Source organism: Lotus japonicus, chromosome 4 (assembly GCF_012489685.1).
Source record: "Lotus japonicus ecotype B-129 chromosome 4, LjGifu_v1.2".
In the NCBI taxonomy this organism is placed as follows: Eukaryota; Viridiplantae; Streptophyta; class Magnoliopsida; order Fabales; family Fabaceae; genus Lotus; species Lotus japonicus.
Window position 1 is genome coordinate 17306984 of NC_080044.1, and position 61714 is coordinate 17368697.

At 35.9% G+C, this 61714-nt stretch overlaps 7 protein-coding genes and 1 long non-coding RNA gene across 18 annotated transcripts; 7 read left to right on the forward strand and 1 right to left on the reverse strand.

Annotated features, from left to right (window-relative positions):
* The first annotated feature begins 5391 nt into the window (after positions 1-5391).
* LOC130710368 (auxilin-like protein 1) lies at positions 5392-11827 on the forward strand. Its single transcript, XM_057559597.1, has 8 exons — positions 5392-5905; positions 6308-9854; positions 9929-10004; positions 10109-10203; positions 10289-10354; positions 10446-10535; positions 10819-10995; positions 11563-11827. The coding sequence occupies exons 1-8, from the start codon at positions 5538-5540 to the stop codon at positions 11596-11598; spliced, it is 4455 nt and encodes a 1484-aa protein (XP_057415580.1). The 5' UTR covers positions 5392-5537; the 3' UTR covers positions 11599-11827.
* Positions 11828-14363: 2536 nt separating this feature from the next.
* LOC130709858 (uncharacterized) lies at positions 14364-14961 on the forward strand. The gene has a single exon (XM_057558984.1). It carries the CDS (start codon positions 14485-14487, stop codon positions 14830-14832), a length of 348 nt encoding a protein of 115 aa, XP_057414967.1. The 5' UTR covers positions 14364-14484; the 3' UTR covers positions 14833-14961.
* Positions 14962-18540: 3579 nt separating this feature from the next.
* Positions 18541-19231, forward strand: LOC130712369 (uncharacterized). The gene has a single exon (XM_057562206.1). The coding sequence runs from the start codon at positions 18660-18662 to the stop codon at positions 19005-19007; it is 348 nt and encodes a 115-aa protein (XP_057418189.1). The 5' UTR covers positions 18541-18659; the 3' UTR covers positions 19008-19231.
* Positions 19232-23542: 4311 nt separating this feature from the next.
* On the forward strand, positions 23543-24157 carry LOC130712325 (uncharacterized). Its single transcript, XM_057562162.1, has one exon. The coding sequence runs from the start codon at positions 23655-23657 to the stop codon at positions 24000-24002; it is 348 nt and encodes a 115-aa protein (XP_057418145.1). The 5' UTR covers positions 23543-23654; the 3' UTR covers positions 24003-24157.
* Positions 24158-25551: 1394 nt separating this feature from the next.
* On the forward strand, positions 25552-26694 carry LOC130716010 (uncharacterized). Its single transcript, XR_009011836.1, has 3 exons — positions 25552-26103; positions 26203-26300; positions 26408-26694. It is a non-coding gene; the product is annotated as an uncharacterized LOC130716010 (long non-coding RNA).
* A 6338-nt stretch (positions 26695-33032) lies between these two features.
* Positions 33033-38453, forward strand: LOC130711265 (uncharacterized). Of its 2 annotated transcripts, none has more exons than XM_057560809.1 (4): positions 33033-33306; positions 33981-34700; positions 34997-35431; positions 37577-38453. In XM_057560809.1, exons 2-4 carry the CDS (start codon positions 33983-33985, stop codon positions 37753-37755), a joined length of 1332 nt encoding a protein of 443 aa, XP_057416792.1. In that variant the 5' UTR covers positions 33033-33306; positions 33981-33982; the 3' UTR covers positions 37756-38453. The 2 variants fall into 2 exon arrangements, with proteins under 2 accessions (XP_057416792.1, XP_057416793.1); XM_057560810.1 differs by lacking the exon at positions 33033-33306 and adding an exon at positions 33331-33445.
* Positions 38454-39499: 1046 nt separating this feature from the next.
* Positions 39500-48256, forward strand: LOC130711563 (GTPase ERA-like, chloroplastic). Of its 9 annotated transcripts, none has more exons than XR_009010722.1 (12): positions 39500-39967; positions 40168-40313; positions 40727-40867; positions 40936-41049; positions 41157-41282; positions 42145-42243; positions 42421-42522; positions 43409-43489; positions 43660-43790; positions 44487-45007; positions 47025-47565; positions 47696-48256. XR_009010722.1 is itself a non-coding variant. In XM_057561244.1 (10 exons), exons 1-9 carry the CDS (start codon positions 39502-39504, stop codon positions 43744-43746), a joined length of 1362 nt encoding a protein of 453 aa, XP_057417227.1. In that variant the 5' UTR covers positions 39500-39501; the 3' UTR covers positions 43747-43790; positions 44831-45057. The 9 variants fall into 9 exon arrangements, 2 of the variants coding, with proteins under 2 accessions (XP_057417227.1, XP_057417226.1); XR_009010723.1 differs by having other exon boundaries at positions 44542-45007; XR_009010724.1 differs by having other exon boundaries at positions 44751-45007.
* LOC130711564 (lipid phosphate phosphatase epsilon 1, chloroplastic) lies at positions 45192-47421 on the reverse strand. 2 transcript variants are annotated; one of them, XM_057561245.1, is made up of 4 exons: positions 47092-47421; positions 46219-46441; positions 45934-45992; positions 45192-45552 (listed from the first exon to the last, which is right to left on the reverse strand). In XM_057561245.1, the coding sequence occupies exons 1-4, from the start codon at positions 47419-47421 to the stop codon at positions 45328-45330; spliced, it is 837 nt and encodes a 278-aa protein (XP_057417228.1). In that variant the 3' UTR covers positions 45192-45327. The 2 variants fall into 2 exon arrangements, with proteins under 2 accessions (XP_057417228.1, XP_057417229.1); XM_057561246.1 differs by lacking the exon at positions 45934-45992.
* Positions 48257-61714: the final 13458 nt, after the last annotated feature.

Below are 61714 nucleotides of genomic sequence, written 5' to 3' on the forward strand. Positions count from 1 at the left end.
TGGAGTAGAGGTAGGGGTGACTGTGTAGGCAGACTTGCTATGGTTGGAGAAAATTCGGACTCTTGGGGAAAAGAGGATTTTGGGGATATTGCTGGGAAAGTGGCAGATTTAAGGGTGAAATTGCAATCTCTTCAAAGAGAGGTTCAAACAGAACCAATTCAGAGTAAGACAATGGCAGCGGAGGGCGAGCTGGGTGCTCTTTTGGAACAAGAGGAGATTATTTAGTGTCAGCGGTCCAGGGCCAATTGGCTGCGCCATGGAGATAGAAATACAAATTTTTTCCACAAAGCTTCACAACGCAAGAGGAGAAACACCATTGAGGAGCTTGAGACTTCTGATGGGAGGAAGGTGGATGATGATAAAGAAATTTACCGGGTTCTTGTTGACTATTTTATGGATTTGTTCTCATCTACAATAAATTCTAATGTCAAAATTAATTACATAAATAATTTTACATCAATAATTCAATGTCATAGATTTGATTCTGAGAAAAAGTGAGCTAATTCAAGCATGTTTTAAGAGTAGCTTCTACTTTTAACACTTATGCTAAAACATGGAGTTTCCAAACATGCTTATCTTGATTTTTAAGAGTAGCTTCGATTTTTAACACTTTTACTAAAACATGGAGTTTCCGTGCTAATGAAGAAATAAAAATCAAGGCATGCTATATTGGACACTATTGAGTATTGATGATTCTTCAACTCAAAGTAGATACACCTAATCTTTATCTCACTCTTACTCTTACGTTGTATCACTAAGTACCTTTGTCTCTATCATGCATTCGAGAAAAAGAAAATGGCACAGCTCTGACTCTATTCTGTTTTGTAGCAAAGACATACGGTCCCTCAGATTCCCACCAGCATATCTCAAGGAATACTTGTTTGTTGAAATATTTTTTTCATGTGCATCACCAAGTCCCTCAACTAATTGTGAGACATTAATCTCTTAAGAATAGAAATTGTTGGAGTACAATTTCCCTCTTTTAATAAAATATTTTTATACATGCTACTAAATAGGATAAAGATCCCTTACATTAATTTTTTTTTTTTTCATGTATAAGATGTGTACCATTTAATATTATGTTAATAATCAAATAAACAATGTAAAAAGCTTGTTCATCCTTTAAGAATTAAAGTCCAACTCCAGATGATATAGGTAACATATGATTAATAATGGAATCTTTTTGGTAACATACTTAATTATTAGCTAACTGATTTTCATTGATTCGATTTTGTGAACTTTACAATATCAATAATGCACAACTTTAGCATAAGTTTTTAACATTAATTCTCACCAGACAGTCGACTCAAATTTGAAATTTTCATTGCTAAAATGCTGGTTTTGGTTGGATTTCAAAATTTCAATTCTAATCAATAATTGCACATATTTTGTATGATAAATTTGAGATGTGATTTTTAATTTTTATGAAACCAAATCATAGTTGCTCTTCTTCTAATGAATCTAGGTGTCTTTCTCGGGTTTCTTGTGATATGTTTATTTATTTATTTATAAATCATGTCTTATATTTGATTACCTTACTCATATGTATTATGCGAAGACTGAACTCAATAACTCTTCTTACCATCTTTGCTTGCAAATTAAACTACCTCTTGTGAGTTTAGTGTTATGATATGTGTTACCGTGATGATACATAAATCCTTGTGCCGCCAATAATACAATAAGCATAATGTTACATAATTTCTTTTAATTAAATTTGTTAAAAGTTTAAAATATTTGTAAGATATCAACAAGTTCCAGCACACTTGATAGATAATTGAGCTTATTTAACATTTGGTTGAAAGTTCGATCCTTAAATAATGTGTATCTAAAATGATTTGGTGGGTGAGGTCGATCCTCTTAATATAATCACTGACTTTTGAGAAGATTTAATTGTTAAAATATCTTGGTAATACTAAAAATATGTTCAAGATATAAAATCTATTTGTTCTCATGATTTATCTTTGGCTTAAATACTCTTTTGGTCCTTGAAATTGTAAAGGGAATCAAATTTGATCCCTGTAAAATTTTCGCATCAAATTGGGTTCCTGAAATTGTTTTTTTAATCTAATTAAGTCCTTTTGCTCAATTTTGACTAGTCAACGGTCCAGTGGAAAGCCTAGTCAGCTAAGGATGGCCACATGCACTTTTTTCACATCAATTTTAGTCCCTTAAAAAATATTTTAATCAATTTTAGTCCTTGTTCTTCCACCTTCCTCTTCCACCTTCTTCCTCTTCCTCCATAACTCAAATCCTTAAACCTAGAAATTCAAAACCCTAAAAAAAACTATATGTTTATCACATTCACCTTGTTCTTCCTTTTGAATTTATGTGATTTGAGTTATGGAGGAAGAGGAAGAAGGTGAAAGTGGAAGAACATGAAGGTGGAAGAACAGAAACTAAAATTGATTAAAATACTTTTTAAGGGACTAAAATTGATGTGAAAAAATCCACGTGGTCGTCCTTAGCTGACTAGGCTTGCCACTGGGCTGTTGACCGGTCAAAATTGAGCAAAAGGAGTTAATTAGATTAAAAAAACAATTTTAGGGACCCAATTTGATGCGAAAATTTTACAAGGACCAGATTTGATTCTCTTTACAATTTCAAGGACCAAAAGGTTATTTAAGCCTTTATCTTTATTATTAATAAAATCTATTTGTTCTCAAGATATAGAATTATTCTAAGTAATGTTTAAATTAAAAACATTCATCTATTTTATTTTTTCTTACAAAAATGCGAATTTTAGAAAGAATTGCATAATAAATATTTATTCAAACAAATCCAGACGTGCAAATATTGTTATTAGCATACTGAAACCGACACTCTCCTATAATAATTGCAATTTATTGGTTTAGATTTTAAAATTAATCTTATTCTACAGATAACTTCAAATGAAAGTTACTGAAATAATATTTAAATGAATACTCTATTAATCTTTTAAAAAGTAGAAGAGAATGTCGTTTCATTTTCATTTTGAATTCTTTTACTTATAAATTATTTGTGAAAATAATTAAAATTCCATAAAAAAACAACCATGTCCAAACATTAAAAGTTTAAAACCATAACCAGAAGACCCACTTTTTTGTATATGTTCCTTACAATTTTATTACAAACTGATATTTTCAATATTAATATTGAGAATTGTTTTCACAAATTAAAATTGAGAATTTATTGCGACATGAGATTAATTTCTATACACCGACATCAACCTTTCAATTCCTATTTTAAATATTATAAAATTGAAAATTAATTATGAGCTAACAATTAAAGAGCTTTAAAAAAAAAATTAAATAGATGTGATTAAATAATTGTGTAAAACTTATTTACACGATTAGTGCATATAAATTAATCTCTTCCAACATTACCATACTATTATTTTTCTTCCTTTCAATTATATTAATTAATTCCACATATATATGCGTTAAGGTAGCAAGCATGTCTCGATCTCGTTGACGTTCATCTTTAACGACCCTTCTTCTTTCCCGCGTAGTCACCGGCTACACCTTGGTTTTTTAATTATTAATTTATTATAATATTATTCCTTTCCATTAATTAATCATTTTCTTTATACTTTGTCGCACACGACTTCCCAAATAAAAGAAAAAAGGCTTAAATGCATTTTGTGCCCCTGATGTTTCAGGGGCGTGCAAATGATACCCCTCTTCTAATTTTGTCGACGTTTGTACCCTCCATGAAATAAAAGAGTGTAGTCCTTACCCTTCCGTCAGTTTACTAACGGAGGGGCTGACGTGGCTTTTTTTTCTTTCTTTTTTCTGGCATGCCACGTGGATAATAGTAAAACAAATGGAAAAAAGGGGTGGGGGAGGATTTGAACTCGGGACCTAGAAGTAGCAAAACACCCATTTAACCAGTTGAGCTACATGCACAAATAATATATATTGTACGAAAATTAAATTTATATCATCTCCTTCATCATCATCAATTTTATATCCTCTTCTCCTTCCTCCTCCTTCTCCATCACAACACACACAGACTCTCCAATGCAGCATAAAGGGGCTAAAACATGAGAATTGTGTGTGTGAGTGAGCAGTATTGATTTTAAAAAATCCTAAAACTAACGCAAAATTTGAAATCAACCCAAATTAGGGTTCCATCCACTCACCTTTCTTCTTCTTCTTCTTCTCTTTACCTTTCTTCCCCAATTTCCTCCATCCAATCTTCTTCTTCTCTTTACATTCCTCACCTGGAATGTCACTCCAGGGCACCCTCCCACACCAGACCACCCTCCACTAAGTCAAACAAAATTCTCAAGCACCCAACTCACGCACACACTCATCTTCAATTTTTTGGGAAAATTTCCACAGTGAAACACGCTGAAAATTTAGAGTCAATTCCTCTCTCTCACCAACCATGACATTCTTCCTCCTCCTCTTCTTCCATGGTGGCAGTACCATGACCTGAACGGTTCCAGAAACGGATCGGATCGGGTTTTTCACCCCACGCCGCGTCGTCGTCACTTGCTCTCTGGATTCAGCGCTGCCACTTCGTCGTCGCACATCCTCGCTGTTTCCGCCACCACCGTCATCTCCTTTTCTGGTCCCAGCACCACCACTGCTCACTCTCGGATTTCGGTACAACTGCTCCTGTTTTAGCCCCTTTATGCTGCTGATTCATGGTTATGACCCACTTACAATATGACCCTTTTCTTTTTAATTTTTTTGTTTTGAATTTTGCTTTCATAGGTAATTGCCTAATTGGATTTGATTTTGAATTTTTCTAAATGCCATTCCCATCAGTTTTTGCTTCTCGTTCATCATCAGTAAGTGTTGCAAGCATTAGAAAACTTAACAGTACACTGATGACTGATGAAACTACATTTTTCTGGCAATTGGGTGTTTTTAGGTATTTGATTATCAATTTGATTTTGAGATTGTGGAGTCTGTGTGTGTTGTGATGGAGAAGGAGGAGGAAGGAGAAGAGGATATAAAATTGATGATGATGAAGGAGATGATATAAATTTAATTTTCGTACAATATATATTAATTATGCATGTAGCTCAACTGGTTAAATGAGTGTTTTGCTACTTCTAGGTCCCGAGTTCAAATCCTCCCCCACCCCTTTTTTCCATTTGTTTTACTATTATCCACGTGGCATGCCAGAAAAAAGAATAAAAAAAGCCACGTCAGCCCCTCCGTCCGTTAGTAAACTAACGTTGAACTGACGGAAGGGTAAGGACTACACTCTTTTATTTCATGGAGGGTACAAACGTCGACAAAATTAGAAGAGGGGTATCATTTGCACGCCCCTGAAACATCAGGGGGCACAAAATGCATTTAAGCAAAGAAAAAATTAAATCCCTGTCTAAAAATACCACAAGCCCTTTTTTGTCATTTCATATTCACCACCACCTTTTTTCCGTTTTCAATTTCTTCACTCATTTTTTCTTCTTCTTTCGTCTTCCTCCTCTGACGCTGAACAGTGTCTGCACTCACACAGAGCCATAACGAGCTAGAGAGAGAAAGAGCGAGTTCAGTTATAGAGAGAGAAAGCGGAACCCTAGAGTTCATTCAACATTTTCCATGGAAAGCGTGACGACCCGTTTTTCTCACCAACCAAACAAGTCCTCCGCCACGTTTTCCAAGAAAATCACCACCAACCTCTACGACGACGTTTACGGCGCTCCGCCGAGGTTCGCTTCCTCCTCCGCCTCCATCTCCCCGCGCTTCGAGGACTACGGCGAGATTTTCTCCAGCTTCCACGCCGCTCGCGCCTCCTCCATTCCGGTGCTGGATCTTCCGCCGGTCGACGGCGCCGGTTCCTTCTTCGACTCCGGAATCGCCGGTTTTGACTATGCGGAGGTTTTCCGAGGCTTCTCCGGCCTCGATTTTTGGACCTCGCATGAGGACTTGTTTCGCCGCGACGGTTTCTCCGACGAAGAAGAAGCCTGGTATGAATTCGATCGTGCTCTGAATGTTACCGTTTGATTCTAACTTCTAAGCATAACTTCATGAAATGCATGATCCATTCGTGTAGCGTAGTTGTAGATAATTGTAGTCTTTGAATTTTGTTTCCTTGTGGAGGCTGAGATTTTTTTTTTGTTCTTTGCTGCCAACTCTTTGGATTTTGATTTATTTGCTGTATGGACTCACAGTATCTGCCAAATGCATTTTGTCTGCTCTGTGCTATTTCTATGCATATTCTTCATACTTTTTCTGGAGTTTTGCTTTCAATTTATCTCTGAACTTCAAATTTTATGTAGACTGTCACTGTTTTCTATCTCCTTTATTAGTTTACTGAGATTGGAATATGATCTTGCATTAATATAATCATATTCTTCTGTCATTGGTAGGACTCAAGTGGAAACTGATTCATTCTCCGAAGACTTGGAGCATGTTGTAAATAATCAAGGCATATCAGACATAGATTTTTTCCAGTCTGTTAATGGAGGTAGAGAGTTCAACGTTTCGTATCACAAGGTCAGTGGTACACGCAGTGAAGATACGTCAAAGGGGAAAACTCACACAGCTCAGCTGCATGCTGTTCCGGGTTTCTCTCATGTGGTTGAAGAAACCACGCGGTTTCTCAGGACTGATCCATCCTTGCAGGTTGTTGATGATACTGAACTTGATGTGGAACGTAATGCAGGCAAGGCAAAGGGAAACCGTTTGAGAAAATCGATGTCACGTCGTCCTGGCAATCTTACCTCTGGCGAAGGCGAACAGGTTCTTGGTAGTGATCTTGATATGCACGATGGATGCCGCAGAAATGGTTCTCATTCCAGCGAGACGTTTGTAGCTGTGTCTGATATCAGCCTTAGAACTATACCATCAGAATTGCCACCCCCTTCTCGACCGCCGCCTGTGTTAGATGCAAGCAGAGGACATTCAAGTGGATTTCATTCAAAAAGTGAGCGGGTTGATGATGGAGAGACTCTCGGTTATAGTTCGCCCCCTTTCTATGATGTAGAGGTTGATATTAATTCATCTTCTGCTGCTATGAAAAATGCTATGCATAGACCAGCTGCAAAACTTAAGAATGCTGAAGAATTTAGGGGGAGAAAGAAAGGGGCTTCTGAGACCAATACAAAATCAAGTTATCATGTGAAAAATGATGAAGCAAAGATAAGTGAGATAACTAGATTTGATAGTTTGAATGATGATAGAAAGCAGGAATCTTGTGATTTTAGATCTGGCAAAATGAAAATTTCTGCCACAGATGAAAGCCAGAAAGCTACGAAGGTTGCTCCTGAAACTTCAGAACCATTAGAAAGGGAAAGACTTGTGAACATGTTTGAGGAAAAGCATATAAAAGAATCCAGGTCATCTCTAGAATCGGATCGAAGTACAGCAGTTGGGACATGGAAAGAAGAAACTGAGTTTTTTGAATTGGTGGGAACAGAAGAGCATGGAAAGGTAATCCGACCGATAAATCATACTATGAGTTTGATGCAAGATACAAAAACATATGAGCATGGAAGGAAAGTAGGGGAAGCTCCTAATATTCAAGAGGAATACAAAAATGTAAAAGCAATTGCAGAAGGTTATCAAGTGGAGGATAAGAAAAAATCTAAAGCAGCAAAAATGGCTCTTGAACAGGGCAAATCCATTAGGAAATCTAAATCATCTAATGAAAAATACAGGCAGAGAGAAAATGTGAAGAATGACAAAATGACCGAATTCTTTGAGCTACAAAAGAATGAGAAGAAGACAAGAACTGTTCACCAGCATGGAAAAACTGGAAATATAGTAACTAAAGCTGACCAATCAGATAGTCTAAGAGAGATCGCTGAGACACAACACAAGGAGCATCAAAAAGTGGAAAGCGCTAAATCAAAAGAGGTTGATAGGCAAACACCAATTGAAGTTCAGTGTAGCATGGATCATAAGGACAATGAGAAGAAACTAAAAGAGGATGAAGATAAACAGCTGAGTGTGAAAAGGCAGAAGCAGAAGCAGTCTCAGAAAATGAAAGAAAATGGAAAAATTGTGAGAGAAGCTTTTGCTCTTGGAACAGCAGAGGGTGAGGAAATAGTGAAAGATTCAGAGAATCTGGACAGAATTGATGAAAGAGTAAATGAGCCTTTGAAGATAGACAGGCCAGAGGAAAAGACAACTTGCAAAAGAGAAAATGAAATCATCTTTAAGCAAGCTAAACAGATTAAGAGCAAAAAGGGACTGAAAGAAGCATATGAAAGCAAAACAATTGAGAAAAGCCTAGAAGGTTCTTTTAAAAAAGAAGAAAGTGATCAAGGCCTAAAGTATGATCTTGGGAAGATAGAGAATGAAATGGGACTTGAAGAAGACTTTGAACTGGAACTGAGTAAGAAAAGCACTACGGAAGTTTTCTATCAGGAGGGAAATGAGCAATATGAAAGAGATCAGGCTAAAGAGAAATGTAGGGAGGTTTTTAATGAGTATGGGAAAGGAAATATACTTAAAGAAGCAGGTCATGGCGAAAAGATTCAGAAGGTTCAGAAACAAGCACCCGAACTAGAAAGAAATGTTGGAAATGAGGCTCAGAGGAAAACGGAAATTGAAAGTCCATCAAATCCAGCATTTGATAGGGAAGGAAGTGTAGATATATCAAATGAGGATAGTCACACTGAGAAATCTGAGAAGATGCTCAAAGATACTGGGAGTGAAAAAGATAAGGGATTGGACAAAGATTTAGAGCAAATACAAGCGGATGGAGAGGGTGTAGACATGGAGTTTTCCAAAGAAATCAATGAGACATTGGAAACAGAGTATGATGAAAGTCTTCTGGCAGCTCACTCATCCTCCATTCATGAAGAAAAAATGGGAAAACTGGAGGCATCTGAAGAACCTATTGCTGACCCAGAAAATGGTAAGGCAAGAACTGACTGCAAAGTTGATGAAAAGAAGTTAGAAGAGATAGGGGTGGAAAACCTATTAGCTAATGTGAGAAAACAAGCTTCTGAAATATCCCTTAGAGAAGTAGAGCATTCAGGGACGCAATCAGGGAGGGTGGATCACAAAATGACAAATGCTGATGGACTTGGTTTTTGTAGTGAAAAGACATGCACCGAGAAGACTAATATAGTCTCTCCAATGGAATTTGGTCCAGATAGCCAAGAGAGGAAACTTGCTCATGAATGGGGTGAGAGAGGAAATATTAAACAGCATGCAAATGCTGGACTAAACCATGAACAAAAAAGGGAGCAAGAATCATCTATCCAAGCAAACCCGTGTGGTGATGACAGAAGGAATACGGTAGCTGATGCACCTGGTATAGTGCCAAAAGTGGCAAGTGTCCAGAACTCTTGTCAAAGGTCTTATGTAGCCCATTCCACAAAAAGCAAAGATAAGAGTCTTGATGAAACTCCTGCCGCAGTAGAGAAAGATGCTGAAAGGACGAGAAGAGAAGTAGAGTTGGAAAAAGATCGTCTCAGAAAGATAGAAGAGGAGATAGAAAGAGAAAGGGAAAGACATAAAGACAGAATGGCAGTTAACAGAGCAATGCTGGAGGCTGAGAGGGAAAGGGAAAGAGAGAAAGATAGGATGGCTGTTGATAGAGCAACTCTTGAAGCTCGTGATAGAGCCTATACTGAAGCTCGTGAAAGGGCAGAAAGGGCTGCATTTGAGAGAGCAACTGCCGAAGCTCGACAAAGAGCACTGGGTGAGGCCAGGGAAAGACTTGAAAAGGCATGCGCTGAGGCCAGGGACAAATCATTTGCTGATAAAGCAGCTGCAGAGGCTAAATTGAAAGCAGAACGAGCTGCTGTAGAAAGAGCAACTGCGGAGGCTAGGGAGCGTGCAATGGAAAAAGTAAAGGTTGAGAGGGCTGTTTTTGAGTCCAGAGAACGGTTAGAAAGATCTGTATCTGAAAAGTTTGGTGTTTCTTTCAGAAATGATGGAAGACAGGGTTCTTCATCCTCAGTAAGTGTCCACTTAAATAAGCTAGTGATAAATTACGTAATTGCCTGCTGATTTTCTAATGAATTAAATTGCAGGGTATGCTGGATCCACATGTTCAGAACTTCAACTCTTCTACTGGTTCTAGATATCCATATTCCTCAGTTTATGGTGGTATGTGATTTCTTGCAGCCCAGCAGTTCTTTATAAACTGTCAATCAACATTTTACTGCATCTATTTGATTTAGTCCTAACCAGATATTGTTATTTGCTTTAAGCTTCCTCTTTTTCTGAGAGATCGGGAGGGGAAGGTGAAACAGCTCAGAGATGTAGAGCAAGGTTGGAGAGGTATCAGCGAACAGCTGAGCGTGCAGTAAGTTCTTCAATCTTGATACATTAATCATGTAAGTTATACTTATTACGAGATAATCATGACCATATTTTTGTGGAAATTTCAGGCAAAAGCTTTGGAAGAAAAGAACACACGCGACCTTATAGCCCAGAGGGAGCAAGCGGAGAGAAATGTAAGCATTATATCCAAACAGCTGTTCTTTACAGATTCTGAATTTTTGTTTCCATGTTTCATTGATTACTTGAGTTGGATGTTCTTTGCAGAGATTAGCAGAGACCCTGGATGCTGAAGTCAGGAGGTGGTCAAGCGGAAAAGAAGGGAACTTGCGTGCATTACTTTCAACCTTGCAATATGTAGGTTCTGTTCTGAAATTATATGCTGCTCTATTCTCCCATTGAAGGTGGGAGAAAATTGAATCATTTTACACACACAGTACGGGGTTGTCATTTGAAGGTCCATCAAGCGATTATTTAACATGAACTTAAATCAATTGGTTACTTAATCCTGATTCATGATGTTAATGACTCCCTTCTATGCTCCTTTTCCTGCTCGAGACCTTCGTCTTTGTCTAGTGCTTATCCCGAATAACCCCAGACTCTATATATGGTTCCTTTTCTGATTTTTCTATCTTGTCAGATCCTTGGGCATGATAGTGGGTGGCAGCCAATCCCACTCACGGAGGTCATCACTTCTGCTGCTGTAAAGAAAGCTTACAGGAAGGCCACTCTTTGTGTCCATCCTGACAAATTACAGCAACGTGGGGCAAGTGTTCAACACAAATACACATGTGAAAAAGTCTTCGATCTTTTAAAGGTGTGTCAAGGGTGCAATTTTGCGCCTATTTTATTTATTTTAAATATATTTTTTGGGGATTTGACCAAGATGTTAGCTTAAATCAGCAGTTTAACTAAATATGTGAACAAGATTTGGATCTTATAAAGATGGGCTAAGGCATGCAAACTTTTTCCACATATTTTGTTTATTTTAACCATGTGCTTTGAGGGATTTGACTGTGATGTTAGTTTAAATCAGTAGTTTAAATACATTATGTACAAAAGTCTTCGATCTTTGAAAGGGTTTATTAGGCATGCAAGTTTTCACCAATTTATTTATTTTAACCATGTGCAATAGTGCATAGGGGATTTAACTTTGATGATTTTGTAAAGGTGTGTTAGGCATGCAATTTTCACCTATTTTATCATTTTAACCATGTGCATAGGCGTTTACCTATTTCCTACACCAAGTTGTCCATTCATTGCTCATTCATATGGGCTTTGTTTCTTGCTTCTTATACTTCACAAGTTGGTCTACTCTTACACTTCATTAATTATTGTCATCTGTTTCTCATTTTTGCATTCTCTCTTCTTTTTCTTCCTGTAGGAAGCTTGGACCAAATTCAACTCAGAAGAACGATAGTACACCTTGTTCAAATGTTTAACCTGTCTCCTTGCAAGTAAGCTGGTCCCTTCCCTCAGGTTGCTGCAATCCCACGGTCAAATACCTCAGTAATTATTTTTTCATGGTCCATGTTATCATGTTATGTAATAATATTCCTTAAATACTTAATGTAAGAAATATTCATCCCACGGGAGGTAAGAAATTCATGAGTAAATAGATATACAAAAGCGTATATGTTTTGGCTGTCCTTTCACGGTACAAACTTTTCAGAATGCCTGTTCTAACTCTTCAACTTTGATTAGTTTCTAGGATATTATAAAATGTCATGAATCTGCACAAAATGGCTGAATGCATGTGGATGTCAAGGTTTAGTAAGATAAAAATTTGTTGATCATACTTTTGACCATTTCCCAAGGTTTGTTAATGTACCTTTGACCATTATTTAACTGGGACTGAGCTGGGCTGCTTGTTGCCAGCGTTTATGTTTAGTAACTGATTAATGAGGATTAACTGCCAGCATTACATGATGCCATTTAGGTCTTTAGTTCGTCCCCGAGGGTTAGCTCAAATGATAAGAGCTAGGGGACATAAGGGTTGGGTGGGATGAATGGTGAAGGGTCTAGGGTTCGAATCCTGAGGAGGGACTAATTTACTAACATTACTAACAACTAACATTTGCCTATAAAAAAAATAAAAAATTTAGGTCTTCAGTTCCCTGAATATCCAATTTGGTGATTCTGAGAAGGAATAACATGAAAAGCACATATTTAACAAGTTGGAGTGGTAGTTCAGTTCAGGGGTGCAGACTGAGCTATGAGAACTAGAGTTAATTGGTGAATACTTCTACCTGTGACAACTTATCAAAGTACAACCATACCTGGGAAAAGAAACAAAGTTTTATAGCAACTCTTATAAATATGTTCCGGATCCGTGATCAGAACTGATCTTAAAGACATGTATTACAATCATCAACTATATATAATTGGGTGAATTGACAAGGGGTTGAAGAGGTGGAAGTTAGAACACAAGAATGTAGTTAGATACTGAGACCCCTTACCATCAAATTATATTTGCTGTTATGATCTTCTCGATGGAAGGGGAGTCTCGGCACAATGGATAGCGTTATAGTGGAATAAGCCCTTTTGGTGAAACTAATAGTCTAGCTGTTTGATAAAATTTAAATCCCTGAATTACGATTTATGAATATGGAATCCTCAGGCATGGGCAAAGAAACTGTAAATCTGTTTTAGAAGAGAGAGGATGGGAATGAATTCTTGCCAAATTTATATATATTTAGCTATGAACTAGTGTACAAAAGGCAGAGATATTCAATTTGTTGAGGGAGAAAGCCGGGTCCAGAACATTGTGGCCTCTTTCAAGACATCTTAGGTGAAACAGAAGAGATAGGGTTTGTAATTTGTATTTTACTTTTTTGAAATGATTGAGCAGGGTACTATAACATGGGTAGCATTGTTGAATTCTTGCTATGTGCTGAAAGAACTGAATTTTCCTGGGTGCAGTCAAGGTCCTAGGTTGCTATCAGCTTCATTATTTATTTTGAAAAGTACTGGATGGGTTTCTTGTGTTGGACTTGATTTACTTGTCAACATGGTAATTGTGTGCTTAATGAAAATTCATAACCGGCTGCTGCTGCTCATTCTAATTGTTATTGAATTTGAAGTTTACATTTCAAAGTATGACCATTGAGGATGCATTTATTATCAGATCAAATGTGATATATTCTATGCCAATATTATAATAGTGATATAGCTAGGGTAACCACTTTCACTGTAACGTCTTTGAAAAATATTTTGATAGGAATATTAGACAGTGAGGACCAGGTCTAAATGCGGCTGCTGATTAAGATTAAGGGATGTTTTATCTTTAAAAAGTATATTTTCCATTCCACCATGTTGCTTTCATCGCTAATCAAAGTGGTCAAATTTGTGCAACACATTAAACCCTACAATATGTAGTCAAGAAATGCATCCATAGTTGAAGTAATAGGGAAGATTCAGAACAAATTAAGTCTGGCCCGAAATGTATAGGAGCCGTATATTGTAAAATAGCAGTACTTCTTAAAAAAAATCAACTGTGATATGTAGTCATGCATAATAGACTAGTAATTAATGATGTACCACTATGATTGCCTTTCAGCAATCTCCAAATAAGCTTACCTTCCTTTCCCTAAACTAAATTGGATGAACTTATTTATGACTTCACAATGACGTTGAGTAATCCAGGGAGCCAACCTCAGTCAGTGAGATTAAGACTTTTATTGTTGTTGTTTAAACATTGATATGGAATTTTAAAAGGAAATAGAATAAACAAAATTAAACAGTCTACTTAGAATAAATCGGCATTATTTGTTTATAATTTACACAAAGTTGGAGTTAGAAGTAAGACTTATTCTCAGCAATTTATTTGAATGTTTCAATGCACCATGCGGAGATAATGGAAATTTAAATGACATGCTGATAAATGTTAAGGGCAGTATGACTGAGAAAATCAAGATTGGTATACCACAAAAAACATAAATGTCATTTTCATCCATTCATATATATTAATATATATTTTTCTCTTGTACTTTCGGGGCAATGGATATAATTATAACGAGAATTGTGGGGACAGCAGAAATGGTCAACATAGTGATTGAACAACAAATCCTCTTTTCAATAGCAAATATTCACAACATGATGCATTATTTGAATAAAAAACGCAAGGGAGAAACTACTAGCAACCAAATTTGACCTCGTAGATGCATATAAAGCCCCTCTATTGAGTTGTGTTTCTCCAAGTTATCTCCTCTCTTCTCAGCAATCCTCACCAACCCTTTTCCTCTTACCTCTTCACACTGTGAATACATCAATCCAAATCTTATCTTTCACACAACAGGATTCAGCCATGTTGAGATCCTTCACTACTCGGAGGTATGAGAGACTGGGTAAAGAAACTGCTTCCAGTGCTCTTTTGCATGAGGGGTTCAAGAGGAGCACAACTTTGCCTTCTCGAGCATCCAGTTCTGCCAGAAAAATGGCTCATGCAACCTTTGGAAACATCAATCTGCAGAGAAACCCCACAAAGAAGGCTAATAACAGTAGCAAGAGTACTCACCCACTCTTCAGTTTCTTGGATTTCCGCAGGAAAAAGAAAACAACAGCTAGGCCTGAATTTACAAGGTACCTTGAGTATCTCAAGGAAGGAGGCATGTGGGATTTGAATTCCAATAAGCCTGTGATCCATTACAAATGATTACTTGCTTAAGATTTGAATAAGAATATAGTATTGGATTCTCTTGTTAATTTACTTTGAGAAGATGGAGAGTATATGTACATTTGTTATGAATCATTAAATGGAATCAATTGGAAATATAAAAGTTCATTAGCATGCTTTCATTTGGTTCTGCCGCTCTGCAGAATGGGTATATTAATGTTTAATTTTTTAGTAACAGAAATTTGCTTTTGGATTCTATTTTATATAAAATACATAATATGTTTGGTATCGTTAGCTGAAATAAATACCAACAAAAACAATTGGTAGATAATTTATTAAGCATTGATAGTTCGATTCCGGTATGTATGAATAATGATTTGTTATGAGAGACAAACTCACATAATGTCTCAAAAGCATCAAGGGATTAGTCTCATGAGTGTTTGCTAGCTCACACAAAAAGTTTTGAGTGAAATAAATTGAAATTATTGATCAAAACAAATCGTAGTCAGTCTCTTTTGTGCTTAATTAAGCTTGTAATTTCTTTCCATTTGTCATAAAAAAAGCTTGTAATTAAATTATATTGAAACTTTTTTTTTGAATGGTAAATTATTTTGAAACTGCTTTCAAAAATAAAACATATTCTCTAGAACTTGAGCTTCATCAAACATTTTCATTTACATCATATTATATTATTTTATACTCCTAAGCATAATAAGTTAATTACTAAATTCACGCTCCGTAAAGAGTATTCAAGTTTCTTCTTTTTTTTGAAAGAAATCAAAAGAGTGCAAAAAAAGGATAAAATTATTTGTTGTACGTTAAGCTTAATATACTACAACAAAAGCGTTGATAGCATAAGTGACTTTACCCATGTTAAATGGTCTGAATATACTGTTATATCAGTTCTGACCGACGCTAAAGTTCCAACTAAAAAGGAAAAATGAATTTTTATCATCTCAATTGAAGTAATGAGTTCCCCACATTTTTTATCATCGGCTCTAGGGATGGCAATTTAACCCGAACCCGTGGGTACCCGCCCGAACCCGACCCGATTTGACTGATAAAACCCGAGTTGACTGGGTATGGGTTCGGGTTCGGGTAAAACCCGATTTAAAAAATAGGGTTCGGGTTCGGGTCTGGGATGTTCACTACCCATACCCGAACCCTACCCGAACACATGTATTTACTAAATTACCCTCTGTATATATAATAGTATTAGTAGAGCTAGCCAGGTAGGGTTATTCTTCATTCCCTCTCACTCTTTCAACCCTGAATTAGAAGTTCATTGACGGCACCCCTCTTCATCGCTCTCTCTTCATCCTCTTCTCTCACCTTATCCCCTATCATTCTCTCATTATCAACCTGGGCGGCGACAGTTGCAGCACTTGATCTTGGTCCTCTTCCGCTGAATCCCCCAATAGTTGAGGGTTTCGAAGAAGGGGCGAATCTTGTCTTCTTTCTCGAAAGTGAACTTGGTGGAATCGACGGCGGAGAAGGAAACAGAGTCTTTGTTGCCGGCTTCGAAGTAGAAGTCCGGTGGGAAGGCGTAGGCGGGGTTGAGATTCAGGTCGGTGCCGCATTCCGTGCAGCTGTAGTCATCCTTCACCGTGTTCCTCACCCTTCTCTGCTGAGTCGCTTCCTGTTTCGTCGCCAACGTCCTCGGCTTCTGACTCGCTTGGAAATTCAGGTAACAATTGTAACGTGATTAAGGTTAGAGGGTTCCACAATTGTAATCACTGCTCAATTTTAACGTTGTTTACTGTGATTTTTCAGTATGATTGTGTTTTCTTATTCCTGACACTGCATTCTAGGTTCTGATTTGCGTTTTGAACTTTTTTTTTAGTGAAACCCAGAAATTAAAATCAAAACTCTGCATCTGATTGTACACCTAACGATTTATAGATGAATCAAGCCAAGATCTGAATTTTGTGGGTCATGTCTATTCATTTTGTCAAGTCATTTTGATTCTGAAATATAAGCTGAAGGGAGAAGTGATTTTATAATGCTTAATCAAAGTAACACTTTGTGATATTTTTCGTCCATGTCAACCGATGACAGAAATTATGCAAACTTCCAAAGTTATAAACTAATTTCAAAGATTATGACTTTTGTTCTCTTAAGTTTGATGTATGCTTTAATTTGAAAGGTTATGACTCTTGTTGAATGGTGAATTCACTGATTGAGAAAAAAGATAGAAAACTCTTCTGTTGCTAACACTTACAAATTTTATCTTAATAGCAATATGCAAATATTTCAACAATTGCATAAAACAGGTGTTTTTTGTACATTCGAGTCGGGTTTGGGCAAGAATAAATAAACATTGTGGGTTTCGGGTTCGGGTAGGGTTTACCCGAAACCCGATAGGGTCGGAAATGGGCATTCATTTTCTTCACCCGACATTTTCGGGTAGGGTTCGGGTTCGGGTTTTCCTTTTCGGGTTCGGGTATGGGAGATGCAAAACCCGCACCCGACCCTACCCGTTGCCATCCCTAATCGGCTCATATGATGCTATGTTCTTATTAGCTATAGCGGCAGTCATGCCGACACTACTCATTAAGCCAATGGATCTAGGCCTCCTATAGTGTCGAAACTAGTTCACATATACCTTAATGGGTCATAGAGGGGCCATAGCTGACGTTACTTAGTGAGTAAGGAAATTCTTATGTTAACTGTTTACGTCAGTTTTGTGTCGGCTAGACTAACGTTATCTGACCAAAATTAGTTTTAATGTCGAGGCCGAGACCAAAATTTGACACTAAATTTTTTATTGGTAAATTCTGTGGTACCCACACTTTTTTGTGGGTGTGATACCCACATTAGGTGATTCAGTAGACTAATGATATGTTGTAATTGAATTTATAATTATTAATGTTATAATTCTAGTCTCAATAGTACTCTCATTCATTGGGTAACTCAATTGTTCCCCAACGACCTTTGTTGATGTTCACCACGACCTTGCAGAGGTTGCAGTGAATCTCGACCCTAGCATTGGGTCTGAGCGATATAATTTCGATCACGAGAGAGGTTTAACACCTATCTAATCGATGCCATTTATCTTAAGGTAGATTATTAGGAAAATAAAATTGGTGACTCATGTGATATATGAGTCTTTATTACTATACTAACTCATTTAGGGTATCATACCTTGATCTGAAGTAAGGTACCACAGCAAACACCTTTTTTATTTATTAATTACCTATGTGTCATTTGACTTTTAATTGAAAATACAAGTGTCCGCGACATGAGCTTCATTAAAAGACGTAGATAATTTCACATAAGCCTTCACCAGGCACGTGAGTATTTCCTCTAAGGTAAGATTTAGGCGATGACCAACATGATTAGAGAACTTAATGAAATAGATATAAGGAACTTGATGTAAGTTTTATCATTTTTGTAATCGTAGATATCCAAATACAACTTTGCTCTAATGAAGGACTAATCTCAAACATTACCATACTTACAAGGATAAAAAAAAAACATATTTTGCCCTTTATTTTAATAGATATGTCGTTAACTCTTGTACTTTCGTGGCAATTGAATATATAGCTCACAAGCTTATAATTATAAAGACTAAAGAGAGTGCTGGGGATAGAAGAAATAGTCAACATAGTAATTGAACTACAAATCCTATTTTTAATAGCAACTGTGGAAACATGATACCTTATTTGAATAAAAAACACAAGAATGACCAAAGTAGCAAACCAAACTTGACTCTTAGATGCATATATAAAGCCCCTCCATTGAGTTCTCTTTCTTCAAGTTATCTCCTCTCTTCTCAGCAATCCTCACCAACCCTTTTCCTCTCACCTCTTCACACTTTGAATACATCAATCAAAATCCTGTCTTTCACACAACAGGATTCAGCCATGTTGAGATCCTTCACTACTCGGAGGTATGAGAGACTGGGTAAAGAAACTGCTTCAAGTGCTCTTTTGCAAGAGGGGTTCAAGAGGAGCACAAGTTTGCCTTCTCGAGCATCCAGTTCTGCAAGAAAAATGGCTCATTCAACCCTTGGAAACATTAATCTACAGAGAAACCCCACAAAGAAGGCTAATAACACCAGCAAGAGTACTCATCCACTCTTCAGCTTTTTGGATTTCCGTAGGAAAAAGAAAACAACAGCTAGGCCTGAATTTACAAGGTACCTTGAGTATCTCAAGGAAGGAGGCATGTGGGATTTGAATTCCAGTAAGCCTGTGATCTATTACAAATGAGAACTTTCTTTTGGTATTTCCTGTAAAAATTTAGTCTTGGATTCTCTTGTCAAGTTACTTTGAGAAGATGGAGAGTATAATACATTTTTTATTGGTTATGAATCATTTATTTGAATCAATTGGAAATATACAAGTTCATTATTTAGTCTGCTTTCTTTAGGTTCTGCTGAAAGGGTATATGTAATCATCAAATTATTTTTGGTAACAACATTTTTGTTTTTTAATTCTATTTTGTATACACTAACACTATACAATGTGTTTGGTATCATTAAGTGAAATTAGTGATAAAAACAAATCATATACATCTGTTTATATATCTTTTACATAAAAGTTTGGGTGGATTTGACTGTGGTAACCACAACGGGTTATAACATGCCTCGTTATTTGTTATAGACAAAAATTATGCAGAAAAAATTGCAACTCCACGCAAGTAGTTAGTCACAAATTTCAGCAATGAGAAAAAGACAACATCAGCAATATCATTGAAATTAGGAAGAGGTTCATATCAGGACAGTAAGAAGAAGATTCAGAGTGACATAAGGAGAAGAATAAGAATAGAAAGAGGGAGAAAGACAGCACAAGGTAGTAGTAGAACAATTATCAGATATTTTTTTCCTTTCTCTCCCTCAATCCCTAAAACGTACTGGAGGTCTGTGGGCTCTGTTACACCTCCTAACAGAATCAGGCCCATTTCCCTCTTTGTGCATATCAGCTGCCACGTGCCCTTGTGAGGTGTCACCTAATGCCTTCTTAATCATAACATTATCATATTTCTAAACACAATCACTAATGCTTTGTTTGGTAGAGAAGAGAGAGATAGAAAAGAGAGAGTATAGAAGAGAGAAGTTGAGTAGAGAGAAATAGGTGAGAAATATAGTAGATTTAGAAGTTGTTTGGTATGGTAGAGATAAAGGAAAGAGAGATAAGAAATAATGAAGTGGAAGAAAGAGAAAATATTAACTATTAATTAAAAAAACATTTTTAAAAACAAAAAAGTCAAAGAAAGCAAATAGTGGCGGTTATAAACCGCCACTAAGTATGACAGACTTGTAAAAAAATATATAAAAATTGGCCTCCCCTCCTTTTCTCTCCAATTTGGGGAGACCAAATAAAAGCATGGGACCCACCATTTAAACTCTCTCTTCTCTCATCTCTTCACCAACCAAACAAGGGTGTTTTGGATTTCTCCACCCTATCTCTCTCTCTTCCCTCAATCTCTTCAATACCAAACACAGTGTAAATTCACACCCCATAAAGTGTACAAGTTTCTTTTTTTTAATGGAATGAGGAGGAAGAGATTAAAATAATCGTAATGTTGCTTACCTCAAAGTTAATGGAAAAATCCTACATTGACATGATTTCAAGAATAGAATATGTATTTTGGGCAAAACTCCAACAGTTTGACCATGTACCTCCTCATTGTGGGTTGTGGTTCTTACACTCCAACAGCTTCTTCTTGTTTCTTGGGATTCTTGTTCTGCTCATGGCGAACATATTTTTTGGCGTCATGACTCTGACAATCCTCTTCCTTGAGCGGGCGTGATGCATGCACAAATTTCTCCAAGTCTTCAAGACGCTTCTCTATACGTTTGACAAATTCATCAAGTATTGGAACATGATTTCCAATTTGCTCCTAAGAAGATGGATCTTCGGCATGCTCTTACTGAAGCATTCGAAGGGAATGTTGTTTCGGAGGCAAATATCCATGAAAGTGTTGACATACAAGTTTTTTTTTTCCCATAGATGGTGCTTGTGGTTCTTCCTGAAAATGAGAGGGATGTACCTTTAACCAAGAAGAGTAGTAATGAGAATGTTTCACCTATTTAAGACTGTTGTGTAGCTAATTAATTTTCAAGATGTTAGCCTTGTTTTAATGATCTTGAATAATTAATTCAAGTACATTATCCATTCTTTCCCCTAGTTGTTTGGACACATGAAAACTTTGTCTCGGTCGTTCTAGCTGACTAGCTTGACATTTACTTGGTTGTGAGCCGCGCCCAGTCATGTAGCTTCGCTTCCTCTTCACAACCACAAACTCTTATCTGCTCCTTATGTATTGCTCCTCCTCGTTCTCCTCGGTCTCAGACCCATTATATTCCCCTCGGTTCCCCTGCCATCCACAGTTCTCAGTCATTGTCGCCATGGATGGAGCTTGCATGAGTCACATGAAAGGAGGCACATACCAATTGATGGAGCTACGTCACATGCAAGGATCAGAATATCCTTCCCCCATTGAACACCAAATACAACCTCACAAACCTCAGATCCTGTCTCACCCCCCCCGATAAGAGCTCTCAATCTCAGCCTCCAAGCCCCCAAATATCCAAATTGAAGCCCAAAGTCATCCACTAAGTTTGGCATTGCGAGCTTCACTTCAGAGCCATCTCCCCTTGGTCTCTCTTCTATTTTTCTTTTCTTTCCCTTTAGGTTTCCATATATGTGGCGCACGCACCCAGATTGTTGAAGGTAGTGCTATCAAAGCTCAAGGTGGTCCTTGTACACGCCTCCGTCGTCCAACGAGTTGTGAATGTTGAGGTGTCGTCGAACTTGAAGGTGATGTGTTAGGAAAAAATGAAGATCATGTTAATGGTGAATACTTTGTAATGAAAGACTTGTTTCTCGGTCATCGTCACTTTCTGTCGCCGTTGTGCTTTCCTGTTGTAACAAGTCACATTTCTCCTTCAACTTGTAATAGTCGATTCATCATCGAACTTGCATTGACAACCAATATTAACATCGACCTAAACATCATTTATGTTGTTAAATATTATAGGCTTAAATACGAAAATAAGTCCCTGAAATTTTTTTTTCCGATTCCGGATCCCTGGAATTTTTTTTTATCAAAATAGGTCCCTACGCGTGTTGGGAGCTTATGTGACTCAAATTTTGCACAGTCATTGATTCCATGTGGCTTTTATAACTTTGTTTTAATACACATGGATTAATCAATTCAATTAATTATCTAATCCCAACCCTAAATTAAACCCACATGGATTAATCAATTCAATTATATTTTGAAATATTGCGTTACCAAGCTGACACTAATTGTTGCACATAGAGTTGGTCTATACAACCGACGCTGACATAAGGACGATAACATCAGTCATCTTATCAAGTGTATGGCGTCAGTTTGCATGACGTTAATGTAACGTTAGCCCATGCAACCAATGTGCTAAATAACTAGCTTGGAGTCATTTATCGTGACTCACGACAGCGTCATTAAGCCTTGCTAAACTATGATGAACAAACTCCTTCACTTATAATAGTATCCAGAACTATCCAGAAAAGAGTGCAATTAAATCAATACTTTTCTCTCTTGTACTTTCTCCAAAGGGAAAAAAGGGTTGATGTACTGAGTGTAATATTTTTTTACATAAGCATTCAAATGATTTCCATCACATCATAAATTTATATAATTTTTAATTAATATTAAAAATGAATATAATCATTTAATCCAATGTAGCATAATTTGTTTGGTTATATTTGTAAAACAATTTTACGCCTAAGAGCATCTCCAATGCAAGGTTCTTAGTTCTTATTTTTAAGTTAAGAACTAAGAACTACGAATTTTACCATTGGAGGTGCTGACATGGAGCTCTTAGTTCTTAAAAATAAGAACTCAGTTCTTATATAAGGAGTTTTACTTTTTGAGTTCTTAGGTTAAAATATTAATTATTTCTCTCTCATCCAAATTACTTTATTACCTTATGAGTTTTGTTTTTTACTTTATGAAAATAAAAACGATAAATAATGTGATTGGTGAGACCAAATGAATAGTGGTAAGAACTAAGAATTAAGAACTCATGGTTGGAGCAAAATTGCTTGAAGTTGCTTAAGCACATGTGGCAATACGGACCCACAGAAATAGTGCTAAGAGTATCTCCAATGGAGTCCTTATTTTGGGACCTTAAAATAAGATCTAGATCTTATTAGATCTCACCATTGGAGTTATCCTACATGGCATGAGATCTTAGCAAAAGCTAAGATCCGTGCTTTAGCTCAGGTACTCTCAAATGTCAGATCTTAAATAAAATAATATTTTTTCTCTCTCCTTCAATACCATAACCAAAGTGAAAATTAGGGAGAGAAATAAATAATATAAATATATTGGGTACTGTGGGGCCAGTCAAAAGTAAAATAAGATCTCAACCACTAGAGTGAAATATGCATGAAGACCTTATGAGTGTCTTAAATCCTATTTGGCAATTTGGGCCCACAAAAATTGAGATAAGTCCCAAAATAAGTTCCTACCATTGGAGATGCTCTAAGAAATAATAACTAGCATTGAAGATGTTATAATGCGCATCAAAATTAAATTGTTCTCGGAAATGGATATTTAGTTCACAATTTATGGTGAGAGTGAGAATTGTGTGACGGGCAGAAAAAGTCAACAAAACTTGCACATTAAATTTGTTTTCAATAGCAAACTTTCAAAACAAGATACATTATTGAATACAAAACACAAGAAGGACCCAAGTACTAGCAAGCCAAACTTGACCCTTCTAGCTAGATGCTTATATAAAGCCCTCCATTGGGCTGCGTTACTCCAAGTTATCTCCTCTCTTCTCACCAACCCTTTTCCTCTCACCTCTTCACACTTTGAATACATCTCTCAAAATCTTGTCTTTCACAGAACAGGATTCAGCCATGTTGAGATCCTTCACTACTCGGAGGTATGAGAGACTGGGTAAAGAAACTGCTTCCAGTGCTCTTTTGCAAGAGGGGTTCAAGAGGAGCACAAGTTTGCCTTCTCGAGCATCCAGTTCTGCCAGAAAAATGGCTCATGCAACATTTGGAAACATCAATCTACAGAGAAACCCCACAAAGAAGGCTAATAACAGTAGCAAGAGTACTCATCCACTCTTCAGTTTCTTGGATTTCAGAAGGAAAAAGAAAACAACTGCTAGGCCTGAATTTACAAGGTACCTTGAGTATCTCAAGGAAGGAGGCATGTGGGATTTGAATTCCAATAAACCTGTGATCCATTACAAATGATAACTTTCTTTTTGGTTTTAATACAGAGTGTTAGTTAATTGGTATTCCTATAAGAATTTAGTCTTGGATTCAATTGTCAAGTTACTTTGAGGCTTTGAGCAACCTTTTTGTTTGTTATCAATCATTAATTTAAATCAATTGGAAATATTATACAATTTCATTTGCCAGCTGCTTTCATTAGGTGTGACTGAATGGGTACTTGCAATCATATTGGGTAGCAACAATTTGTATTTTTAATTTGGCTAAAAAGCATTTTTTGCCCCTGATGTTTCAAGTTTGTGCAAATTCTGCCCCTACTCTATTTTTGTCGACGTTTCTACCCCTCATGTTTTCAAACAGTGCACTCTCTACCCCTCCGTCAGTCAGGCTTTCTCAAGAGAGGTTCCTGAGTGGATTGGAGAGATGAAGAGGAGTATATGAAGTTGATGATGCTCAAGGAAATGATATAAATTAAATTTGCTTGATGTATATATCAATTATGTATGTAACTGAACTGGTTAAATGCATGTTTTGCTACTTACAGGTCTTGAGTTTGAATCTCCCATGCCCCCTTTTTCCAATTTCACTTGTAATTTCCATGTGGCATGTCCAGAAAATATTAAAAAAAAAGTCAAATCAGCTCATACCGTTAGTTTGTTAACGTCTGACTGACGGAGGGGTAAACGGTGCACTATTTGAAAACATGAGGGGTAGAAACATCGACAAAAATAGAGTAAGGGCAGAATTTACATAAACTTAAAATATCAGGGGTCAAAAATGATTTTTAGCCTTTTAATTTTGATTCTATTTTCCATGAACTGTACTATATGTTTGAGTAAAATACGGAAATTAATTAAAATTTGTGATAAAAAAACATTAAACCTACAGTTTATTTTGTGTTTCAATCAGCTTATAAATAAAACTACATAAAACAACTTTCAAGTGTTGTGTGTATATCATATCATATTACGTTATTTTGTAGTTCTAACTTCTAAGCACCATTACAAAATTCTAGTACCCTTATAGTATACATATCTAGTATCACATATGACAATTTAGTATTTGCTATTATTGAAAAAAAAAAAATCAGATTAGATCATATGGCTCAAACTGGCTAACTATGAATTTGACATATAGCCCGTTAAGATTTAATTTCATTACTAGTTATGATCTTATTTCTTTCACTACAAAGAAAATTATTTTAAGAGTCCTCTATTAGCACCGACCCTGACACAAACGTCAACGCTACAAGCAAAACGTAAAACAAAAACCACTTATCTTTATTGACGGCTTGGTTGACGCTCAATATCGTCGGCTTACTAGGAGTTGGAGTCTGTTGAGGTGGACGCTAAAATCATCGGCCAACTTAGCATCCACCTGAAAATAATTAGAAACGGATTATGACCAACGCTACATTCAACAACCAACCTAGTGTTGACTGTGACCAACGCTTATGTGATTGGTATAACACAACCGACGCTAATGTGGTTGGTACAACACATTTCATGTGACCCCGGGCGTAGGGTCGACTAAAGGTGACGTTATTATTCATCAAACTCTTGCCCCCACATTTCTTTTAAGTCCCTTGTTTGCTCATTTTTCAAAACGTAACCTCACCCTCTCCTCTCGTCACCTCCTCCTTTCCCTATGCCATCCTCCCTTTGTAGATACTATGATCCTTCCCCTCCCTCCTGGCCCACCACTGTCATTGTCACCCTCTCCCTCGGCCACCATCGCACTCATCCCCATCCTCTTTCGGTTGCCTTCACCTTCCCTTTGGCGGCGCCACCTATTCAACCCCATCCCTCCTTCTTCGCCACCTTTACCATCTTCATTGGCCTCTCCCTTGGCAACGAGATCTGCCTCCACCTCAGAACTCCTTCCATGTAGGCTCCCCACCATCGCGTTGCCACTACATTGTCGAGTCACCGCTACATTGTCAAGCCGCCACCCTACTGCCGCGTCGATGTTGCCCCACTTTCATTGTCACTTGACTCCTCATTGTTGTGTGCCTCCCTTTATCGCGTTCCACCCTTCTTTTGAACGCTTCCCCGCTTCCACTGCCTCATTGTTGCACTGCCCCTCAATGTCTTGTTGCCACCACATCCATTACCTTCTATTGGTATGTTGATTTGATTTTTTTATAAGTCATCTAATTTGTGAGTTTTATTTCACTTAACAAATTTTGAATGTTGATTTTTTTAAAGTTTTGTTTTGCTAGGGTGTGTCTGTTTGTGATAGAAGTATCAAATAGAATATGTTGTGAATTGGTTTGCCAAAGAGGAAAGAAGGAGATTTTACAAGGGAGACTTAGCACAGGTATAATTGATATATTGATCTTATTTGTGAGTTTTATTTTTCTTAACATATTATGAATCCTAATTTGCATGAGTTTTATTTTTTGTTTGGTTGTGTGTTTATCTTAGTAATTGGTTTGCCAAAGTGGAAGGATGGATACAACCTTGTCAACACAACAAGTTCCAAATGATTTGAATGTAGAAATGCACCTGCCCTATTTGGGAAGGGACGACACGCGGTATGTGGAACTCAAAGCATACATGTAAAGAATATTGAAATTGTTTAGCGATGTGTTTCTTATTTACTGTCTTCCAGAACGGGATTGTATCATTTGTATGCAAAAAGGGAAGCACTTATAGGAATTATAGGAATATTCTCATGTTTTGATGTTGAATAACTATGGAATGTATGTAAAAGTGTGATATTTATCTTGTTAAAAAATTGTAAGCATGTTGATTATAAGATAACTATTAATATGGTATGAAAGAACTAATATGAAATCGAATAATATAATATGACATTGATTAATTGAAAAATTTACCTAAATAGTGTAGATGCATAACAATAGGAAAAGTACTCCCGAAAAATGGTTTCAAATGCATTTGCAGGGAACATAAACCTTGACCGCCATTTGGAAATGCATTTGAAACCATTTTCAAAGTCTTTTCCGATTGCCACACATGTACTTTTTCAGTAAGCTTTTCAATTTATAAGTTTAACATTATGTGGTACCTCTATATATATTTTTCTTACAAAATTATTCTACATAGCGCCGACCATGATCGATGCAACAACGTTAAGATTAGAGTCAGTCTATACGATCGACGCTAACAGTTCACCATTAGCGTCAGGCAACGTGCTCAGTATGTAACGTCAGCATAGAGTTGGCTATGCAACCTCTAACTTTTAGTGTCATCCTTAAGATTGACATTACATGTTAATTTCGAGTATTTTAACCTCAGTTGCGATGCTGACGCTAAAACTACTATAACATTGGCTTTTAGTTCTGTAGCATCGGTTTTCGGATGACGCTAACAAGTGCTTTTTGTGTAGTGTTTGGACCAAACACAATCAATCCAAAATTGGTTACTATTAAAAAAATCTACTACCAGTATGTATCTTTATATATAGTTGTCAATGCAAGCTCCAACTCGTTAGTTAATTTAGACCAAGCCACCTTATCACTGGATTGAGTTAGTATACTTTTTCGGGCTAATCTAACTCGACTTACTTAGATCATGAGTCAAAGTGAGTTTGAGGTGGCTTGAATCAGGTTAATAACTCAACCCACTTTACATATTATGTTAAATTATAAAATAATAAAAAACTCTAACTTAACTTATATATTTTTTATTTTTTATATTATTTTCGCTTTTTCATATTTTCAGAATTAATTGAGCAAACCTACCTAACTCATCGACTTGCAGGTAGAAGAGGATAGCATTTTCTGGCTCACCAAAAAGTAAGTTGATCCAACCTAACTCACTTTTGCCCTAACCTATGGTGAGACAATCTGTGCATTGATAGCTCTAGCTATTAAGTGTTCAGTCTAAGTTTGAATTGAACTAATACACAAAAGCCTAATGGGTCCAACAATTATTGAAGCATAGAAAAGAGAGGATGATGACGAGTCATGCCACTACTAGAAAATCGTTCATTAGCGTCGGTCTTAAAGTGGAAAAATGAATGCAAATTAACATTTTGCGTTGGCCTAGCATTGGAATAAGGGCTACACTAACTTACTCGACAAAATATGAATGTTGGTTGTGTAACCGACACTAATTAACGGATGCTAAATCAACACAATTATGAAAATGCTGATGTCAATAAATAATTATCAAGCTAAACACTCATCTTTTTTTTTTTGTTACAGTGGGAAACAAAACAAAAACAATGACTAACTAACTAAAACATCATGGCAGAGCAATGGAATGACTGCTATGGGTGGCTAGGTAGAGATCTTCCAATCCCAATTCTTGTTTGCAGCAAGCTTTGCAAGCGCGTCAACAACCTTATTTTGCTCCCGATCTACATGGGTTATTGTCACTTGCCAGTTTCTCCCAAGCAACCTACTGAGAGCTTCAATATCATCCCTAATATTGATGCACCAAACAATATATAATACAACCTAAACTATTTAAGTTGGTAGAAAATGTAATTATGATATCTAAAGGTTGCATTGATTGAGAAGATGCTCATAAAATTGTAGGGCATTAGTTTTAACACCCTCCTTATTAATCCCACACCCTCTTTTATTTTATAAATTCCCTTAATACCCTCTCTTATAAAGAGATAGTCAAAGTGTGATAGTATTTTTACACATACTAAGTGTGAAACATTTTCACACTCAATGTGTGTGAAAATATTTCACACTTACTAAGTGTGAAACGCTTAAAACGAAAGGAAGAAGGTGAAGAGGGAATAAAGATACTCAATTCGCACAATTGTGTTTCACACTCAAGGGTGTGAAACACAATTCAGTTTCGCACTCAAGATCAGTAGTGTGAATGGACTTTATTTTCAATTTTAAATTTTTCGTTTCTTTAGAATTAGATTTCACACTCAAGTGTGTGAAACATTTTCAAATTTCACACTCAAGAGTGTGAGTTATTGAACTGTTAATAATTTTTTAATTTTTTTTTGTTATAATTTTCATTTCACACTCAAGAGTGTGAAATCTTTTCAAATTTCACACTCCAGAGTGTGAAAGAACCAAGTGTTAATAATTTTATTTTAAATTTTAAATATTTAGTTTTTAATAATTAAATTTCACACTCAAATGTGTGAAACATTTTCAAATATCACACTCAAGAGTGTGAGTTATTGAACTGTTAATAATTTTATTTAAAAAAAAATTAATTTTTTTATATTTTCATTTCACACTCAAGAGTGTGAAGGAACCAACTGTTAAGAATGTGAAAATGTTTTCCACTCACTGAGTGTGAAATACTTAAAACGAAAGGAAGAAGGTGAAGAGAGAACGAACATACATCGGTTCACACTTACAATGTATGAAATGTTTTCACATATATTAAGTGTGAAAAGTGGCAACGAAGAAAACTATGAGATGAGAGTAAAAGTGAAGGGTGATGTGATAAACAAAAATGATGATAGTGATAAGATAGGAAAAGGGATATGTTTGGAATGAAATTAAATTTTAAAGGGTATTTCAGATATTTTGGTGTATAAAGGAAGGTGGGGGATTAATTGAGGGGTGTTAAAACTAATGCCCAAAATTGTAGAAGACCCCGTGTAATGTGCGGCTGATCCAATTAATAATATTTAAATCAAAGGTGGGCTTCTCTTGAAGAAGAGCCAATGTTCCTAACTTCCTATGCCACCTTCCAACAACTCTTCCCTATCATTCTTCTTTTCTTTAGAAGGCACGTTTTCAACACCATCTTATTTTTTTCCCTAAAGGAAAACACTATTTTAATATCTTTGGCAAAACTGAATTCAAAAGTTCTTTTTTTAGGGGGACGGGTCAACTGCTCAAAAGAGCCAAATATTCACATTCTTAAAGTCAACAATATCCTCTTTAGCAAAAAAAATATATATATATATATCCTCCCCCAAAATTTGCCACAAAATATTTATTAATTATAAATGATGCATTGTGTGACTCAATTGAAATTGATTGCTGAAGTTCTTGGTACTTAACTACTTATCACCAAAGCAGGCAGGGACTCTATTAACAGCAACTCAAACAGAATAATATGTAATGGATAATAATTTTTTAAATTTGCAAATATTTGTGAAAAATAGTAACAAATAGACGCAACAATTAAAAATCACATAAATATAAAAGAAGAGAGTTCCCAAAAGGAGAAGGGGAATTGACCACCAAAAGCTGATTGATTAGGAAAGAGCTGCTAAGAAGGTCATAGGACCTTGTCTATAGAGACCTCAAGATTTTAACATGGAAAAATCTTTTCAATGTGAGAAGTTAAAAACCACAGACACGGACTAGTCAATCAAGCTTCACTACGATCAAAATAAGGTACAAGAGAGTCTCAAATCACAACACAAATCGTGCTCAATAATTGACAAAACAACAAAGCAACAAGCATAAAATAAAGAACAAAAAATATAAAAAAAACTATCGCTTATGCTGTCAGGACCCGATCTCTCCCACCTCATACAACTTGTCACAGATCCAACTGCTTCGATTGAGGAATCAGAAGTTACAAACCTGCTTCAAAGTTTTAGCCGGATCCTATGATGAACAAAGTTATAATGACGAATCTCATGCGGCTTCCCAAAACCCTAATAAACCTCCCTCATATAACTATATGGAGAGGACTGTCAAACCGACAATCACACAACAAGTTTTAAACATGCTTCTCGGTAATTCCTTAGTCATTATATCAGCACCATTACCATCTGTACGAACCTGACCAATTCCAACAACCTAGCAATTAATGCATCACGTATCCAATGACACCTCACATCAATGTGTTTGGACGTAGAATGAAAAGTTGGACTCTTTCTCAAGATGAATCTTACCTTGACTATCACAAAACAACAAGTATTTGTCCTAGATAAAACTTAATCCTGGAATAATTTCTTCAACTAAAGAAATTCCTTGCATGCTTCTGTAATATCAATGAACTCTGCCTCAAAAGTGGACAATGCAATACACCTATGCAATCTAGATTTCAAAGCCACAACTCCCCCTACAAACTTTATCAAATAGCCTGAAGCAGACTTTTTGAAATCATTGTCTACAACATATCAGAATTAGTCTAGCCCCATGGGTAGGCTTATTACCTCCAAAACAAAGCCTCAAACTATTAGAAGTTAGAACCACAAAGATACCTCAAAATCAATTTCACAGCATTCCAATGCTCTCTACCCAGATTTGTTCGACATCTCCTGATTCTACCAACAACATGCGCTATATCTGGTCTTGTGCACACCATTGCATACATCAAACTACCAACAACAAATGCATAAGGAACTCGTTGCATATCTGATTTTCAGCTTTATTTGAAGGCCTCTATTTAGAACTCAATTTAAAGTGAGTAGCAAGATGAGTGCTTACCGCTTAGCATTTTCCATTTAGGACCTCTGTAATAGTCTTTAACATAGTGTTCCTCTGACATCCAAAGTTTCTTGCCTATCACGCGTGATTCTTATACCTAGAATATGTTAAGCAGCTCCTATGTCTTTCATGAAAAATGACTCTCCCAATTGCTTTTTAACCTATCAATCGTGGAAATGTTTTTCCCAACAATAAGCATGTCATCTACACACAATAATAGGATCATGAAATCATCATCATCAAATTTTTTAATAAATACACAGTGATCAAAAGTAGTCTTATTGTAGCCTTGCTCACATATAATAGACTCAAACTTTTTGTACCATTACCGCAGAGCCTACTTGAAACCTTATAGACTCTTTCTTGGCCAACACACATAGTCTTCCTTGCCTTCAAAAATAAAATCATCAAGTTGCTTCATGTCAATCTCTTCTTACAAATCACCATGAAGGAAAAGCAGCTTTTACATCTATTTGCTTTACCTCCAAATCAAGAGTAGCAACCAAACTCAATACAATTTCAATGAATGACATCTTCACCATCTCATTGGAATCAACACTCTTTCCGTGTCTGAAATCTTCCACCATCAATATGGCTTTATACCTCAGAGATGTAGAATTACTTTCTAACTTCACCATGCAAATCCACTTGTTTTCCAAAGCTTTCTTGCCTTTTGGCAACTTCACTAAGTGAAAACTACAATTATCATGCCAAGACTTCATTTCATTTTTCATTACATCCATCTACTTCTTGTTGTCATAAATTTTTGTGGCCTTGCAAGATACGAGTTCGTAGAGCTCAATTAAGACTTACTACAAATGGATAATTGGAACGAAAGAAGTAGAGTATGACAAAATGATAAAGAGGCATAAATGAAGCTTTTTAGTGGCGAAATTCTTCTCTAATGACCAAAACTGTCTCTATGGCCCAAAATAAATTTAAGCTCATGATATTCCTCCATCGAATGTGATACGAGTTCGTAGAGCTCAATTAAAACTTACTAGAAATTGAAAATTGTATCGAAAGAAGTAGCATAGGACAAAATGATACAGAGACTTATATAAAACTTTGGAGCTAGTGGAGAAATCCGTCCCCATGATTCTCCTCCATCTCTTAAAACTAAAAATCAAACCCAATTTCTCCGACATTGTACAATTTTCATTGATCAAACCGTTCAAATGTGGGGAAGCGACGAGAAGACACTACCCACCCCTACTCCACGATTTTTTTTTTTTTCTGATAATAACTATGGAATCAGATATGTCAAGTGTAAACCCTCTCAATGTTCCACATATTCCGCTTAAGATTGTCAACTCTAAAGAGATAGTAATCCATAACCATTTATCTAATTATTATCTGTAATTCTATAATTAATCCCAGAATTTTGTACTAGGTGAGAGAATTACTGGTCAAAAGACCAAAAATGACATGACGCAAGGAGTGAGGCAGGCTGATCCCGACCGAGCACGAAAAAAGCGTGTTCGTGGCACGCCCGCAGACCACACACAAGAAGAAGAATCAAGTTGCAATAAATAAATATAAATGTGTATTTTATTTCCTGTCAATTAATTTCATTAAACAAAATTAATAATAGAAAACAGATCTCTGTATGCGATATGACCTCAGAAATGGCACCACATTGATTTGAATAAGAACAAATAATAATAAAGAAAAATGGTTGAAAATTGATTAGAAAGGGTGGTGGTGGGTGAGGTTGCGTTAAAAAGATTGATTCTAATCTAGTTTGTACCAAAAAAAACAGGTTGATTCCACAGGTGTGGGAAGTGTTGTGTTGTTTCTTTAAACAACAACAATTTAACATGATGCATCCAAATACCATGAAGCTTCGCACGCCTTCCATTCACATTCACATTTCAGGCGTTGCCTCTTCTTCCTTCCTCACCACTTAGTCCTTTTCACTTCTCAACCCTCTCTCTCTCTCTCTCTCTCTCTCTCTCTCTTTCTTCTTATCCTTCACGCAAGGTTTGTTTCTTCTATTTTATTCAATTTTAATCTTTCTCATTTTTTTTCTCTGCTTCATTTTCGTTTACGATTCCCGATTTCTGGGTAACAAACAATTTCGATTTGGATTTCGAATTTAATGCTGTTTTAGGTCTCGCCTGTGAGTGATTTCATGCATTTTTCGATTCTTCCGATTTGTTTTCTGTTTTTAGATTAAGCTGTATGCATTTTTGGATTCATTTCTTTCCTGTTTTACTCCAATGAAATAGAAAATTACGATTTGATAGGGTTATGTTATGTTTGAATCATGCAAATATTCTGTTTTTCAATGTGTATAAAGGAGACAAGAGAAGAGGGAATTATGATTATACGGTTAGGGATTTCGTATTTGATTTTTTGTTCTTGTTAGCTGAATTTTCATTTCTTTACATATGGTTCTGATTTTGGTTGGAAACTAATGAATAATCTCATGGTATCCTTGCCTATCTTCTATCTTTTTTTCTTTCTATCAATTTATAATAGGTCAATTGTTGCATATGGATGATTTTCTATTGATTTAGATTAAATTCAACAATATGTAACTGCTTCCAAATTCCAATGCATTGTATAATTGAAAAATTGCAGTTTACTAGCTTAGGCTACATGATTATTCGAGTTTTAATGTTCGTGTATTGTTTTGCTGTGATTTTCTACAGCCATGCCGACCTTTACTGCCATAGCATTTGATAGGTTGATAGAGCCTGGTGCATCCAAACCTGCTGCTCGTAGATCTGCTTCGACCTCCATGCCGGGCCCCAACGCGAGGAAGCTCGGGAGGAGAACCAGTGAACCGACTGCCCCGTCTGTAAGTAAGAAGCCACCTCCTCGTCCTCAGTTAAAGCCGTCGCTCTATGCCACTCCTGAGGTGACGCCGCTTCCGGATGCACCCTCTTCGTTCCCGCCTTCGCCGTACATTGTCAACCACAAACGTCGTGGCCCGCGCCTCCTCAAGAGTTTCTCTGAGGCGGATGTACAGGCCAAACAGGAGGTTCATGAGGATGAAAATGTTAATAGTAAGAGCTCTGATACTGTGGTTTCCAGTTCTGCTGGTGACCTCCAAGTTACTGTCATGAACGCTGAACCTGTTAATGAAGAGCAAGTAACTGGTGCACTTGATACCAAACTTAGTAGCTGCAATGGCAGTGACCTGGAGCATGGGTGCAGGGAAAATGAACTTAGTAGTAGCATTACTAATGGAACGCATGTGGAAAAGGTAGGGGCGCTGAATTCTGAAAGGGATGTTGAGAGTGATGATTTTTTTGATCCGCAAGATTCAATGAGTGTAACAAGTTACACAGATGGAGAGGATAATACAGGCACAGAACGCGGTGTTAAATTAAGCACTCCTGGTGGGGAGTTCTTTGATGCTTGGGAAGGTAAATTGAGCTAGGATTACTGCAAATAATTTCCTTGCCCTTGAGTATGTGTATGTGGACATGTGGATCTGTTCAAAAATTGAGTTTGTAAATTTTAGAACCATTTTGTTTTATTTTCTCACTTTATTACTTACATTTTTGTTCATTTTTCTTACATTTAATTAATGTTTTCATGAATGGTTATTGCAGCAATGATAAAAGAAATATCCTGATTTTTCCATTGAAATGAGTATATATGTCTTGGGAACATTTCATGTCATAGATAGTTAGCTTACTTGGATCTCTTCTTCCTGTAGAACTTTCTTCTGATGGCGGGACTCAAAATTCTCTCCGTGATGTTGATGCTGAACTGCGTGAAATAAGGTTGAGTCTATTGTTGGAGATAGAGAAACGAAAGCAAGTTGAAGAATCCCTAAACAGCATGCGAAGCCAGTGGGAGAGAATTAGAAAAGAGTTCTCTCTTGTGGGAATTGTTTTGCCTGCAGATCTTACTGCTATTGCGGACGGTGAGCAGCTGAGTTCTGATTCTGTGGATGATATACGTCAGCAAGTTCACACTGCTAGGTTTATATCCAACGCCATTGGGAGAGGAACTGCCAGAGCTGAGGTGGAGATGGAGATGGAAGCTCAATTAGAGTCAAAGAACTTTGAGATTTCTCGACTATTGGAACGTCTCCATTGTTATGAGACCATGAACAGGGAGATGTCTCAGAGGAATCAGGAAGCAGTAGGTAAGATCTTTATTGATCAAATTGTCAAATTTATTCTTTCTCTACTTAACTGAATATATCTATGTTGTTTTTCAATGTGTATAAATATATCTTTGTAGCTGCTACCTGGTATTGGTTTGATTTGTTGTTTTACTTTTTCCCCTCATAACTAAGATTGTCAAATTTGTGTATGCTTGTGAAGTTTTTGTAGACTTGACTCGTAAATAAAAATACATGTAAATGGTATCCAAATAGAATGTGATACCATTAATATAATAATTATTCAGCATTCCAACTTCATAATAAACATTGCAAGTTCAAAATTAATGGACTTGTGGACAAACACAAAACTGGAAAACTGCCAAGAGTCTAGTGCAAAGGAAAAACAAAAAAGAAGTGGGTTTCAGTACAAAATTGATACACAAGCACAACAGTAGCAGAAGTATATTGTATACACTATAATAGACAAAATATAAGTTGACCAGAAACTCAAACAAATATGGGATGGGTTTATTTCATGCTGACAGACAGCACTTTATTCACTTGAAGAAGGTAGTGGAAAGCACCAAACAAGGGCAGTTGGGTTCTGTGGGGCACGACCACACGAGAAAATGTTGGGGGAGGAGATCGCGTGGTGCAGCGGTGTAGGGATGGTATTGTGCTGTGGGATGCTTGCTGTGCAGTGAGAGTTCAGTGGACAGTGCAAAAGTGTTAACACTGAAGGAAGGGAGTGAGGGTCTTCATTGGTAGTATGGGGGGCTATGAGCTTCATAAGTCGGTGAACAGACATGTACAAGCCTTATGGTCAAAATGTCTTCATTTTTCTTGTATAATCAAACTCGCTAAATTGGGCTCTAACTCACGATTTTGAGCAAGTTTTTGGTCTTGACCATAGGTATCCCACACTAAAGGCAGTCCTTCTTGAGTTGGGTAGAACTTTCATGGGCGGTAAAGCACTTGATCTAAGTATTTAATGTTGCTGCATACGCCGGCTCGAATCCAAGACTTCTAGTTAAGCATGATCAACCTCCTGCTGGCATATCCATCCACTAGGTGGTTGATTTTGAGTAAGTTTAGACAAGCTCACACTAGGTCAGCTGAATTTGTTCAGAAACAAGTTTGTGTTGATTCAACTCAATCTTACCTTCTACCTAGAAACACAAGTCATCTTGCGAGTTTGACAACCATGCTCGTGACACATCTCCCTCTATCTATTTAAAATGACACAAGAATATTTGTTCAAGGGAGAGTTAAATAAACACCAGGTAGCACTGAGCATCTGCAGTGTGGCCTTCTATTAAATTGGATGCTGATTTCATACTTCATAGATTGTATCAAAATTGTATGTCCATGAGAAGGGCCATGTGTTAATTGTGAAAACAACATTTAAGATTCAATTGTGATTGTTAGCCTAAAATTCATTATGAACCAAACCCCCATCCCCTACAAAATGAGTCAGTTATTGGAAGTAAAGGAAAGAATGGGATATCTTGAAATGAAGATGAATTAAGTAGCTATGATAATATCGGATGAGCGCATGGCTTGATGCTTGTATGCAGTGTTATTGCAAAGATAGACCAAATGACAACCATATATGTTCAATCATTAATCTTTTTTTTTTGTTTTACTTGATTTGTACTTGTTAATGCTACCGAAATGTATGACATGTATGTATTACAATTGATAGGTATGCACTGAAGGGCTTTGAACTCTATAAACAAGTTCTTCACTTCTGAATTTTCTGGAAGCTTTAACTTGTATTTTGTTTTGCCCAAGCTCTTGGCTTTCATATTTGTATGCCACTTGTTCTGTAAATTAGTGGTGTGAAAGAACAGACTTGCAGGAGTGATGGTGTTTTGCTTGCTAGATTTGGGCTTTACTAATTACCTTTTTATGGTAGATTATACCTAATCATGATCGAACCTATTTTAAGTTAGTGGCTCAATCATCCAACAATGGTGGACTTCTCCTGATGTATTTGATGTGATGAGCTGTTGCCTATGACTTTTTTTACCTAGTGATATTCTGTTTTCAAACAAACACACAAGCATTGTGTCTTATTTGCATGCAACTGGGGTACCTTGTTTTCAACCTATTTATCTGCCTTGTTTGTTTGGCTTGCTCTGTCTTCAAAATCTCATATATGTCATTTTCTGTCATGTTCAGAGATGGCACGGCGTGAGAGACAAAGAACGATTAGGAGGCAGAGGTGGATTTGGGGCTCTGTTACTACTGCCATTGTACTTGGTACTGCAGCAATAGCATGGTCTTATCTCCCGACGGGTAAAGGATCAACATCTACGGACCATGATATGGCTTCTGAACATGATGATGGAGCCAACTAATACACCACCAACACTAACTTCATCGCCTAGTTTTGGTAGGAGAGGAGAATAAAAGTTATACATGCTACTACTATGTGGCAAACACATCATACTTAATCATTACAATTTTCCGGCATCCCGAGTTTGTGCATAATCTGTTGGGCCATTCTATACTAGTGCCTGACACTGTAAGTCTTGGTCCTTGTTGATGAGATAATCCTGTATTAGTTTCCTATGAATTCGCGAGAGCAGAATAAGCATTTGCCCATTTGTACATTTTGGCAGAGCACAATTATATAGATTCTTTATGCTTTGCTTCCTCAAACATCTAACTCAGCAGAAAGAAGTTTGAGCTGTGACAGGGTAAATCCGGTCAAGCGATGATGCTAGGTTTCCAATCAGGTATTTCTTGGGTTCCCTAGTGAACAGACTCAGTAGTAATTTGTTGACACCAAAACTAGAAATAAGACTTGTTTGTCAAGGGTTGGATGAGGCCCTCTTCTTTCACAGGCGTTTGAAATATAAGGTTGCTGATTGTAATATTTTTACACACATTGGCTTTGCTGTTTAGCAAATTGCTTTTGTTCCCTGGTTTCTGCAGATCTCATTATTGAAGAAAGCTGCTATGCTGTTAGGCATCTGTTTGTTATACGTGTTTAATGATAGGAAACATACAATTTATTTACTTTTCATTAATTTAATATTTTTTTGTGCGTTTAGACTTGTAGAAATATGTTATCTTGGTTGATGGCTATTCATCCATATTTTCTCTGGAGTATATTTTCTTAGTGACAATTTTTTTTTTTTTGAAAGTAAAAAAAAAGTGTCACTAAAAGTTTTAATGTAAGGGTGACATGTAAGTTTTAATAAAAAAATGTGTCCCTATCAAACTAAGCTTTAATATGTGTAACCATAGATGCATAAGGGTGACATGGATCACACTATTTGTTCAGAAACTTGATTTTAATAAAAGAATCATTCTCCACAATGACGTTTCTAAAACCATAGTCCCAAAGCAAGACCAATGTTATTAGGACGCCACCAAATTACAGATATGAGCACATTTGAAGAGTCAAAGTTCATACTTAAAACCAAGAAACCAACCACTTGAGTCATCTCCAACCACTCCTCCACAACCTACTACGCTCAAAGCCCCCCTAGCTGAACCGTCCACATTGTACTTCACCCATCCATAGGGTGGAACTCCCATCCCATCAGTGTTTGCCTATACCTAGGCAGGTTGATGCCATTAAGCACAACTCGAGCTTCATTGCTTGTGCAACCCTCCTCAAGATGTCGACGATCAACAAACCTAACTTCCAAATTATAGAATCTATCATTGCAACACGAACGAATTCCTCGCCTCCCCAGATACACAATATAACCCCACCAAAGGTATTAGGCCAACTTCCTTAGAGATAAAAAAATGTCAATCATTTTAATCCTTTTTAGGGATTAAATTGATAGCAAAATAATTAAATTGATTGTTTTTTTTTTTCAAGGGAAAAATTATTTTCATTTTTGATTTGATCTAAATCTTCTTGCGACAATGTTTTTCTCTTTTCTAACATTATCCCCTAATTATTACTCCCTATATCCTATATATAAATCCATTTTACCCAATTTTTTTTTTGAAATGCACATAGATAAAATAAAATAAAAACCACCATTTTGTGAAATCACATTTACCTCCATTTATTTATTTCTATTTTCAACTATCTTCATTCAAAACGACATCGTTAAAAGCATTTCATTAACCATTATCTTATGACACGGATAAACAAAAGAAGAAGAGTGAAGCAGCAACAGCAAGTAGCAGCAGAAGCATTGGCAATGGAGACACTGGCTATGCGCGCGGCATCAGCTGCATCTGCAACCGTTCCCCAACCTCAATTCTCATTCCAACTTCAACACTCTCTCTTCCCCGTTCATGGCTTCACACTCTTCCACCGAAACCGCACCGATTCGCCTTCACATCTTTGTTGCAGAACCAGGCACCGCCATTCCCAACCATTCGCCAACAAACAACACCACCTCGTGCTCCATGAAGAACCACAACAACAAGAAGAGGAAGAAGATGAAGAAGTAGAAGTTGAAGAAGAAGAAGCTTCGTATTCGGATGATGACACTTCCTTCTTGTCCCTCACCGTTAAGCCTGACCGGAACATGGCCTTGCTCGACGATTACGAGACGGAGGAGCTCGATTTCGACGATGGCCCTAACCACAGAAGCGGTTAGGATTCGGTTTCCTCTGTTGTTTTGAATTTTTTGATTTTTTCTGAAATTGATTAATATTTCATGATTGTGCCAAAATCAATTAATTTTTATTTTGTTACAGTTAATTTAGTTAAGCATGGTTTGGAGTTTGGAGAGCTTTGAGTTTGTGCTTGCTGTTGCATTTGTTAATTTTTTATGTGTTATAATGTAATGCAGGATATGTGGCTTTACTTGGCAAGCCAAATGTTGGCAAGAGTACACTAGCAAACCAAATGGTTGGTCAAAAGTTGTCGATAGTTACCGATAAACCGCAAACGACAAGGCATCGAATTCTCTGTATATGTTCTGGAACGGATTATCAGGTTTTTAGTCTTGAGTGGTTGCTAATTCTTCTGTTTGAGTTTATCAGCATGTTTACTTGCCTCTCATTTTCCTGCATGCCCTTCCCACATGAATCATGGATTCTGCATTTCCGAAATGCATAATACTATTCAGAGTCTCTAGGATTTTTGAATTGAAGATTGGTTTTTTTCTATAATCAATGTGATCTTCATGACATTCTACTTAATGTTCTCGAAATATTAGAGGGGGTTTATTCCCATCTCATCATAGGAAATTTAATTTTCTTAATAATATTATTAACTAGAACAAAAGACATTCAATATGTGATTTGAGTTTTCTTGGCTATTATCCTAGCCTTGAATTAATGGATGCACACTTGCACAGCAGCATTTGTGTTATATCTTCATTTCTGTGACCTGTGAATCTCTTGCAGATGGTACTTTATGACACGCCTGGCGTTCTACAGAAGGAAATGCACAAGTTAGACTCAATGATGATGAAAAATGTTCGCAGTGCGGCGGTTAATGCGGACTGTGTATTGGTTCTTGTTGATGCATGTAAAGCACCTGAAAAAGTATGGTTCTTGGTTTAAATAACTGTTCTATTTATTTTCCTTTTTTGCTGAATTACTTGCTGTTCTAGATTGATGAATTGTTGGAAGAAGGCATAGGAGATCTCAAAGATAAACCTCCCGTTCTACTGATTCTGAACAAGAAGGATCTTATAAAACCTGGAGAAGTTGCAAAGAAACTTGAGGTTGGAGCTCATTAATTAAAGTTTATATTGGAATGTATTAGTTAATCCACTGATCTGGCATGATTTTTCCAGTGCCGTATGTCCTAATTATTTGATATTTCTCGCAGTGGTATGAGAAATTTACCAACGTTGATGAGGTTATACCAGTTAGTGCTAAATATGGTCATGGGGTTGCAGATGTCAAGGACTGGATACTGTCAAAGCTTCCTAATGGACCATCTTATTATCCAAAAGCAAGTCAAAGTTTTGCTGCTCTCATTCTATTGTCTATTATTGCATCATCACTGTCTCATTTCACTTTTAGAGATAAAAACAGGAACCATTAGACACTGAACTAACCATTTCTTCTGCTATTCCATGCCTGACTATGAAAAGAATAAATGCATTTGATTTAGAGTTCAAAATTCAGAGTAAACTTCAGTGAAAACTGGCTAATTACCTTGGGTTTTATGTTGAAGTTCATTTAAATTGAACCATAAATGCATACAACAGTTACCAATACACATGTTGTTTAATTTACTTTAAGGGTACCTGTTAGTTTTTCTTGTGTATAAAGATGTGTTATGAACAATAAAGTGACAGTCATCCTTGACTGATCAAATTTGTGTAGAGATCTTACATCTTGGAAGGTCATTTTTTGAATTCATCTATCAAGGATAAACGAATTGGTTCATGTGTTTTTTCCATAATGTGAACCACCTCTATAGGCATAGAGTCGCATTGACGGTGATATTGAGAAGGCTATTAGTAGCACACTAGTACTGGCTGGCAACTGTGCGTGACTCTCATAGTTCCTGTACTGTAAGATTTAGAAATAGAAATAATTTTAGATGATGACGAACATTATATAATGCCATGCCCTTTAATATAGGTCTAATGGCGCAAATAGTGTTGACTCTGAAGGACCAATATTTCAAATGTCGCGCCATCAATATTCCTCCAATACTAGAGTGTGTTGCAGATCCCCTCTAGCTATCACTATAGTATTCTGTTAAAACCTTTAGATATGATAAGAACATGAGTGACTTGTCATTTCTTCTGCATACATTTCTTTCATGTGCTGCACTTACCTTAATCTTGTTCTTGAATTCACAGGACATTGTCAGTGAGCATCCAGAAAGATTTTTTGTTGCTGAAATTGTTAGAGAAAAGATTTTTATGCAGTATCGAAATGAAATTCCCTACGCATGCCAGGTGATCATTGAGTTCATTATTTTATTTATGATACAGCTACCTTCCCTTCACCCCACAAAAGGGGAAAAAAAACAATAAAGAAGAAGAAAGAGGTTTCGAACAGGAAAAAAAGGAATTGAAGTTGTAACTAATTTCCTTTTATACAAATGCTTACAATTTTTTTTCCTATTCTTCCAGGTGAATGTTGTAAGCTATAAGGCTCGACCGAATGCGAAAGATTTCATACAAGTCGAGATTTTGGTTGAGAAAAACTCACAAAAGATGATCGTTATTGGAAGAGTATGTAATTTATATCCATTGTGAAAAACCAGAATAGATCAATCCAAAAATCAATGAACCAGTTAGATGTCTTGTTTTTAAATTAAAAAACCCAGTTGATTTTCCATGAAAAACTGGTGACGATGAATTGCTTTTGATTGGTTGTTTTTAATTTTATTAATTTTTGTATTTTTTAATTTAAAAAAAGAATTTTAGCAAAATAAAAATCAATGCTAAGTTGTAGAAGTTCACATGTGGATTATTACAATTTAAGCTTTCATTATTGATAGTTTTTAATATTAGAATGTATAATATGGTCAATTTTTGTTAATTCTAAATTTTGCTTAGCTTAAATTCTTGGTTTTTTATTTATTTTACTCCGTGATGTATTTTATAATATTAAAAATATATTTAATTATCACCTTTTTAACCACGGTTTAACCATAGTGAAACCAAAGAATTGTGAACTAGAATTTTCATCAGTACAATAGTAGTCTGTTACTCTGATATTTAAGCAATTGCTTATCTCATAATTCAGTAAATTGTTTGTGAACTTATGGAATTGATTTATACAAGACACAGTGAAGTGCAATACTGTGATTGGTATTTCTTTGATTCTGTCTTTTTGGCATTTGTTTTGAATTTACTCACTTTAAACTGTATATGACAACATTTTGTATGAAAGGATTTTTTTATATGCTTGAGGTGTTGACCCTTGACATGGCTTGCAACCAAAATTAATACCAATTTCCTAATGTTTTGTTCATATTGAATTCTTACGCATTATGTTTCCATTGGGTGAAATAATCTAATACTGCTAATATATGCTTCTGCCCCCCTCAAATGATCTGTTGCATAGTTATGCTTGAATAGTAACCCACATGTATGTTGTGATCAACTACTTCAGGAAGGAAAGGCTTTGAAACTGCTTGCTACAGCTTCCCGCCTTGACATAGAAGATTTTCTACAGAAGAAAGTTTATCTTGAGGTGCATATCCACAGAATTTTATTTTGTATCTATGCTACATTTGAACCTGAACCTGCATATTTTGCTGGTTTATTTATTAATCTTGATTCTTGAGAGTCAAGTTGTAACAATCATCATGCATTTTACTTCGAGAGTTGAAAAATATTTACTCAACACTGGTGTCTGAACAGATTGAAGTGAAGGTTAGAGAAAATTGGCGACAAGACGAAGGCCTCCTTAAGGACTATGGTTATGGGGGTCAGATACGTGTTTTATGATGTGAAGAAGTAACGAATAACTCGTTGGACATCAATCATAATATGTAAGTTTCGATCCCTTGCTACAGGTACCATAGAAACTTAAAGTGAATATATGATTTTGGCAGACAGTAACCCTGTTCCGCTCCTTGTAGGCTTATCCAATGATCCCCTATTTGGTAAATGTGAAATAAAACTAAGTTAAATAGAAAGTTTAAGACATGGAAACAATGTTCCATGTCATGTTTAGATTACCATTAATTTTGGTTGAACAGTTCAAACGAATGTGAAACATGAATGAAAGAAAACGTAATTGTTATGGTTTGTCACTTTATTTGGAAAATAGGAATTCGAATTGACTAAATATGTCGAAAGTGTAGGGATTTAGGCAAGGTAGAATATATCAATGTCATTTGTTGTATGTATATACATAATACTAGTCATAGTACTAGACTACTAGGGATGTATATAAAAAAAATCTGAAATAGGATTTTTTTTTCTGATAAGTACAGATAATAATGAAAATAGAAAATACCAAATCTGGACTATGGCCCCGTGGAAGAGCTTGTTTGAGCTTATCTATTAGCATAAGCGTTTATGCAAGTGTTTGGTAGAACTTGTGTAAATAGTTTATGGCCTACCTATATGCTGTTTTAAGCTTATGAAGCTGTTCATATTAGTTTATGAATAAAAGCTTATGCTTATTTATAACCTATTTTAATTTTATTTCACTAAGTTTCTCTAATTAGCTCACAAATAAGCGCTTATGCGATAAACACCTATTGCCATAAGCGCTTAATTAAACTGTTTACATAGATGCACCGTATGTCTGGTTGTGGTAAGACAAGATGAAACGGAGAAACTCTATTGAAAGACAAGCTATCCAGGAGGCTAGAGTGTATCTAGGACTGAGCCAACCTATAGAAAGATAGGTTGGGAAGGAGCCAATCAAATGAAAAAAACAGAATACATGATTCAACAGCAACTTTGCGAGGGATTAGCCTCACTGAGCTTTCTGAATTTAGATTCTTGTGCAGCACAACAGGATTATATGTCTGCTTGATCCTGCAAGACACGATACTACACAATGTGCATGCTGCTGCAGAGGGTCCTTCTCTGAAGTTCTTCAGGTTATGTTGTTGTCTGGTTTTGACATAAGACGGTGGTCGCAAAGCAAGCAGGAATGGAAGTGAAATATCAATCAACAAACCAATCCCACATTTTTGGCCTAATTGCTCTGTTTTACCATGAAATGTGAACGCATGAGCCCAATCTCAATAGTGTAAGAAAATTATGTTTGTTCTTGGTTAAATTATTTTGAAGTCTATTTTACTTTGTTTCTTGGTAAGGTAATAAAAGTAACCTTTTTTAGTACTTAATCTTGAAGAAATTTTAGAACATTATTCTAAACAAAGTAAGTGTTGATGTAGTGATAAGATTGTCAGGAAGACTTGTGTATTGCAAGATCCTATAAAAAAATGTGTTTATTAATAGAAGAATTAATATCCACTGATATCACATTGGTTGTATGAATTCAATTTTGGATGAACCAAAATAAAATGCATTAGCCCTCACAACATGGTACAATGTGTAACAGGATTTTTATTCGCGTTTAAGCCAATGTTGAATCACATGTAAAAGAAAACCTAAGCAAAATCCTACAGACCCCAAAACAACGATGATTCTGACCCACGAAGAGGATACAAAAACATCCAGCATAAAAGAATTCCATAGCCATTGCCACAAGATAGCGCAAATGGACCCTGTAACAGCTCCAACAATCACCTGGCTCACCGTGTGAAGTTTTTGCGACACCCGCAGGTATGACTGGAAACATAGAAGTAGCAATCAAGAATGAGAGTGTATAAAATTAAGCCATGACAGTATAGCAGAAAGTGACCATTGACCGATGCAAGAGGTAACCATGACAAACTAGTGTATAAAAACAAGCCAAAGTAACCATTGCCTAATGTAAGAGGTAGCCATGACAAACTAGTGTATAAAATCAAGCCATGACAGCAAAGCAGAAAGTGACCATTGCCTAATGTAAGGTTCCCATGGCAAACTAATTTATACAATCAAGCCATGACAGTATAGCAGAAAGTAACCATGGCCTAATGCAAGAGATGGAAATTCAAGATAACCATTGCCTTTGATCAAACATAAAACATGTACCAATTAACTCAATTGGAAATACTATTTACTCACAAAATAGGAAGCAAATGCTAAGGCCAGGCCACTGCTGGTAATGGTGAACTCATTCATCCCTAGCCATTCAACACCCACAACATGACGAAAGAAACATAAACTTCTGTAGTTAAGTCATGTAATTCTAATATGTCATATTAAAAATGAGAAAGAAATCCAATGCTTTTGCACTTGGATGAAGTGGGGAGAGTAGTTTCTATGGAAACAAAAACATAATGCATTGACGAACCTATGTTAACCAAAATGCGATTAAGCTGAATAGAAATAAGAGGTGGGAGAAATTACCTGACAAAATAATAAACAGGACAATAAAGAAGATGGATTGAGCATGGGAAGAGGGCATCCCAGGGTCAGATTTCAGGGTAGAAGGCCGTTTCTGATTTAGCATTTGTTTGAGCGAAGCAGAAAGCATTGCATTTAAAAAAGACCCCGCTGCAAACCATAAGGCTTCTGCATCATGCCTCCAAAGAATGAAAACACCAAATATGGCAGTTACTAACCACTTGCTCTGTAAACAAAAGCACATCATCAGTTCCTAAAATGACAACTAAACTAGTTAAAACATCTTATATGTAGGCCATCTTATCATAAAAAAAACTTCACTATATGACAGCACTTGGAAGCAAATAGGACGATTATGAATAAGGCCGTCTTATCAAACCCTAAACATTGTCTTAAGGAATATCTAAATAACAGAGCTAGCTTGTTTGGATATCTGTTGGAAAGTATAAAAACGAAAAAATAACAAATTGCTGTACATTTTTTGTGAACAAAAATGGCGTATGAATGTGTTATTTTTCTGTTTTCTCACTTTCTGGATAAAAAGTGTCTCAGAATGTGTCATTTTTCTGTTTCCATTTTTGTTAACTGTGCTCACAATGGAATGACAGTCAGCATACATTCAATGACTCGAGTGGATACAGGATACAAACTCATAAGAAAGGCTATTTCCAAAATCAAAACTGACTGCATTGGAGTTAATTCATTTAATAACATATTTGGATCTGCTTATTTTTTCTTCATAATTAATTCCAATACAATATCCAGAAGCTACTCATATGAACTGATTTGTACCTTAAAATCAATTGTAGAAGATTTTTCAAGGCACAACCAACCAGCAATGACAAAATTAGATTGGAAAGGTTAAGGAATACCAACCATTTGATTGAGAGTTGACTCCAGCTCATGGAACAAAAACTTAGGATGAAACTCGGATGACCCATCAATGAAAGCTTCTTGTTCAACCACTTGAACTTGTCCATCACTCTTTTCATCTCTGTGAGCACAAGCTCCTTTGAATCCATCATCCATTGCATTAGCTGCACAGAGTTTGTCACCAACAAACCCGCCAAGAAAGAGTGTTCTTGAGTTAGAAAATCTACGAGCAAATGAAGAAGAATTTTTCAACAATCTATGTTTATGCTGCAGATTTGTCCCGAGAAAATTGTTAGATGGATTGTAGAAAATGGCAGCTGTATTTGCCGTCATATGGAAGGATAACTACAGCATAATCACTCTGACTAGCTAGCTATAGGCTTCTGAGAAGGATGGATACTTAGCAATGCTCTTCATTGGGGCCGCAAAGTTTGTTCGAAAGTGTCTGATTTGAGAGAAAAATACTAAAAAATAAAGGTAAATGGCATCATTGACTTTTCATTTGGCTTATCTGTTTTTGAAACAATATATATATTAAATAATAAGTTAAGCATTATTTTCAGTCTGAAGTTTAAGCTAGTTTTGGTTTTTGTTGCTTTTGAAATAGGCTCACAGAGAATAAGGGAAATAGTCGGGATTGATCCTTGTCGGAGAGGTGGTTCCGGCCGCTGTACCTACTTGGCAAGACCCATTCAGTTGGCACTGTCACGTCAATTAATGATGTTTGTGAGGAAATTACTAGACTGTTCTTGAGTTAGATAATCTACCAGCAAACGAATAATTTTTCATGAATCTATGTCTATGCTGCATAATCGATCACTCTGAAAGAGACACTTTCTGGTTGGCTGGCTACAGGCTTATGACAAGGTTGGAAAAAAACAAAATTAGTATCTTCTCACTAATCCTGCTTTTCAGGGGGCGAAAAGTTCTACAGATTCCGATTTGAGAGAAAAATACTTAAATATAAAGGTAGCTGGCGTGGGTGACTTTTCCTTTGGTTAATCTGGTGTAGGATTTTTTTATGAGTATTTTATGGGAATGATGTAGACTAATCATTTTTTACACCTAGGTTTTTTTTTTTCAAATCCAGGTGTCTATTTTGTTGTTATAGTTAGTACCACGTACTCATCCTAATTATAAATAGGTAATTGTTATTGCCATCATCCCACCTCTAGTTTCACCACCCTCAGCTTAATCCGTGTCTTATTAAAGTATGGTTTGCTATAATGCTGGGAATTATAAAACTCTCTGTAATCTAAGCTTAAGAGACAACTCTCTCTTAACTACAACAGAACAGATCACATTAAAGCCAAATAGATTAACTTCGATCAGTTTCCTTTTATTTGAACTTATTTATTTTAAAAACTTAGCATATATACTTAGGAATTTTAGCAACAACCTAAGAAAAAGTAATAGTAATTTACTTTTTTCTTTTAATTTCAACATTTCTAGTATATTCATCTGTCTTTTTCTTTTCTTTAACCATTTGAGGGAAAATGATATTTATAGCAGAAGATGAGACAAGAGGCTCTCTTCCATCTATTGATTCTTTGGGACTCTCCTCAGCATGAGTCTCCTTTATAATAACTGGAATGGAAGTTGTTTGCTTCTTGATTCTTTGTGACCCCCCTCAGCAAGAGTCTCCTCTATAGTAACTGAAATATTAGCTGTTTTCTTCCCCTTTTCTCTTTGTGCCTCCATTCTTTTTCTTCTTCTCACTGTGTTGGTTTGAGCTTCCTACTTCAATTTAGGTTCAGTTTGAGGTGGAATAGTGCCTTGTACCTTTTGGGTCATCAATGTAGCAAGATTGGAGACTTATGTCTTGAGCCTTGAACATCTCTTCTGATTTAGCCATGTGCTGCATCATGAAGTGTTGCAAGTTAGGCCTTCTCTACTCTTGTTTTACCAGGGTCCCATAGCGGACGTCAATGTTCACCAGGTGAACCCTAAGAGACCAAGAGAGAATCAAAACAATCCTAACTCACCCTAAAATACAAGTGAACATGTATTGTTCTTTGTCTTTCTTTCTACATATACATGTTGCCTTATAAATATGTACACAATCAATTTCTTATTAAATTCCACATATTCAATACTTATTAAGTTATATTCCTAGTCTTCCGTCACTCGTAGCGTGATATGGGATGTCGTCTTCTACAATCATTGTTCTAACTGTTCGGTGTAGCTTCATGCATCATTTATTTTTACTAGTCGTGTAGGGTGATCGATCTTTAAGAATGACATGTCTCCCCTATAAGGCCCTTTTATGAAGCCAGTTATTTCTTGAACCAATATTTTAACTAGGCTAGGTACAACCAGGAAGGCCTGAATTGTGCCAATCGGTCCACTTTGCAATAAATATAAGTGCATAGTTGTCCGTTTTGTTTGCAATTGCCTCAATGTTCGCCAATCAATCTCTTGACTTCTTTCACATTGTTAAACCTTGAATTTGAAATATGACATGCATTCCTAAGAAATAATGAAGCATTTAATTGAAAATCAAACACAACAGCCACAGTACGCGACCAAAATGGAAGATCTCACCTCATCACAGACTACCTCACTTATCACAAATGACCTTACCTCATCAAGGGTGACCTCCCTCATTCACTATGGACAACCTACATGCAATGACCAACCTCTTTTTATTCTTGGGCGACATCATTTCACGTGGGTTACCAAAGAGCAATTTTAGTTTAAATATTCTGTAACGTTAAATGAGTCAAAGCGCAGTTCCCTAATAGCCACCGTAGCGGTGGTTATACAATAGACTAGGGCTTCTCATGTATAAAGTGACGATTCAATTAAAGGAGACCTCATGTTTAGTTTACTGTACTATATAAGACTGAGTTTAAAACTTGCTAAAAACTACAACTAGGAAGCTGTTTCTTTTGTAGTCTTTTGAATTGAGTCCTCTCTTCTCTGCTCAGTGTTCGTGGGTTCACAACTTGAACAAGTACTAATAATGAGACCGTCAAGTTGGATATATAATGGGCTAGGTACGTACTAGTGTATAAAACTGTAATCACTTTCACAAGTTACAGCATTATATTGGACGATCCACCCGAACCCAGTGAAGTGAGGCTGTGACACTGCACGCTGAGGGTCTGAGACTGATCAAAGAAGAGTTGACTGATGCACATTCAGCAGTACGAGACTGCAAGTGCAGCGCAAAATGGTAGGCCCAAATTATTATCTAATATCTATAGTGGTAGGAAAGAGACTCGAGAGTCAGGGTGGAAACACGTATACATAATCCATCATCAAGAACAATTTTCAACCAGCTACAGATAGGTAACAATGACCAGGTCTGGTTCCACTACTTGTACTCTTTTGACCAATTTAAACCACTTTTACTATACTAACTAGCTATCACAGATATAGGTAGTTTCTATGTTCTTTTCTTTCTTGTTTGAGATTCATTGTCATACGGATGAGACATTCCTATTATTACACGTGAGGGGGAAATAGGAGCATATGGAAGGACAGATAACTGTTATGTGGACCAATGACCTTCTTAATCTAAAGTAGTGGTGTACAAGGGACGAGTTGGGATGGGTTTTGATTAACCCTAACCCGACCCTAAATATTGACCGGGTCAATTCTTAGACTCTAACCCGTCCTTAAACCCGAAGCAACCCGATAATATGCGGGTCCAATTTATGACGGGTCTATGTAGGACGGGACCGGGTTGGCCCAAGGGATAATAAATCTAAGAGTATTTGATACTAATTGTAAAATTTAAAGATAATAACATACTAAAAGAGTTATAAGTGAGAACTATTTTTTAGAAGAAAGAACTTGAAATTATCCAATTCTTGCATAATCTATGTCATAATCTATTGCACTTGAGAGGTTCACATTTTGTTTGATATATATGCAAGTGTCACTCATTTTGTTTGATCTCTCTTCACTTGTCTCACATGTGCATTACATGATTTTCTCTTATTAAAGCATGAAAGTGTCCATCTTTTGACCAACGTTTATTTAATTCATAAGTTATATGTTAAACATTTTCATCTCATCCACATGGTAAGATAAATTTGAGCACCATCTATCACATTTTGACCATTATAACAAATTGAAATCTTGTAAAATGTATATGTGGGACGGGCCGGGTGGCCCGAGTGCCAACCCGAACCCGACCCGAAGCCGAATAACTCTATGATCAACACTAACCCGACATCTTTTAATGATCGGGCCGGGTTCAACCCGGCCCTAAAGGCTTGGGCCGGGATGGGTTGGCGGGTAGGGCCGGGTCTTGTACACCCCTATAAAGTACAATCTGATCTAAAGTGCAATCTCACTTAACTTAATCCTCAAAGTTAACACAACTAATGTCAAGATGCATATTTTAAAACTCACAAAATAAATGCCATAAATAAGAAGCAAACAGAGAGCAAGAGGAAAACAGATGATGTAGAGTAGAAATTGAAGATATGCCTTACCTTTTGCACTCTTGGTGTGAGTTTAAATAGAGTATGCTTTTGTTATTACTATAAGAATTTAAGAGATTTAACTCTATCTCAAAAGTTAATTCAAGATATGAGGATTGTCATCTCATAAATAAGGCATATTTTGGCTATATATATAGTTAATGCGAGACTTCTCGTCACATCCACTCACGTCTAGGGCTGGACATCTGAAGTGTAAATATGTAGAAATAAACATATGTAGGTGACTCATATATGAGTGGTCTCTAGTTATCAGGTCTAGGATAAGTGCTAATACAATACTAGAATTTGATACCTGAGATGAGGGTTGTTTTCCATATATAAGGGTTATCTTGATCATATCTCTAGTTTATGTAAGATTTCTCAACAATTACCTAATAGTAGTCAGCAATGCCATAGGTAAAGATGCAAGTTTGAGTTGTGGACTAAAAATCAAGAAGACGTAAAAAAGGAGAAAAAAATGCTCTGTTAGGACTTTGGAAAGGGCTTCCATCCAAGAGGAAACCTTGTCTCGAGAAGTACGAAGACAGTCAAAACTAGAGGAGATGATGGTGTCTCGGACTATTGACATTGAGGTTGTGGGTGAGATGTTGTCTTTGGTCGTGTAGAGACAATCTCTTATAGGTATAAACACCTTAATTGTTTTGGGGAGGACGAAGACTATCCTTGGGAAGAGGAGGACAATGAAGACTCGGTGGAGAACAAGTAGTATAAGGAGGTAGAAGAAGATGAAGGGGAATTCGACCTTGTCATGAGATTCCCGTATCCAAGGAGGAGTTTGATGTTTGGTACAAGTCATGGAAACAAGTTCTAGTTGTTTAGTTAAAGCATATCAATGTGTGTTATGGAATCTAGAGATTATGAAGATTTTGAACCTTCCCATTGAATTGTGCAATCGTCAATTTTTTGCGTAGGTTTGGTCGAGTTTAGAGAAGATGTTGCGCTCTTAGGTGATCAAGTGGCTATGGCTAGTGAGAAAATCAAGATAAGAATTGCCTCTGGTACGTCGCATCCACCACTGATGGAGCTGCAATGAATCAGTTTCAAAGCACACAGTTCGAAACCCAAGAGAGAGAAAATAATGATATACTTCTTCTTCCTATAAAAAAATATTAGTTATTTATCAATTGATTGATATGTAGTGATTGTGAAAAAAAAAATCATCTAAGATATATAGTTCATGTAAGATATATGTACGGTAAAAAATTACGCTTAACCAAAATTATGGTGGACATACGCAAATAAGTCAGCTTTAAAGGATGATTCCTTGATATCTGAAACTCCTTCTTCCGTGAAGGGAGCTATTAATTATGAGGGGGTGCATTCTCCTCTACAGAACAATGGAGTTGTGTTACAGCCAGGGTGGATCCCACTTTAGAACTCTTGGAGAAATTTCTCCCACAAAAAAAAATCAATGTTATATCAATATTACATGTATAGTTTGTATTATTTGCTCCCACAATTTTTTTTATATTAAAACTACTTAGTTAAATATGTGTATATGTTTTCTTCTGCATGTAACAAAAAAAAATATGTATATGTTTATTACCCCCAAATTTAAGTATTTATGGATCTGTCACCGATTACAAGAGGTTGTAAGGGGTCTCAAAATCCCATAAACAAGTGTTGTTTCTAATGAAGATTTTTTGTTACCAAGTCTAATAATAAAAAGGTGCAATAGTAATTATGTAATATTAGCCTCACTCATTTTCTCTTCTTTTTCTATCAATCCAAACAACTTAAAAATAACTTTATTTTCTTTTTCTATTCTTTGCTCACATATTTTTTTTTCTCTCATTTTCATCTATATATCCAAATAAATAAATAAACTATATATTCAAAACTATATTTTTAATTTTTTGTATAAAAAATAGTTATCATTTAATTTTTCGTTAAAGTTATTTATGTCATTTGATAATTTTTTTTTTACTTTCTCTCCAACCAAACAACAGAAAAAATTTCTATTTTTTTCTCTCTTTCTTTTATTTACATTCTCTTTTCTTGAGGGCAAAAAAACATTCTCTTTTCTTTTATGTTCTTTATACTCAAAATAAGTGTTTAGGATACTATTACATTGAACTCTGCTGCGTGGTCAAAGTCATAGCTTTCAGCTTCGTACATGGATTGCATTGCATTCCATTAATTATGTAATCAAACTTTGAATTTCGAAACATCCTGTCAATCTGAAGCGATTTGATAGTTGATAGCTTAAAGCAGGAAGATTGGTTGGAGATACAGTGAAAAGCTCACTCAGGGTGGAAAAAAAATACTGTATATAAATAATTTCTCAGGTGACATCCTATTGTCAAAACTCAATACAGATAGAAACAACTTTAAAATGCCTTTCAAAAAATATCTTTAAAATACTAAGGCATAAAGTACATATTATTATAGTTTTTCTTTGGTGTAAGAAAAATGTCTTTTTTGGAGACAATACTGTTCGAGTCGAGAAGATCCACAACATGATGGGGCTAACTTTTTCAGTAGGGTTTTTTTTCATCCACAAGACTCGAACCTCAAACCTTACTTAAAGGGAATCAAGGATGTACCACTTGAACCAACCACCCGTTGGCATTTTAATCCATAGTTCAACCGTGAAAGATCTACATAGCGCGCTCAACCATTTCACAAATTATTATTATTATTTTAAATATGTTTTATTTTTTTACAAGGAAAAGACACAAAGCAACAAATGACAAAAAATAGGCAAAATCCGGAGCTAAGGTCTAACAAACGAGACACCCATTGCATTAGCAATCAGTAAAGAACTCCTGTCCTTCAGAGGGGAAGAAACAAAAATCTAAAGATCATCCTGGTCCTGGCGAGCACCATGTTTAGCCAAATATAGTTAGCGCAAACATTACCCATCTCTCAAGATGTGCCTCCGTGTAGCTCCTTAATATCCTAAATAAGAGAAGTGTAGCTATGGTAATGAGGCGGCTAGCTCCGAACCAAGGACAAAGCATCCAACGAATATGATTGGCAGTCCACAGTACAAAAACCTTGTCCCATGCCTCTACCAAATCATGAAACATCGTTAAGAGTTCTAAATGAAGATTGGAGGTAGCCACTGGAGCCAGCCCCCAAAACCACCTCTCCTTTGGTTTCGAAGAAAGTTTACTATAGCCACTCAACATTGAGCACAATACCACCAGGCACAAAAGGACACCAGTTGACCAATTTAGGTGACGCACGTTGACTATAGCCACTCACATGAAAAGCTCGAGAGATATCAGAGCTCATAGACATAATGTCAACCGCCAAGGTGTGGTCACTCAAAAGAAAATTCTTGATGCACAAGGAGTTGCGAGCCCTCCAAACTCCCCACAGAGAAGAACACACAACACGAGGTTGAGTCGAGAAGAAGATGTTGCAGCCAACCTCGCACGTCCGGGTTCCACATCAAACGACATTAACCGCCAGATCCTTCTAGCCTGGGGGGGACAATCCCAAAGACAATGGGTCACTATTTCCTCTCTTGAATTGCAAACCGTGCAAGTCACTGAGGCCACCATGCCACGCCGTAAATGCAAGGTATATACAGGCAAGACATTGTGTCAAGCAAGCCAAACTAGAACTACACACTTGAGAGGGATCTTCAACTTCCAGATGCAAGTCCACCCACCAAGAGCCAAAGCGTAATCCCCCATCCTTTTCTGGAGTAGTCACTTGTAACCCGAGGAAGATGATTCCTCTGCAGAGACGATGACACAATAAAATATGGAATTGTTAGTTTTAGTTCCTAAGTTTTTTTTTTCTTGAAATACATCTCAATTTATGAAATACTCATGTGTTAGTTCCTGAGATGAGAGGGACTAAAACCAAACTTCAAACGTTAAAAATAAGAAGGGGAAGAGCCTCATGCAGGTTACCTTGCTAGGACCACCATTCATCTTCACGGTGTTTCACAGGGTAGAAAATGTCTCCAAGTGAGCATGGGGATCTTCATTAGGGCCTCCACCAGGTATTGGCTAACAAGTAACAAGTGTGGTGAATGTCGGTTTTTCTGCTCTAACCTCATCGCCATCTTCTCTTCGGTTTTAGTCATGGTACCCTGCACCCTTCTCCTTTGTTGAGCAAGAATGGTGTAAAAAGTGCGATTGATTTCTAGATCAAATAACAATGAAGCAGGATCAATAACACCTCGCATACACCAGCAAATAGGGGTTAGGAGCACCGGCGCTAAACAAATATAAAAACATGAGAAATTAAAAAAAAATGTTCTAAGGAGCACTAACTAGCTTTTATTTATATAAACTGAAAACACAATTTCCAATAACGACGTTAAAAACTTGATAACCCTTTTGCAGATGCCTGCAAAATTGCAATGGGTAATGTACTTAAAGTTGTCAAGTAACAAAATATTGATCCATAATGATTGTAAGTTTAGTACTAATATAGATGTGGCATGTTGCACACAACTCAATATATTATGATGGTAAAGTAATTGTCTTAAAAGTCTTTTTCTATCAATTATGTCCGGTTAACTCATTTTCTCGCTTAGGGATTTGAGTTTGCCACCCCACCTATGGGGCTTTGCACCCCACTTTATTCAATACGAGATTTAAAGTTTTGTATTCAATACGAGATATAAAATTCCGTATTTGTTTTAGTATGTAATGAATGGTTAAAAATGTGTCACATATGCTCAGATACAGTACGGTTTTTTAAGTTTCATATTGAATACAGAACTTTAAATCCCGTATTGAATAAAGTGGGGTGCCAAGACTCATAGGTGGGGTGGCAAACCCAATTCTCTCTTGCTTAGGATGTGAGGAAAACTGCAAGCATGTGGTTCATGTACGGAAATCATCTCATATTCATTTTCCTTTGTGTCCCAAACAACTCGTAATTTTGTTTTCTAGTGATTTTTCATTCAAGAGTTTTTCTTCCATACAAATTCAAACAAAGCAAGCATAGCATAAAAGTCCCATAGTGTACAAGTCAATAAAAAATAAAAAAATAAATTTTGACCAGTTATGGAAACAAAAAGTGATTGGTCGACAACTTAAAACTTTAAATAAATTCGTGTTTTCAGCTAATAATTATTAAAGTTTATTCTTCTGATCCGCATAAAAAATCAATGATCTCACTCACTATATTGTAAACTGTGAATGAATTCTGATTTGAGGCATAGATTCGCCTAACTGGAGTCAAGTGGGAAAGGAAGAGGTTGTTGATGCTTATAAGTTGGAGCTGACATAGAAAGCTCATAACCAATGGAAGTATGGGATGATTTTCAGTTGGGGAACTACAGGGTTACCACATGACATGAGGCATGTACGCTCTGATTGATTGAAGAAACAATGTTTATAAAGAAAATAAAAGAATGAGTATATATATTCTCTCTTCATTGTAAATTGTTCCCGTATTTTCGATCTAAATATTTGATTGTGATGAAAATTTAAAGTCTTATAAGAGTGTGATTCTTAAATATCGAATCTCTTAATCTATAAATTCAAACTATCACTTTTAACCACAATTACCTACACAATTGAGAATGATAAGGACTATTTTAATCAGTAAATTTATGTTGGTAAAATGTTATAGGTAATCTTTATGTACCGTTAAAAATATATGTAGTTTATAACTACAGCAATTAATATTACTTGAGCAGTATTTTTGAAAATTACTGTAAATTGTTAAATTAAAGGTTTCCTATAAACACTTTATGCAGTTTGCACACTGTCTGTCACTAATTCATTGCCTCACGTTAAATGCGGCATCTTGTCTCAGGCTTCACGCAGATTGATTCTCATAAGTCATAACCTCCCTTTTGTTTTCTGTGTTATTTCATTACAAAAGAGCAATCAAAACACTCATTAATCCATAAAAGATATATTTGGGTCATAAGTACAATATTGTTCTTGTGCTATCTCCTTCTATTTTGGGAAAGAGTAAAATACACTCACCCCCCTCAAGGTTTGTGAGAATAACACTTAACTCCATTTTTATCCAAAATATACACTCCACCCCAATAATAATCTCATAATTACACTTAGCTCAATTCTTCTCTGAAATCTTCACTCCACCCCACCCCTTTAACACCATCCAAAAGATACTAACGGAATATTCCTTTAACTCAAATTAATTAATTAAAATATAAATGATAAATAAATTACATTATCCTCTAACCAAATAATAATTGTACTATAATTTTGTAAATATTCTAAATATTTATAAAATATTTTAAATACCTCCAAATAACAAATAATAATTAAACTTGATGTTTATTATGGTCAAAATATTTCTCTCTCTAATATAACTCAAATTTAAATAGGGAGTGTTTCAGTCAAAATATTTATCAAATGATGAGTTCTTAATACCTGTGTATAACCTTAAACAACTTATATTTTAAAACTTAAAATGTCATGTGCTTAAGTGCTCATACAACCTAATAACTAAGGTAATCACATATCGTCATAACACAATTATATTTTGAAAGTTTAGTAAACTTATTGACAATTTTTTTTAGTAAACTTAGTGGTAAAGTTTTTGAGTTTTGATGGTTCTGACATTGAGTTAAGTTTTGCTAAATTTGTGATGGAAAATGTTGTTGCCTTGAAGAGGATGATTTCAAACTTAGCTGGAAGCTACGTAACTCAGATATGGAAGAAGTAAAACAGAAGTTGTTCTCGTTTAAGAAATGTTCTAGTTCTATGAATTTGGAATTATACCAAGAAGGCCATAACATGCTTTATTGTAAATCATTTGTGCTACCCTCCAAATAACAAGGATTTATTTACTTGAATGAGCACTGATTATCTCGTGCTACTTTTTTTTTAAAGTATATTTATTATTTAGTTAGAAGATAATGTAATGTATTTATATTTAAATTAATTAATTTTGAGTTAAAAGAATATTCCGTTAGCATCTTTTGGATGGTGTTAAAGGGGGTGGGGTGGAGTGTAGAATTTAGAGAAGAATTGAGTTAAGTGTAATTGTGAGATTATTATTGGGGTGAAGTGCATATTTTGGATAAGAATGGAGCTAAGTGTTATTCTCACAAATCTTGAGGGGGGTGAGTGTATTTTACTCTTTGGGAAATTAAGATCTCATTCTGAAAAGTGAGATATTCACTCAATTCAACCTCTCTAAGATTCTCTCTCTTCTTTAATTTCACAACGAACTTCACAAACATTAGAGAAGGTTCTCAAGGTTTGTCAAAATGTACATATTTCAGGTCTCACATACAACTTAACATGGCAGCTAAACATTCCCAAATGACTTTCCCACAAAAATGGCTCTAAATGATTTTAAGAGAGGGTCTCATTAAAACCTTGTTAAGAAAATCTAGCAAGGAAAAAGAGCACCACTTCCTTAAGATAGCAAATTTTACATGCCTAGAAAAACAATTTCAAAACCACGCCCCTCCATTAATCCTATGCAAATCCGCCCTGTCATGAAAAACAACATCACCCGTGAAAAACCAACATAAATAAATCCTTCACAACAACAGTCCGAACAGCTACAACAAATTCTAGACCGCAAAAACAACAACAACAATAACAACAACAAAACTAACTAGCAAATTCCAAAGGCTTTATTCTTTTACTTTTCCTTATTAGATTTTTTTGAGATAAATTTATCATATTTATATAATGTTGTTATATCCTAAAATTTGTATCATTTTCCGATGGTAATATCGTATTTATATATTGATGTTATATCCTAAAATAATTATCATTTTCCAATGTAAAGAAATATCTTAAAATTTTTATAAATCATATTTTTCTATTCAAAGAAATGCAGGAAAAAAATTATGATATTAATGTTCACTTGAGCTAGTGTGAATGAAAAAATGTAGGAGTTAATTAAAAAAAGCTTAAAGCTAGATTTGAACCATAGACACCCTCTTAATATATTACCAACATTTCCACTATGACACATGCTAATTTGTCTAATTTATTGTCTTTGTTTTTATTAAACAGTTATTAACACAAAAATTTACATATACATATTTTATTTTTTCTAAATGTTTGAGGGGGCCATTACCTCCGTACGCCCTCAAATAGTTCCACCTCTGGATCAGCCTAAGGTCTCTAGGGTCACATAACTTCAAGGCATTTTACATAGTAGGTCCAAATTTTAATTGTAGAGGTCAATTTCCGAATCCTGAGTCGTATAAAGTACACAAACGTGGCCAGCTTGACTTAAAGTGTAAAGGATATTTGTCTTTTTGTAATCTCAAAATATGAATGTAGATAATGTCAAACCTTCTTCATGTCAGATTTCGAGTCATTGATTTTATTTCTAACGTTCTGAGAAAACTACGACTCAAACTTCGCCTTGTAGTCTGAACGCAGCGTTCAAATTTCAAAATATTTAGGATTGCCTAATATGTAAAATTAAAAGCTCAAACTTTGATGAAGAAATCTAAATAAAGAGGATATAAATTGGAGCATAATTTATATAACAGTTATTTATACAAAAACTTACTTATATGCATTTTCTATTTTCAAAGATTTTTCTATATGTTTAAGGGGACATGACCCCCTCCCCTTATGTCCTCAAGTAGTTCCACCTCCTCTATTACAGCCTAAGGCTGGGGGCACACAACTTCCATATTAAAAGCCATTTACAAAGTAGGTCCAAATTGGAATGGTAGAGGACAATTTTCGAATCTCGAGTCATATAAAATACACAAATTTGACTGACTTGACTTCACGTGTAAAAGATATTTGTCTGTTTATAATTCTCGAGATATGAATGTGGATAATATCAAACCTTCTTCATGTCAGATCTGAGTCATTGATTTTGTTTCTAACATTCCGAGTAAACTACGACTTAAACTCTACCTCGTAGTCTCAACTTGTCTTTCAAATTTCAAAATATTTTGAATTGTTTAACATAACACAACTTTCATATTAGAAGTCATTTCACAAAGTAAGTCCAAACTGTAATTGTAGAGGTCGATTTTCAAATCCCGAGTCATATAAAGTACACAAACTTGGCTGGCTTGACTTAAAGTGTAAATGATATTTTTCTTTTTATAATCCTTGAGACATGAATCTAGATAATATCAAACTTTCTTCATGTCAGATCCGAGTCACTGCTTTTGTTTTTAACGTTTCAAAAACACTACGACTTAAACTTGCCTCGTAGTCTGAACGCAGCGTTTAAATTTCAAAATATTTTGGATTGTTTACTATATAATTAAAAGCTCAAGCTTTGATGAAGAGATCTTTGGATTCTTGATATATTTTCTTTAGAAAAACTATTTCATTTTTTTTGGTAATGCTATGCATTACGAAAGATTGACAGACAAAATGTAGGAATCTCATATGTGTCAATTGTGGAGATATATTTGGATAATGCTAACCATAAATAATGAAATTGACAAAAACATCTGATAGCCACAATTTCTCCCTTGCATTTTGTGTGTTAAACTAATTTTTGTAATAATAATCCTTACTATATTTTTTTGAGTTTTAGATTTGATCTTGATATATTTTTTAATGTTTAAATAGCATTTTTATAATTATTTTGATTAATCTTTCTCTTGAAAAAAGGCTTTACTCATGTAATTTTTCTTATTAGTTTTTTTAGATAAATTTACCATATTTATATATTTTTTTATATCCTAAAATTGTTATCATTTTCCGATGGTAATATCATTTTTATATGCTGTTGTTATATCATAAAATTGTTATCATTTTTTGATGTACCAAAAAGGAATATTTTAAAATTGTTATGAATCACATTTTTCTATGCAAAGAAATGGAGTATAAAAAATTATGACATTGATGTTCACTTGAGCTTGTGTAAATGAAAAAAATGTAGGAGTTAATGAAAAAAAAGCATAAAGGTAGATTTGAACCATGGACTTCCTTTTAATATATTACCAACATTTCCGCTAGGACACATGCTAATGGGTTTAAAATTTTGTCGTTGTATTTATATAACCGTTATTGACACAAAAATGTACTTATATGTATTTTATTTTTGGTTAATTATTAAATTGGTCCCTGTTTCTGTAAGGGTGTTTGAGACTGGTCCCTCTCTGGAAAAAATTGTGCATATGATCCTACGGTTGCACCACGTTTGTGTCTAGTCCTCGACGGAGGGTGGAGCTCCGGCGAGGCTGATGAGTGGCTTTTGAGTGCTAACGTGGACCTATGACTGGATTAATGAGTCAATATGTGGCATTCATTTATTTTTTTAATTCGAAA

Bases quoted from the DNA above. Each gene is read 5' to 3' on its own strand.
- LOC130710368 (XM_057559597.1), top strand. From the start codon at position 5,538: ATGGAAAGCGTGACGACCCGTTTTTCTCACCAACCAAACAAGTCCTCC. The intron at 10,005-10,108 runs GTATGTGATTTC...ATTTGCTTTAAG, and splicing joins ATATTCCTCAGTTTATGGTG to CTTCCTCTTTTTCTGAGAGA. The intron at 10,355-10,445 runs GTAAGCATTATA...TGTTCTTTGCAG, and splicing joins GGGAGCAAGCGGAGAGAAAT to AGATTAGCAGAGACCCTGGA.
- LOC130709858 (XM_057558984.1), top strand. From the start codon at position 14,485: ATGTTGAGATCCTTCACTACTCGGAGGTATGAGAGACTGGGTAAAGAA.
- LOC130712369 (XM_057562206.1), top strand. From the start codon at position 18,660: ATGTTGAGATCCTTCACTACTCGGAGGTATGAGAGACTGGGTAAAGAA.
- LOC130712325 (XM_057562162.1), top strand. From the start codon at position 23,655: ATGTTGAGATCCTTCACTACTCGGAGGTATGAGAGACTGGGTAAAGAA.
- LOC130711265 (XM_057560809.1), top strand. From the start codon at position 33,983: ATGCCGACCTTTACTGCCATAGCATTTGATAGGTTGATAGAGCCTGGT. The intron at 34,701-34,996 runs GTAAATTGAGCT...TTCTTCCTGTAG, and splicing joins GTTCTTTGATGCTTGGGAAG to AACTTTCTTCTGATGGCGGG. The intron at 35,432-37,576 runs GTAAGATCTTTA...TGTCATGTTCAG, and splicing joins GAGGAATCAGGAAGCAGTAG to AGATGGCACGGCGTGAGAGA.
- LOC130711563 (XM_057561244.1), top strand. From the start codon at position 39,502: ATGACACGGATAAACAAAAGAAGAAGAGTGAAGCAGCAACAGCAAGTA. The intron at 40,868-40,935 runs GTATGGTTCTTG...TTGCTGTTCTAG, and splicing joins CATGTAAAGCACCTGAAAAA to ATTGATGAATTGTTGGAAGA. The intron at 42,244-42,420 runs GTGATCATTGAG...CTATTCTTCCAG, and splicing joins AAATTCCCTACGCATGCCAG to GTGAATGTTGTAAGCTATAA.
- LOC130711564 (XM_057561245.1), bottom strand. From the start codon at position 47,421: ATGACGGCAAATACAGCTGCCATTTTCTACAATCCATCTAACAATTTT. The intron at 46,442-47,091 runs GTTGGTATTCCT...TTTTGTTTACAG, and splicing joins AGTCAACTCTCAATCAAATG to AGCAAGTGGTTAGTAACTGC. The intron at 45,553-45,933 runs GTGAGTAAATAG...CTATGTTTCCAG, and splicing joins TAGCATTTGCTTCCTATTTT to TCATACCTGCGGGTGTCGCA.